Here is a 72,089-nt window from a genome sequence, read left to right on the forward strand (position 1 = left end):
CAGTTTTGAAATATTTTAAACAAAGAATGGACAGATCGGGTTATAAAGCAAAGTATAATTTAAAATAAAAATAAAAATATACATATTCTCTGGCTCAATATTTTGTCACGCCTGAAACCATGCCTGTCTTAATCACACTCAGCTTTACCTGCGAATTCCAGCCACAAGACTACACTACCCAGAACGCACCATTTAGTGACTCTCACGATCATGTGACACCTTCAGGAAGTACTAAAACCTGGAGAGCCAGGTATATAGGACTGCTCAGATCTCAGCTCCAGTGCTGAGTATTGTTTTGGTTCATCCTGCATTACAACAAGTTTCTCTTTGCCTTCGTTTGATATCTTGTGTATTACTGTTTTTTTTTCTTTTCTTGTACCTTAACTCTGGACTGTGAATTGCAACACTGGTATGTTTTCTCCTGTTGGCTCCTTGTGTTATTAAAACTTTGATTTTGAGTTCTGACCAAACATGACACTTTTTGGTAACGCTTTATAATACAGGCCGCGTTTTAGAGAGTAAGTTGCCTTTACTTATGGTGTAACTTCTCTGGATGAACCAGTACATCCAAAATACTTACCGGGTCCTACAGGTACGTATAAATAAAGGAGAACCAGGAACACAAGAGTAACAACTAGGTAGCTTTCTGAAATTAGCTTTGTATTTTGCCAACATTTATATTGTAACTGTTCTCTATAAAACAGTATATGCAAAATACTTATGGGGTTCCACTCGTACTTAAATGTATAAGTGCAAATAAAACACAGAAGAACCTGCAATTTCCCTAAACCTGTGGTGCATTTTTCATATAAAATAATATATAATCATTGTTTTGCCCTTTGTTCTTGGCAGTTATGAAGGCTTTATTCCAGTCACTCCAGAAAATTATAATTCTGATATATTTTATGAGTTTGAAAAAGGAGATGAGGATTTAATTTATGCTTTTAAACTAAAAGGGTGAAGCAGCTAAAAACAGTCAGGGTGGAGCCGTAAGAAAAAGTATAGTTTGTAGTGTCCAGTCTAAAATACAGTAATAATTATATATCTTCAATAACAGAAACGGGAATGCTGAGATTTGAAAGAAAATGTATTCATTAATACACAGAAACTACAAGGTCTTTTATTAATAGTTAATAAACCCACACCTTACCAGATTTTTACTGTTCTTACTCTATAAGTACACAGTACTTGGTTTATTGGCTACAGTTTTTATGGGTTCACTATTAGACTGTAGTACCACGGCTGTAGTGATTTGAATGAAGCTGGAGTGTGTGCTATCAGTAGTGGAGGAGGACCAGGCTGTAGCCTTTAGCTGCTCTCAGCACTGAACAGCAGGAGAAGTTACACCACCTCTGTGCTGTTGTAGCCGAGCCCTGCGAGTGTGTTTGTGCGGTGTGTATCTACTCCCCTGTGCTGTATTGATATGTAAAGTGGAGGCGGAGGTGGATTCTGTCAAGGTGGGGGAAAGGGGGGGGAGTCGGCCCAGACGGCTGAAGATGTAAATATGCAGTGCAGCCTGGCTGCTAGATCAAGCTGTGGCAAGGGCAATTATACCTAGGATGGATGGGACGTTTCTCAGAGGGCATTTCTCTCTCTCTCTCTCTCTCTCTCTCTCTCTCTCTCTCTCTCTCTCTCTCACATTGTCTCTATCTCTCTCTCACACACACTGCCCACTAAAAACAGCTCTCAGTCTTCCTCATCTGTCTTAATCCTTCTCTCCAACTTTGAATCCTTTTCATATTATACTTTTTTTGCACGCTCACATTCATTCTACGCTTTCTATCTCTATCTGAAAATCTTACTGTCTTTTATTCTCTTTCTATCTCCCTGACTATCATTCTGTCTCACTTTCTGTCTTTCATTCTCTTCAGCTTAGTGTGTCTCGTTGTCCACCTCTCTCTTTAATTCTCACAATTCTGATTTCATTATCTCTCTCTCTTCTCTTCTGACACTCATCCTTTTTCTTTCAAACCTTATCATCTCTCTCTATTATCTCTTTGTCATTCATTCATTCTTTCGTTACCTCTCTCTGAACTTCTTGCTCTGTTTTATTTTTTCTTTTTCTCATGCATGCTTGTCTGAAGTTTCTATCTATCTATCTATCTATCTATCTATCTATCTATCTATCTATCTATCTATCTATCTATCTATCTATCTATCTATCTATCTATCTATCTATCTGTCTGTCTGTCTGTCTGTCTTTATCTCCCATAAATGGCTTAAAAGTAACTCTCTTTTTTAACTCCTTCTGAATGTCTCCTTCTCTTTTATTATCTCTTTATCCCAGGCGTACTCTCTCTCTCTCTCTCTCTCTCTTTATTCTATCTATCTATCTATCTATCTATCTATCTATCTATCTATCTATCTATCTATCTATCTATCTATCTATCTATCTATCTATCTATCTATCTATCTATCTATCTATCTATCTATCTATCCCATACATGCCTGAAAAGTAAATCTCTTTCTTTATTTCTCTCTGAACGTCTCCCTCTCTCTTATTATCTCTTTATCTCAGGCACACTTGCACAAAATCAGTCTCTTTCTCTCTCTCTTTTTTGTCTCTGCTTCACTTCCCTTTCTTTATTTCTATCTCTCTCTGTAACTTTCAGATTATTCTGTCACTCATTCTGTCTCTACTTTCATATCTGCTGTGGCTTTTTTCCTCTTTCTTTTTCTGTCTCTTTTTTTTTTTGTCTTTTTTCCTTTAAAATCCTATCTTCTCTCTCTTTCTCTTTCTCTTGGTTCTTTCCTTTGTGTTCTACTTTCTCTTTAGCTTGCAGAAAGTATCTCTTAATGTTTATCTCCATTTTCCTTCACACATACACACAGTATAGTAGAAAGTGATACACACACACACTCACACTCAGTGGAAGTCAGTGCCAGCTAAGCAAAAACTGCTTTCTTTGCTGTACTTCGCCTCAGTTATGTTCAAGTGCAGCAAGTCCTCAAACTTGAGCAGCGGCAGCAGCAGCAGGAGAAGCAGCAGCTGCGCCCCAGAATATAAACAAGAATGCGAGCGCGTCACCCAGCAGTTCAGCATGTACCGACTACAGACAACTAGGGCTTGAAATTAGAATAGTATGCAGTTCTGGTAGGTGACCTTAATACCTCCCGCCGTGCATTTCCATCCTCTTACTTTCGCACACTCCTAATGCTTTAAACGCTCTGCACTTTCAGGGCCCGATTCACGGCGTCCAGGAGAAAAGCTGAGTGGCAGATACATAATTTGTCGACGTAGTGAGAAATGCACGCATAAGCAGGTTTGATTTATGAGCTCATGGTGTTGCGGAACGCAGACCTACAGCCTGGAGTAGACAAACAAGATTAAGTCAATCAGAGTGAACAGCAGCGGTGTGACAGTCAGGCCTGGCTGGGGCAGTGCAGCCGACGGCCTGCGGGTGGCAGAATGGAACAAGGAACTCAGAGAGGGTGCGCGGGGTGTATTAATTCAGCTGAAAGATAAGAGAGAGACGCAGGCTTGGAGTCATCTTCATTTGGTTGACCCCTCCCACAGTCTGCTGGGGTCACACTTACAGGAGCCCTTGAGAGGTGCTGGTAAATAAAGCCTATTAGGCCGGGGTTAAAGGAGCAGCTCTCGGCCCATTAAATTATTTAACAGGCTGGACCAAATGGACGATACGCTCATGAGGAAATCACTGCTTTCTGCCTCCTTGCACATGTATGTGTGTGTGTACGTATGTAGGTGTGTAGGTTCAGGGGGTTGAGAGTTGTATCGAGTCCCACGAGGAAGCCAATCACATGAAATGAATCAAAATGAATCCGAATGAATGACAAAACTCAGCCCTGTGACTAGCTCCACTAATACCGGACCCCCAAACCTCCCTGATCGATCCGCCGAGGCATGAACACATCGTGTGCATTCACACCACTGAGTGCTACTCGGTGCCCCTGCGCTGAAAGCTCTGCCTCAGACACTCCAAACCACCGTCTGCTTTTTTTCCCAGGTAATTTGCTTCCTCTTTTCGTATTCAGATTGCCGGGGTGAGTTGGCACGGGGCTTTCTGCTGAAATATAACCGCCTCTGTTTCACTCTGTGGGGGGCTTCTCTCTGGACTTCTTCTTCTTCCTCCATTGATATATAAATAAATAAAGATTGAATAAAAAAAGTTTCCACTGAAAAAACGGAAAAATATTCTAAACCTGTCAATTTATCATCAGTATATTGTATATAAGTATTTTTGTTGAAATATTGGAGTATTTTTCTTCTTTACTCCCTAAATCCAATCTATAACAACTTCATAAATGCCTTGTAAATCATAATACAAATATCAATGCAATTGTCAGACTAATTACCAGTAAATGTTCCGGTAACACTTCACAACAAGGGTACATCAATTAAGAGCACTTACTACAGAATGTCTCAATTAATTAACTAACTAATAATTGACATTAGTAAAGACATTATTAACCATCATTTTTAAATAATTTAACTAATGTCTTAATTTACTATTGTTTATAACATTATGAAGCAATCAAATTTATTAAGTTTTATTAATGTATAACGTAATAATTAACTAGTATCAATTTATAATAAATGCAGACATTACTTAACCATTTAACAGTGTTCATTACTGTCATGTACTGTTATTTTTGATCTTTTTTTTTTTATCAAGTGTTAAAGCTATTGTCACTTGTTTTTTAAATCCTGTACCTGTACCATACCTAGAAGTATGCCATGTTGAATAATCTTGTCATAATTTTTGAAATGCTAAAATAAATAAAAAAAGTAAATAAATATAATAATAATAATAATAATAATAATAATAATAATGTGTTTTTGTTACTTATAAATGTTATGTATTTTATAATATTATTAATACTTTTATAAGAATCATTTATTTTATACTAAACACTAAAGCTCCTAAATAGAAAAAAAATAATATCATTTATTTAATTGCAATCATTTTTACTTAAAATTACTCAGATATACCGAATGTTCATGTTTTATCATATTGACAAAAATATCATTATTACAAAAATATTGTGATATGACCTTAGAGCTAACGTGTGAACCCCTAATTTACATGAGAGTTTCCAAAATCCATCAGATTTTCCATTAGAAAGTTTTGACAGTCATATTTATGCAGGTATATTAAAGGTGCATTCTTACTGTACCTTGAGCCAAAGTACACATTTTTATATCAACACATAATGCAACATTCAACATTCATTAAACATATATTAAAATAGATATATACAAAAATGTATATGTACAAATGATGTTGACGCCTGATATCTAAAAATCTATACTGATCTGAATATTTTTGTGGTCAACTCCTTGGTTACCCACTGATTTCTGTGGGTTACACTTGTAAACCCCTCCCCCTTTGTTTTTTCTGGTTTAAACCAGCCTGCTTTTCAAATCCAAGCATGAAGTGAGCCTTCCTGCACTGCCAGAGGTTCAGCAGTGCAGAGTAGAAGAGCTGTTTTGAGATTTACAGCATATAGTTAAGTAGGGTTATACCTCATGTGTGTGCAGAGGTGAAAACTAAACAACAAACTTTCAGTAATGTTCCACAAGCTTTTTTCAAAAGTCTGAAACTGACTTTTACTGCAAAAAACCTACCAGCAGTGAATTGAGTTGACAGTCCTTATAGTGCATATTTTCTGCCTTACGATCTTTGTTTTGCTTCATGTACACATCACAGTTGTCAAAGTGTCATGGTTTGCTTGGTCTGTTTCCTGAGAAATGGTCTAAAGCGGTGAACAGACATTCAGACAGTCAGCCTTAAGACCTTTTTATTTGGACTGCAGTAAAATAAAATGAGTATTCCCATAAATTACATTCTTACCATACAAATGTTTTTAAGTTGTAAGTTTAAATGTAAAATATTTCCCAATGTTTTTGGCTGCCTCAACTTAAAGCAACTGTTAACATATTAATGAATGTGATTGTATTTTTTTCCCCCACAAATCATTTTTTTTATTTTGAGCCAAACTTACACTTATAATTCATTCTTTTACAGAGCCTAGTGATGTACTAGTGGTTTTCTGCAGTGATTATAAATTAAGAAATGCTTTTTTGTCATTGCACAAGTACAATGAGAATACAATATGAAATAAAACAAATTAAAAAAATGTATAACTACATAGTCAATACATACAACAGTCTAATGGGGAAATGTTCAAATGCAATATTCAGTAATTAGTCCAGTTTGACGAGTGCAAATATGAAATAAATAACAATCAATCCATTGCAGAGTGCAAATAAGCACTGATAAATTCACAAATAATGTACATCGAATTATAAATAATCAGTCAAATGGGAAGATTGCTAATTTGACAATATCACAGTCAGTAAAGTAAAGAGTAGCATTCACACTGCCAATAACTATCTTGTTCACCACATTGAAGACACTGTTGAGTTTAGATGTTGAAATATCAATTAAATCTAATAATTATTCCTTAGTCGTTTACCCCTTGCTGCTTTCTTTCTTTCTTTCTTTCTTTCTTTCTTTCTTTCTTTCTTTCTTTCTTTCTACACAATCCACACACTAATCTATTAAAAGTAGAATTTAAAAGTATGTGCAGGATGTGCTGTGGTAGCATTTATTTCCTCCATTAAAGAATCTGTGTCTGATCTTCCTCATGACAGATGCTAACAATCTCCCTCAAACTTACTCAGCACATTAATAGATAAAACTTTCCCTCCCATTTACAAGGCCAATTATTACTAGCCCACTCATTAGGACTCCCCCTATCAGTAGGGATGCCCCAACACCAGGGGGGTGAAGACTAACACGTGCCTCCTCCGATACATGTGAAGTAAGCTACCACCTTCTTTTGAACTGCTGCTGATGCAGCATTTCCGAGTAGCATCACAGCACGCTCGAAAGCACAGTGACTCGGTTCTGATACATCAGCTCACAGACGCCATGTGTGACGCCGAGTGATGAGAGGAAAGAGCGCCATCTACCCACCCAGAGAGAGCAAGGCCAATTATGCTCTTTAAGGGCAACGACAGCCGATGGCATGCTGGACCACTCGGCAGCCAATAGATCTAGTTTAAAAATCATCAAAACTCAAGAAAGACTGCAATGTGTACCACAAGAAATACAAGAAAGTTTGGTACCACTTTAAAATAAGACTACCTTTATAAAGGGTTTATAAATGGTTTACAATTAGTTTATTATTGGTTACTAATTAGGTTGTAAATGCCTTAAAAATCATTAATAATCAGTTATAACACATACGTAGAAAGGGCAACAATACAGATAGCTGTGGGTTCACTATTAGGCAAACAACAGTTCACTGTTGCCCTTTCTAACTGATTATTAATGATTTTTAAGACATTTACAACCTAATTAGTAACCATTAATAAACGAATTGTAAACCATTTATAAACCCTTTATAAAGGTAGTCTTATTTTAAAGTGGTACCGAAAGTTCAAGTATTTGAACTTTAATAATGATTAATCACAAAATATTATTGAGATTAATGAGATTACGTGTTTAATCAACAGACACTACTACTTAAAACTGTTGCTTAGATTTTGTTAACCCTAGAACATTAACGCAGGATGATTTTCACCCACACAACTTTTTTATTTGATTTTCATTCTGTTGCTGCTGTCTGAGTTGCGTGGGACTTTGCATAGCTTCAGGGGCTCATTGATGTCATTAATATTACGTTTGATTCCCTCCTCCCTTCTATGTTTGTTTTTTTCAAGAGGCATGATTTTGTTTGGGTGATTTTCATCTGACGTTAGTGATAGAGAGTAACATATTTTATGGGTGTAATTTATTTACCTGATGTAACCTGGTGTTTGTGTGTTTTAATCAGGCGCTCACATTTCACAGGAAAGGGTGGATCAAAGACCAAGTTCTCACCAGTATTATATTATTTTGTTAGGACATTACCTGTTAAGGAAAACCTGATGCTCATCTATGGTAATTTTTCTTTTTATTTTATGTGATGCTGTATGTTGTAAAATTAAAGATGGGTTCCAAAACTCGTCATACAGTGTAAACCCAACGTTAGTGATGGTGTTACAAATTTTAACGTTAGTCTTTTAGGGTTAAGGCTTTTTGCTCTATCTCCATGATAAAAATTGTCACTCAAAGTTTTGTACAGTGGCTAGTGTAAAGATTGAGTGTGCTCCTCTTTACCTCCTCATCTTTTCGCAAGTTCACAATGGTGTGTATAATAGGTGTGATGCCAAATTTGTCAAGAGAATGTTTTTAAAAATGATTAAAACAAGGCCTGCTGGATTTTGGAGTTTTTCTTACTTCATTTCAGCTAATGAGCTTGTTAGCAAGCCAGACCTGAGGTGAATCAGTGGTGTGTTTAAGCAAAGAAGAAAAACTTTTCAACTTTCTGCACTTGCTTTTTTTAAGTAAATTTAATTTCATGTAAATTTAAGTAACTTCAACTCTGTTTCAAGACTTAAATGTTACATAGAGTAAATAAGTGAACTGAACTTCAGTCAATCCTTTCTTTTATTAAACTTTACTTAATTTATTTTTACTGAATCAATACTTTCTTTTAGTAACCTTTTCTTAATTTCTGCATACAATATTACCTAATTACAATTACTTAATTTTTACTCATATAGTTTATGAAACATAATATAGTATAATTCCAGAAATGTAAATATTTTTAGTTAAAACACACATATTACACTGTCTCAACAGCCTGGATGGCATGTAATACATTATTTATACTAGTATACTAAAATAATGTATTACATGCCACCCATGTGTTGAGACAGTGAGACTTGGTCTGTTTGCAAAATAAATTTTTTTTTTTTTTTTTTTTTTTTTTTTTTTTTAGTGTTTTAGCTAAAATTATATATAATAATATTGTATAAATGAAGTAATTGCAATTATATTATATTTAGAAATTAAGTAAAGGTTATTAAAATAAAGAATTGATTCAGCAAAAATAAATAAAGTAAAGTTTAATAAAAGAAAGGATTGACTGAAGTTCAGTTCACTTATTTACTCTATGTAACATTTAAGTCTTGAAACCGAGTTGAAGTTACTTAAATTTACATGAAATTAAATGTACTTAAAACAAGCAAATGCAGAAAGTTGCGAAACGTTTTAAAGTAAATTTTACGCATCATTTTTTTCAGTGTAGTTCAGCTCTTGAAGGGTTTGATAATTAGTGAATATGTAACATTAGGTGGGAATTCAGGGAAAACATGAACATATGCAGAGTGTGGGGTCCCTGCAGTAAGGTCTAGGTACCACTGGGACAGGGTATGCCACCGAGCCTCAATGCCACTCTCTCACACATGGATTAAAGGTCTAGACTGGAGTGCCAGAGAGCAGGGAGGGCTCACAGGCACAGAGAGAAGAGTAATGGGAATACAAGCTGTCTCTCCAATCCCTTCTTCCATCATTCCTCACACTCTTTTACAGCCCTGGTTCAAAAGTAATCAGCAGCAAGAAATATGACGGCATCGAGGAGCTTCAGAGAAACACAGGAGTTGCTGTATTATATAGAGAGTTGTAGAGCATGTTGCCTTCAAATACTATTTCCCAAAAACCTGTCAGAGTGTATAGTCTAGTCCTTATACTTTATATTTCACTACTAAGTCACACTTAGTCACACTGTCCTTTATGTTTACTGTGTCTAATATCTGTTATATTAATAGTATGTATTGTTTTCTACAGGGCCTGTGTTGTGGTTACACATTTATGTTTGCATTTTTGCGCTTTGTGTAATCTGTACTGTACTCTTCCATATTGCATCATTTTCCTAGAGAATGGAAATGCAATTCCGCAGCCTGGTCTCAAGAGAAATGTGTACATATCATCACTGTCCAATGAAAAACAAGTATCTCGATTTTTTTTTTATTTTTAGTTTACTACATAATTTCAACACACTAATTGTCTCTTACACTGTGCCAAAATGTCTTGATGAACAAACAAAGAGAAATTCTTAAAATGACCTGAAATAACCTGATTTTACATTGACTTCCATTGAAAGTTTAGAGGGATTTTTCTCTCTCCTGTAAAATTGCTGTTTTGGAGATACTTGTTTTTCATTGGACAGTGACGATATGCAAATAAATTACTGAAAAATCAAGTCAAAGTCAGTCAAAATCAGATGATTCGTAAAGACATTACAATTTATTACATAAACCTCAATCTAAACCTAATTTAACATAACCCCCTAATCCTGTCCAAACCTTTTAATAATTATTCACATTCATTATTCATTAAGTATAGATACTAGTGTTTAAAACACTTATTTAAAAGTTGAAGTATGAACCTAAGCTTTTTACTCAAGTAAAAGTATAAAAGTATAAAAGTAGTGACTTCAAAACCAATAAAATCATACAAGTAAAAGTAATGTAAGAGGAAAAAATGCCAATAAGGACAAAAGCTTAGACCGCACCACAGGAGCCTATGATGCAGATACTCCTTAAGTATCTTTACTATGTTACTTGACACCTCTGATCCTTATGTAACCAGCAGTCTGTAAGTCTTGTTGATTGGAAAGAAAACTACAAATATATTTAGTCTTGGAATGCTGTGTTCTTTTTCCGCCATGCATAACCGCCCTCAATTTTAGCTTCATCAGTCCACAGAACCTTATTCCAAAATGAAGCTGGCTTGTTCAAATGTGCTTTAGCTTTAGCATACCTCAAGTGACTCTGTTTGTGGCGTGTGCTCAGAAAAGGCTTCTTCTGCATTTCTCTCCCATACATCCTCTCCTTGTGTAAAGTTTGCTGAATAGCTGAACGATGCACAGTGACTCCATCTGCAGCAGGATGATGATGTAGGTGTTTGGAGCTGATCTGTGGGTTCACTATTACTGTTCTCTCCATCCTTCTCCTCTGATTATCTGAGATTTTTCTTGTTCTCCCACTTCAGGTCTTAACTAGAACTGTGCCTGTGGTCTTCCATCTCCTCACTCTGTTCCTCACAGTGGAAACTGACAGCTGAATCTCTGAGATTTGAGCTTTTTATATCCTTCCTCTAAACCATGATGTTGAACAATCTTTGTTTTCAGGTCATTTGAGAGTTGTTGTTTTGAGGCTCCCATATTGCCACTCTTCAAAAAAATGCAAAGAGGAGAAAAAACCTGCAATTGGCTCTTTAACCCTTTCTCATAACTGGATCCACCTGTGTATATACTACAGGTCAAGGGTCAGTGAGCTTACCAAACTAATTTTGTGTTTAAATAATTAGTGCTAAAGGTATTCAAATCAATAAAATGACAAGGGTGCCCAAATTTATACACCTGTCTAATTTTGTTTAGAGAATTCTTGCACACTTTCTGTAAATCCTATAAACTTTATTTCACTTCTCAAATATCACTGTTTTCATCTCTTATATGATATACTGTATTTAAATTAAAAAAGGCTGATCTGAACAGCCAATGATTTATAAAGGAAAATCTTGAAAATGATCAGGGGTGCCCAACGTTTTTCATACCACTGTAAGTATTTGTGAAATCTTTCTGAATTTTGCTTCACTGTGTACTTGTACTCAGAGAGAAAAACAATACAAGTAAATTATGTATAGTCTTCATTAATAAAAGTCTTATTTTATATGAGGTGTAAAATCCACTGTCTAAGAATGATTTTTATTTTTTATTTTATTGTTGATATATGCTTATTTTGATGAGATTGGTATGATTCCAGATGGGTTTAGTCTTAAACTACTACAATGAATTTCTCCCGAAATAAATTCCAGTTTATTAGAAACTGCTCCTGTTATTTTATTTGAAACAAATTTTATTAGTACTGTTCTTCTTAAGTCTTATTCTTCCTATTATTATTATTCCACACCATAGCAACCACTTAGTTACTACTTAGAAACACCATAGCAACCACCACAGACATCATAGTAACACCTTAGCAACCACCTAGCAACACCATAGCAACCAACTAGCAACACCTTAGCAACCACCACAGACATCATAGCAACACCTTAGCAACCACCTAGCAGCATTTTAGCAACCACCTAGCAACCACTTAGCAACACTATAGCAACCACCAAGGATAACAAAGCAACCACCTAGCAATACCATAGCAACCACCACAGATACCATAGCAACACCTTAGCAACCACCTAGCAACACCATAGCAACAACCACAGATACCATAGCAACCACCTAGCAACTGCTTAGCAACCAGCAGTGAATTAGCACTGCAATCACACTCGCAGGTTCTGCAGAAACTGCAATCTAGTTTTCAATGTATTTTTTTTAGGTAGATTTTTGACATTTGGAAATGTACAATACTTTATTGTAGCATGACAGTTTCATCTTTCAAATCATTGCAGTCACTGTGCTTTTAATGCTATTATATGCAAAATACCTCTGCCCTGATTGGCTGACCTGCATTGTGGCAGTTGAAAGAGCAGTCCATTCCCTATAATTTCACCACAAAAACAATGAATTGGAAACAGACTGACATTAAGGTTAAAAAAACATGGACTGTGTGGACTGGGAAGTTAAATAGCATGAAAAGAGAGAAAGAGAGAGATTTTTTTTTCTGTTGAATTAACCATTTAATTGCCATTGGAATACCCTGCCCTTCATATTTTCATTTGTACAGCTTCAGTAGACAAGGTCAGAACAGTCATGGGGTGATTGTATCCAGCTATTGCCAGTGATTGCTGATAGCTACTGAACAGCATTCCTACTCTCATAGACTCATCATTACCATTAGCATGAGCTCACAGCTGTAATTGACACACAACCTGCGGTAACAGCAGGTCCATCGGTCGAGACATCTGAATCATCTAACTACAGGCCGGGTGGAAAGGTCTAACATCTTTCACCTGTTCCCTCTTGTGCAGGTAGAGCGCTGAGGATCTGGCAACAGCAGCAGCAGCAGTAGCAGCAGGCCGGGGGTTTTAGCTGCTGGATTTGTATTCACCGCACTTCTTGCTCAGGTGTTCAGAGCCCTGCTCTAATACCTGCCAGATTCAACGCGGCAGAGAGGAGAGAGGACAAATGTTTTGCCGGGATAAAACTGTCTTAGAGAGCGTGCACGTCAGCAAGAGCCATTTACACCCCGTGTTCATTTCAGAGCTCACAAACACCAAACAAGGTAGCGCCCGCCCGCCCGCCTGCCGCGCAGCCCGCGCTGAGGAAAATATCAACGGACGGAAGGCGGCTCTGTTAAATGGGCTTCGCGGTTTTCCGGGTAGAAATGAGATTAACTGTGCTTGCAGCTCGGGAACAATAGCAGCGTGATTTTCTTTTTTTTTTTTCTTTTTTTTTTTTACGAAGTGCATTGCGAAACAATTTGAGGGCGCTGAATTCGAAAGGATATGAGGTCTACACAGAACACAAAAGATGGAATGAAAATGATGAACAGCAGGAAAGAATCATTGCAAGCGGTAACAACACAAGCAGAAAGGTGGAATGTTGCTTAACACAAAAAAAAAAGGATTGTTTTTTTTTTACACTATTACTTTGCTTTTGTGCCTTAACCTTGGGCCCAGTTTTGACTTAAAACAACACTAGGCTTCTTGATAAGTGCCTACAGCAGTGCATGCAAAATTCATCTTGAGAAAAAGTGAGATACCAGTATTATTTTCATGAATAGTTTGACAATTTGCTTTAAAATTATGTCTCGCTAGTTCTTGAGAAGCTTTTATTTGCATATAAAGTGCTTTTAAAATATTGAGATATTGTGCAAGCTCTACTATAGTGCTAGCTATATAATGTATAATGATATTTATTGAAGTTCTGATAAACTGTATAATACTATGTTACATTGTGCTTTACCTGAACAAACTGTGCACAAGGTGCAGCTTGCATAACAAGAGAATGAATATTTAGTGCAGGTAAACATGATTGTAATGGGGAACAAATCTTATTATTGGATTAGGCACTTTTTAAATTATTTCTTAATATAGTTAATATCAAAATTATCCAAAATATATTAGTAAAAAAATGTCACATAATCCCCCTACCCATGATGTCACAGTCACAAGTTCACAAACTTCCAATCAATGCCAGAATTTGTAAAAAAATGTATCCGTTGTCTGTTGAGTTTACTACTACTTTGGCAAAGTTGGCAAACTTTTGCCAACCTCTCCTCATTGCGAAATAAGTGTTCCTTCTTAATTTCCTTATTTCTGTTCTCTGCTTTGTCTTTTTTTCTACTGAATTCTTGCTTTGCTTGCCTTCCTAATTTTTTCACTTTTGTGTTTTGGAGTTTTTGCCTTGTCTTTGGTTAATCCTCTACTTTTGCTTATGTCTGTTTGGATCACTGCTAGGTTTCTGTTCTGGTTTTTATCCACTACTATCACTGCTTATTTAGCTCTTTTTATTAACGCTTTGAACCTATGGCTGTTTTGGTGTGTTTTTTCTCTGTTTTTGTCAGTTTCTTTTTCAGGGCTTATAATACAGTAATTATATCAGACAGCCACATGCCCTGAGCTCTTTTACTCCAGAAGCCATACGGCTGCTTAAAAATATAATTATTTCAAATGCAAAAGGAAGCAGAATTGTTCCAGAACTGGAACTGGTCATGTTTTAGTAAAAATTTTACTAAGCACCTGTTTTTATTTTTTTTACTTATTTTTGAATGTATAGACTTTAAATACATTTACAGCTAAAATATCTTTTCAAAAATGGTTAGACTAGAGTGTAAATGAGTTGAAAGCATAAGAGTATTGAGTGATAGTTCATTACATGACTTATTACTTTGACAAAATACATGAACAGCATAAAGCAGAGTTATTTTTCTTGATAATCACACCTCTAGGAAACATGTAGATAACTAAAAACCTGACACTGAGAGCAGCCTATGCCTTTCAGTATTTTGATCAGGACACACAAAGAAAACTATATACAAAAAAGTAAACTTTTTAATCTAAATAAATAAAATGTTTAGTGCAGAATAACTACTTAGTAAAAATGTGCAAGTAAAAGAAAAACTATATAAAGTAGTGCCATACCTAGCTTTACCGGGATGTTATCGCTATTTTAGAAAGAGTAAAATCGGAAAATGGACGGAAAATCTGTCTATAGGGTTCTAAGGGGTAAACCTACTATAACATTAAATCTCTGCAAACATCTGGTTTATTACTCAAACATCACAACATACAATAAACAAAGTTATTTCTATTTGTTTTAGTTAAAAAAATCCATTAGCCTCAATCAGCACAATCATAAAAGTTTGAAAAGTATTACAAACGAACAGTTGAACATTATCAGTGAGACTTCCCCCACATACTTCCCCCACATACAATGAGACGGACGGTAAAATACTTCATAACAAACCTCAAAACACCCACAAAAATAGCCTTTCTGAGGAGAAGGGAACAAAATGCAGCACCTGAACTTTGATAAATGTCATTGGAGCTACAAATAGAATGGTTTGTTGTGGTCAGATGATTGTGTTCATTAATGCCATCATCATATTTTGGCCAAAAAAATGTTGACTGCTTAGAAAGAGAAAGAGCTGATGTTCACTATCCTATATGGAGGTGGAAGATGAATGCTGTGGGGGCTGTTTTGCTGCCAGTGGTCCAGAGGCTATTGGCAAAATCAATGACATTATGAATTCCACTAAATATCAAGAGATTTTAGCTCGGAATCTGTCTGCCTCTGCCAAAAGGCTGCGCACACACACACACACACACACACACACACACACACACACAATGTAAATAAGGTCATTCAGCATTTTTTTGGTTAAACTGCAGTGAAACCTACTATCATAGTAATGATGGTGGTAAAAGGAACCAGGGAATGCAATGTCTAGCATGCAAATGTATTTACTATCAATACATTTGCATATATGAAATGTAACTGTATATTTAATGTTGATAATGTCAAAAAAAAAAAAAAAACAAAGAATACTATTTTTCCTTGTAATTACATGTTTGTAACTGTCTGGCATGACTGTACCCTTTTGGATTTACAACTTATAACTCATAACACAGATGCACAGACATAATTCATATGTCACAACACTTTGCTTGACCTACTCTACATTACAGAAATATATGTAAAAAAAAAAAAAAGAAAAGAAAAGAAAAATTTGTTTAATGCAATGTCTATTGACCAATGGTGGAAAATAATGGACTAAATTTTAATTGGTCATTTTACTTAAGTAGTATTTCATTTTGGTTGACTGTTTAATTTAATTGCACTACTTTCGAAGTCAGATATCTTTTTACTTCGCTACATTATGTTAAATTGTTAGCTCATTTTGGTGTGCATAGAAACAGAACAGCAGAAACTTTATTTTAAACTTGTTTTGACCTGTTCACATTTCTACAAATTCTATGCATATGGTTCAACATCGGTTTAAAAGTTTAACATTTTGGAAGTGCCTATGCCTACATAAAGATACATGGAATATATAAATGCAATATATAAAAGGGACTTATTAGTAACTTTAAAGCATGTTTTTATAAACTTGAACCAGAGCCCTTCTTATTTCTGAAAAAGTTATTAATAGCCACTTCTAGCTAATGAAAAGTATTTGCTGTAAGTGTTTTGTGTGTAGGATTATTTTAATGGCAATTAGTGTATAGTACTATTAAAATCGTCTAATAAAATATTGATGAACTATGAGTCACATATCTTTTCACCAAAACTGAGTTTAATAATGATATTAGGATATTACAGCCATAATACATAATATAGCCACGACAATTTTACTTTCAATTCTTACTGTAAGTACATTTGAATCCAGTAAATTTGTACTTTTACTAAAGTACTGGAGGTCTAAAGCAAGATCTTTTACTCTCCTGGACCTGCATTACTGACACACATGGCAAACCAGTCAACAATAACACATATTTACCATACATTTACCATATTTACCACTGTAAGTCACGGTTTAGCTAGAAGAGTGGTCCAGCGGTGCACCATGGGATAGGAAGCCCCACTGCACCTCATACCTGTGCTCTACGCACTTACACACACACACACACAGGCTGCATTTACTAACTGTTTTTAGAAGTCTTCACAATATTTTCCCTTAGGTATCTCTAATTTAACTCAAGTACAGTTCATTGTTTGGGTACTCCATTCACCACCACTGTGAAAAGTGCTGTAATTTTCTCCTGAATGGAGAATCTCTTACTGGATTTATGGATTGGGCCTTTAAGATTTTATTTATTTATTTTTTTTTGCATTTTGCAGTGTATTCATACTACATTATGTGTCTCCTATATACTGTATTTAGGTTTACCTGCTGTAATGGACCCAAGTAATGGACCATGCCTTGAACATACATGCCTTGTACAGGTTTCAGTCTGCCTCTAGAGGTCACTTTTTTGTGTATAATAGACATATAATAGGCATTTACATCCTTATCTCAGTATAACCTCGCCATATCACATGACCTTATATTGATTGCTGGCTTGCTCGTCCAGCACCATGATTAAGAATTAATGGCTTGTGGATTATGGCATTTGTGGGGGGACATTCTTGAACAGTTAACCTAATGTGGAAAACTGCCGCTGCTGCTTTGACACGTTGTCAGCTGCTTCGGCACTATCAGCCTGGGCCGTGTTAGATCGTTTCCTAACCCTGAGATGGGATGCGTGCGATTATGTGCATTAGCTTTGAACTTATGCTCATTGGAACAATGCCAGTGAGCACGTCATAATTATGAGGCTCTACACTGGTGACAATATTGATGAAGACATTGATTGTTCTCTGCCTTGGGTTAGGCGAAAAAAAAAAAAAAAAAACTTTCATAAATGGTCTTGTTTGTTGTCTGGCTTGAGGTGGCTTGTAATGCTTTAGGGCCTCTGGGGAGAAGAAGCAGGAATCGAAGGAACATATCAAATGGCATTGCTGGCAACTAAAAGGTTCATGGTGCCGTGGCACCCAGTGGGCTGCCATTAAAGCTCTTGAGATGAATTGTCCTATTGATTCCAGCCCACGCACACACCAACACACTCACACAAATCCTTACACGGACCCTCGTACGCGAACCAACGTACAAACACGCATCCGTCTTGGGTCAATTCTCGAATCTTTGCCTACGTTTTAATGACTCGCTTGAAAAAAACTCTTTCGATTGAGCTAAAAAAAAATCCCCCCAAACTAACCCGCCTCAATCTCCTGGCTGTTGGGGCTCGCTATGTCCAAGGGTCTGGTCCTGGTGTTATTTATGACTTACGCACCCCCTGGGCCATGATTAATTCTCAACTAATTGCAACCTGCGCGAGTCATATTGATTTCTGGAGACATAACTTAGCCCCCAGCTGGAAATGAATAATTGTGCAAGAACAAATGAGTCTAAAAGCTTATCTGAGAGCGAGGAAATTTACGACCATCATAGCGCAATCATTCTCAAATGGGTAAATATTGCATTTCTGACAGGAAAAATGAAAAAAAAAAAAAATCCAACCTTGCTTTTGCGAGGCAGCCGCCACAAGCCCCAGCCAGGCCTCGTTTTCAGACGAATTTACAAGCCCTGAAGTGTCTGTGTTCTTTCCCCCTGGAGGAACAAACACAGGGATATTAAACAAAAAATACTGCAGAGCCTCTTACACACACACAGTCACACACACAGTCGGGAGAAATGAATTCGAACCCAGAGAGGAGAAGGCTGTATATTGAAGTGCACCGAAAACATACCACACATAGCTATTTGGTTGCTTTATCACATATGTACCTTGCAGAACATTCCTCAATGAATACACATGAAAATTAGAGCCTAGCCTGTGGCTCTTCTTCTTTGGTAATAGAAGTGAAGATTTGTGTTGTTCTTTGTTCAATAAACAAACATAAACCCTGTCCTAATCATTATATTTCTCTTCCTTGCCTGCCTCAAGGCGTCCATTCGTGGTTCCAGTTCCTGTGCTCTTGTAACAGGCCTTTCTCACCACTACTAGAGTTTTAAACTAATTCCTGAGCTTTTCCTCTCATTCCTTTCTGTTCTCTCTCTATCTCTTTCTCGCATATATATATATATATATATATATATATATATATATATATATATATATATATATATATATATATATATATATATATTGAGATGCTTTAGCTCTCCATTATCTCTTTAACATGAACACTGAGCATGTGCTCATCACCTACTCACACTCATAACTTATAAACTGTTTCTACATTAGCTATAGCTCTCCATTATCTCTTTAACATTATCACTGAGCATGTGGTCATCACCTACTCACACTCATGACTCATAACTTGTTTCTACATTAGCTATAGATTTCTATTATCTCTAACATTAAAGGTACATTCTTTAGGAACTGAGAGCGAGTGTGTGAAGTGGCAACAGCAGTCAAATTTCAAAACATCACAGAGAGTAGTCTGCTCCGCCCAGCCTTCCCTAGACGCAAAGCATATTTGCGTTGCCAAATTCAGCAGGCTGACTCTACACAATCTACACAAAGTTTAGACTAGTAGGAGAGGCGGAAAACGTAAAGTACAAGCGAGAGGAGAGGAGACATACAACAATTCTAAACTCTTCTAAAACCCGAGCTGACTGTATGTTACACATGAGAGACCTAAAGGTCCCCGATGTGCCGGAAAGTGCAAGCTCCACTATGTGCCCGACCGTGCAAGCTCACCGATGTGCCGGACCGTGCGAGCTCCACTATGTGCCTGACCGCGCCACCTCGCTGTACGTGCTGGCAACCTCGGTGGGCGGAGTTAGTGTTGGGGAAGGAGCAGCAGGCGGAGACAGAGGACAAAACAAACACAAAAACCGGGACGGAGTGAAAACTTAAAATAGGAACATACTGACTGAAGCCCTGCTGACAAGAGCTGCCAGTGCTTTCACTCAACATGTTTCCTTAATATCTGATGATACATCCTGATCATTTTATCATTTACTACTGAAAATTTGTTACATAGTGGTCCTTTAACACTGAGCATGTGCTCATCACTTACTTACACTCATAACTCAGAACCTATTTCTACATTTTCTATAGCTCTCCATTATCTCTCTGTACTGCTGGTTTTGTTTTGTTATTTGTTTTTTAGGTCTCCAGGTTGACCAAAGGAGGATGGGTTCCTTTGACTGAGTCTCGGTTCCTCTCAAGGTTTCTGTTTCTTAGTATGAAGATTTTTTTTATATAAATGATATATAAATAAAATAAAAGAATGAATTTAATTGAACTGAATTGCATTATTTAGCACTAGATGATAATGAAGATGATGATGATGATGATGATGATAATGATGATAATGATGGTGATGATGCAATAAGGCAAACATGAAAAAAATGCTACCTAAAAATTATACTGCATGCAACAAAAGCAGACGTTTGAGGCTTTTCATTGCTTGCTAATGAGGGCATATTAATTAATTACCAGAAGCAGCTGTGAAGCGAGGAGATACTTAAATCACAAAGTATACCAGCGAGACTCATAAGAGCAGTATTTCTACGTTTCTGCACCTGACATATGGTGCGAGCAACTTAATGAAGGCATCAGACCTCGACTAACACCTAGAAGTCGCCCCATTAATGCGCAGAGTCTGCTGCTTTCACCTGGACCTGGCAACCCATGCCTAGCCTCCAGGGAGGTAACTGGCAGCCCTTTCAGGGCAGTTATGCTGAAAGCCGCCTCAGTCAGGATTGCCTTTTGGCTTTCAACATGTGATATATGACCTTATTCTCACTGAATTGGGGCCATGATGGTGGAAAGTCCAACAGACCTGATGCTTGTTTGATTCTGAAAGTCAGTGGACGCTGTGTTTTGCAGCCAGCCAGCCCACATGACCTCACCGAAGAGGGGATCGAATCTCCATAACATGGCATCCGTACAGGGTGACATCTGGCAGGGCTTATATGAGGATGTTGATGAAGTGGAGACCACGTTCCATATAATCAACAGCACAAAATATGAGTCTCCATTGCGAGCTGAATTAAGCCCAAAATCAATGCCTTTTCACAGTCGTCTACATTCAGACGCACCATCTTTCCTGCTTCTAAAGCCTGCTTTCTAGGATACACTCACCAGGCAGGTCTAAACTCACCTCTTGGCAGTCCAGACCTCATTGAGCATTTTATTTCAAAGCAAGCGGTAAGTGTTCTCTGTTTTTGGAACACATGCAGCAGACCTAGATGCCTTATTTCTCACTGTGTTAGTGACAGATAGTCCAAGCAGATACAAAACAATGATTTAAAGGTGGAATAAATATCTAAACCCTGAAGTATAAGGTGCCTCTGTCCAAACTGTGCAGTAAATTTATCCTAACTTTAAATAGCTGAACCAAAATGATGTGGAAGTCATGATATTAGAATATGTTGAAATCACATTTGTATGTTAAAATATGTAAAAAAAAATTTAGGACTGTAAGGCTATTCTATGGGGTACCCTAACTGTCTCTGAACACGTCTAATCGTTTTATAGACAATTTCAAGTTCAAAATTCAAGTTTATTTGTCATTTGCACATCATGTCAATACATACATGCATTAAAATGTTTGAAGTGAGGCTCAGTTAACCACTTTACAGTAATAAAAAACAGTCCAACATAGCAACAATAAAAAAAAAAAAAACTAAATAAACAAAATAAAATACCATGAAAGCTCTAGTGTATAGGAAAATTAATAATAAAAAAAAAAAAAAAAAAATATATATATATATATATATATATATATATATATATATATATATATATATATATATATATATATATATATATATATATTTAAAGTGACTAAATATTTTTTACCATAGCCGCAATATATAATAAATAAAAGTTTAAATAAACTGTTGGAAATTAAAAGGTGTGGGGGGCAATTAGTGTCACAGTCTCACAGTTTGTTCAAAAGCCTGACAGCCTGTGGGAAGAAACTGTTTATTAGTCTGTTTGTTTTGGCCTGGATACTACGGTACCTCCTGCCTGATGGCAGTATGGAAAACAGGCTGTGTGCTGGGTGATTGCTGTCTGACCTGATCTTGTAGATTTACCTGCACCAGTGGGACTGATAGATGTCCTGTAAGGCTGGTTGATTAAGTCTAAACCCCTACAGTGTCATCTCCTCTTGCTTGGCCAGGTCTACTAAAGTGGATGCTGAATATGTAATGTATCTTGTTTATATAAAATGTTCAAGTTTAGTATCTTTTTATTGGTCTCAATGCAAAACCTACAATTGTCTAGTGGAAGAAATGCTAAAGACAATATAAAACCTAGAATCTACAGATTCTGAGGATATGATTGAAACACACTATAAAACTACTTTAAACAGGTGACAGGTGTTCTATTTTCATTTAAAAACAACTGTTTACATATGTCTGCACCTAAACACACTGTTGTACGTTCCCTGAACACCAATATAAATGGGCTAAACTTGTCATTATTATTGTCACAGTTATTACAAGTCAGCCAATTGATATTGATATTGATTCTGGACATTATTAGTAGTATTATTGTTTTTTTATGCCAATGTCACAATTATAATAATGATAGGCAAATCGTCTAGTTATATCAGTCTATAGAAGAGGCTGGTAAATCAATGGAAACATATATTTCCATACATCAGTCCATCCATCTTACCTTACTGGTAATAAGGTTGCCAGTAACATGGAATTATTGGGCAAATAACAGGAATACATACAGAATAATACACACTTGAGCACACATTAAAAACTACATGCATGTAAAAAGTACAGTACAGTAAAACAGTTTTCCACAGCTTTTGTAAAAGTTCTACCAGGACTACATGTAATGCTACATCACTTAATTTCCTGACCAATCAGCAGCTTCAACCTGCTTTTAAAATATTTTTTCTCTCATCACTGCCTCAAGAATCATCCCTCCATTTTTAAATTTAGTTTCTAATTTTACACTACTTTCTTTCAATTATAATAGCCAATAACCCAATCCCTGTTCATATGAACTCAACCTTTTATTAACACTACCCTCAATCCTACAAGAGTGAAAACTAGCACACGTCTCCTCTAATACATGTGAGGTCAGCCACTCTTTTCAAACTGCTGCTGATGCAGCATCCCTGGACCAAAAATTGAGGCCAATTGTGCTCTCAGACTCCGGCTGCTGATGGCAAACAGCATGATCTAGGATTCTTAGTCTGCTGGAGAACTTGAAGTGCTTTACAAAACACATTTAGTACTGTAATGCCTGTAATGGCTTCAGAATAAACATATAGTAAATTTATATAAAACTTGTGTCTTACTGGTGCAAAAGAGCTTTTAAGAAATATCTCATTGAGTATTTTATGTCCATTTATATTGTTTATGGAACTATTTAAAATATTTTTTTATATTTTGTAAAGGAAGTTGTAGCGTATCTATTTTTAAGGTCTATTGTTTACATACTTCAGCTGTTTTTCTGCTAATAAAGTCTGATTTCTTCATATATTGTTTAATTTTGTGGGACAAAGTAAACCCAATAGTAATTAAGGCGTTAATTTAAAGCCTTAGTGTTTAATGTTATATGTACTTCTAACAGTACAATAACTCACAAACTTATATTAAATCCCAGTCATGCAAATAATAATACAAAAAAAAAATACTGTGAAAAACATATAGTAATTTAAAGACGAATTTCAATGTGTTCCATTCTTCATGGGTCAGCAGTAGTGTTGTAGTTTTGTGTATTGAAAAATCACCTACTGGGCAGATGTGTGTATGTATGTATATATACAGCATATGCCTTTGGCTTCCACTCCTATAGAGCCGCTCATCAGATACAATGCTGAAAAAAAATTCAGCCGCAGTATAGAATATACATGCGGTGCAGCGCCATGCAGGCTAATGCAGATTCCCGCATACGTTCCTGCCTTCAAAGCAGGGACACCATTGCTGTAATCTTCTCTTGACCTCTCGCTGAACTCTGACAGGTAGCCCGGTCTCCACTTTGGAGCTGAGTGCATATTTAAAAGTGTGTATTCTTTCTCTTCTCCGCGCCGCTTTCATCTTCTGCCGAAGTTTCCTGACGGGCCGGAGGGGATGTGAATCAATGTGATATCTGGAAAAACTGCATTAAAGTGATAAGTTTATTCCACTGACATGAAAGGGAATGGCAAAATAAGGCAGCTGGCTCTGAGGGCTTTGCTGCTTGCGAAAGTGGAGAGACTAATAAACCTCAAGTCTTCGCAGGGAGAGCAAACTCCTGCCTCCGCCGGCTGAACATCCTGCGAAACGGCACGACAAATCTGCAGTGCGCAGAGGATCCGTGTTGTCTTCAGGCCTAGTCTGTGAATTATGGAGGGCTATCAATGAATCTTGGGCTTGATCTCAGACTCAGCTCAATTATTAATGAATAAGCTGCAGATTTCAGCCTGAACGCAGTCAGTGTGACAGCCCGTCGGATTCGGATCGGACCTCCTGCTAGTTTTTCAACGTACCACGTATACGGGCGAAGTTTTCTGAGAGACGCAGCCCCAGTCGATCTGATGTATTAGGCATGTCTGTCTGGAAGTCTACCACTTAATCTGAGCTGAAGCTCAGAGGAGCTTATCCAGGGAGCTCGCCAAATACGAAATAGTTTGACTAGCTTGTTTAAGAGCAAAAGCAATTAAAAGATCTGAACATTTTGGTAAGATTTTTTGCCATTAACCCAATGAGTTATTTCTCTTCATTAAAAACAAAAACAAAAAATATGAATCAAGGATAAAGACAATATAGACAGCATATCATCATGAGATGACATCACATACATTTTCACAGTTTTTTTACAGAGTGATGAAATTGGTGTGCTGAGTTTCAGAGATTAAGAAACTAAAAAATAGAAGTTTTACCATAAAAGGGTAAAATAAATATTATAAGGAAACATGCATACATTTAATCCCATTTAATCATATGTTTTATGACAGCTTTCTTAAAAAATCATAAAATACTTGTTTAACAGTGGCCTGGAAAAATACTAATATGTTGGAATTACCTGTTTTCTTTTTGTCTTATTGCCTCATGACTCTCAAAACTCAGTAATTTTGTATTTAATGTTTTTTAGGTATCTACAGTTATGGCGAAGTTCAATTAATTTTTTTAACATTATTTGTATGCCAATTTTGCAATAAAAAATGACAAAAAGCACAGAAAACCATTAATGTGTTTCCAGATGTTACAGAAAGCTTAATATTTCAAACAAACTTGGTATAACACAGTGGACCAACACCAGCAGATGACATGACTCTCTAAACCATCACTGATTGGTGGAAACTTCACACTAGGCCTCAAGCAGTTTGGACTGTGTGTCTCTCCACTCTTCTTCTAGACTCTGAGCCCTTGATTTACAAATTAAATTCAAAATTTATTGATGATCAGTGATGATTTGGAGATACATGTCATCTGCTGGTGTTGATCCACTGTGTTTTATCAAGTTTAAAGTGCAGAGTTTTCCCAGAAAATCTTACAGCACTTCATGCTCCCCTCTGCTGACAACTTTTATGGAGATGCAGATTTCATTTTTCAGCAGGACTTGTAAAACTGCCCACACTGCCACAAGGACCAATTGGTCTTATAATATAATATAAAACATTTCCTGAGACACTGATTTTGGGGTTTTCATTGACTGTAAGCCATCATCATCAACAATAAAAGAAATAAACACTTAAAATAGATCACTCTGTGTTTAATACATCTATATAATAAATGACTCACATTTTGATCGTGAATTCTATACAGATATTATTGTGCAGACGACAATTTAACATAAAAACATATACTCTATAAAAAAAAGATCATTAAAATTGGAATAATTTTCAAATTGTGAAAAAAATAGAAGGACAGCACTTCATTTCCCAGAATATTGCTTTATACAAGTCTTCAAAATTGTTGTGCAAACATTTAGGCCATATTTAGTGTTGCAGTCAAGATATTCATACCAGAACGATGCCACCTTAATGACAAAGCATTTGATGAACTGTTGAGCATTTGGTGCAACAATGTTACTCAGTAAATACATTTCATGAATAATAATTGCATTCACCAAAATCTCATTGTTTTGTTTGATTACTTTGAAATGAAGATTTTGCTAATAATTCAACATTAAGGGAAATTATGCTTCATGTTAGTGTCTGTTCTTCCATTTGAAAGAAAAATGTATGTTAAAAGTCACATTCTCTCTGATATCTGATAAGAATGATTTTCTCTTAATTTAATTCCACTTCCTGTAATTCCAATTTAAATTAAATTCAGCATCCTATGTAGTGGATTGAATTTAAATTCAAAATCATTGATTGTATTAAATTGCATTCTGAAATTCCGAATTGTGCACAGCCCTGGCATCAACAGATGGGCTACAGTTGCTGAGCATACAGTACTTAAGTAAGGTACTGTAGATCTACTGTATAAACAAAGGGTAAATTGTGCAATGAGTGTTTTCAGTTTAGTCAGTAATCTGCTTGGATTACTTTCATTTTAAAATGTCACACAGAGTATTGGAGGCGAATGTGACTGAATATTTACTGTGACTATTATTCATAGACATGTTACACACCACATGATCCCGAATGATTAATGGGCTGATGCGGCTACATTTCACAATCCTGTATGATTAGATAATTAGATAATCAAAGCACAGCGTGACAATTTACTGACAAGGGGAAGTGCATACCCGAAATAAAACCCTGAATGTAATAAATCATGTTTAGAATGGCTGTTTTTTTATGTTTGGACAATGATGCTCTTGCCTGAGCGTGCTATGCTGGTTTCGTGCCGTGGAGACGGGATGCGTATTGATTGTTTTGCGTGAAGGCGGCGTGGGGTGGATGCTCTTTGCTAGCTCCCCCATCACCTAGTTCAGCTGAGCTTTTCTCTGATGGAGATCCAACACAGCCACAGGCAAAGTGCGCTTTGCTGCTCAGTCTGCAAGAGCACGGTGCAGCTGATGTTCAAACCCCTGAGAGCCGTTCCATACCCATCTCCCCTGGCTCGTCTACGCCTGACACTTTCACCCCGTGTGCATTTTATAGCTCACAAGTGGGCATAATGATCAGGCCTCTCAGCACTTCAACAGAAAGCCAAAAGCCTGCTTTTGTGTAGCATTCACACTGTAAGACAAAGCTGTGAAGAAGTATACAGTTATTGCAGTTTTTTACACTTGATGCTTTAACGTGGAATTTTTTTTGCCATTCAATTACATCACTCTTTTCTTATTTGTATAACATTCTTTCCCCATTTTGGAAGGGCAGGTGCCCAATCCCAGTTCATATGAAAAGAGTGAAGACTAGCACATGCCTTCTCTGGTACATGTGAAGTCATCCACCATCTCTTTTAGACCTACCACTGATGTAGCCTTTCTCAGTAGCCAGCACACTAAGATCCCCAGCTCCAATACATCAGCTAACAGATGACTGTGCTCTCTCGGACTCTGGCTGCTGACTGCAAGCAGCATCATTTAAGACTCGGTACCACTTTAAAATAAGACTACCTTTATAAAGGCTTTATAAATGGTTTACAATTAGTTTATTAATGGTTACTAATTAGGTTGTAAATGTCTTTTAAAATCATTAATAATCAGTTATAACACATAGGTAGAAAGGGCAACAGTATAGATGGCTGTGGATTCACTATTTACCAAACGACAAACGGTCATTGTTGCCCCTTCTACGTATGTGTTATAACTGATTATTAATTATTTTTAAGACATTTACAACCTAGTTAGTAACCATTAATAAACTAATTGTAAACCATTTATAAAGCCTTTATAAAGGTAGTCTTATTTTAAAGTGGTACCTAAGATTTACTAGTAGTCCACTGGACCACTCAGAGCACAAAGATACTCTTCTCTATTACATTTATTTGGCTGTGTCAATAAATAAAAATGTTAAAACCTCTCTTTCTATGGTCTAAGTTGATCCCTTGGATAAGGCCACTAACTCTTAAGAAAAGCCAGATTCTGAATTCTGAGCACACTGGGTAGATGTGGCTCAGTGGAAAGAGCACTGGGTTACTGAAGACAAGAATGTGGGTTTGTTTGATACCCAGGTTCACCAAGCGGTTGAATCCTTGAGCAAGGCCCTTAGCCCTAAATCTAAAAAAAGGATGCCTAAAAAGATCTTAAATAGCGATTTTTACTGTCCAATAGACTGTTAAGAAATGTCAGTTAAGGGGAATTGTGGAAGCCAAGATCTGGACAACAACAACAACAACAACAAAAAATACATTTAATGACATGCATATTAGCCACAAAACAAAACATAAACCATCCATTGGACGTTTTATTACAAAAGCAAAAGTTAAAACCTATTCAGGTCTTTATTCTTAAGACTCATCCAACCCAGAAAAAGCATTTTAGCCTGTGGCTGATGAGCTGAAATAGAGAGCACTAAAATATGCAGGGCTACTCCAGGGGTAATTCTACAAGATTTAAACCTGAAGAGAAAAGACCAGGGCTTATATCCATAAAGCTTCCCAAAGAAGCAGTACAAATATAGGATCAGATTTCTCTGTTATATATATAATGACCTTACTGACAGGAACAGATCCCAGATCAGAATGTGCACTTTCAGACACTGTACAAATGCAGGCTCAGGAGACTTCCTATTGGACAAGCCTCAGTTTTTTGGCTTAAGTTGTGCAGCTTACTGTGAAATCTGAATTGATGAAACATCCCCCAGGAAGAGGATTGGAAAACATTATTTTACACTGACATTCATATAATGAACCATCAAACAAATGGAACTGATAATAAACTGCTGAACTCCCAAACTATTAATCCAATAAAATTACACCTGATAGTGAATGTTTTATTGTAGACGAGTCTTTCAGTAGCAACAAAGCAGAATAAGTAAAACCGAAGTGCTGAGACGTTTACCTCAGACTCACCGGCAGCCGCTGATTGGGTTTCTTACCTCGCGAGTGTGTGGACGGTGGCTACGCATTAGGTCGTGTCTGGGCACGGGTAATTTCAGGGGATTTGGGAATCAGCGCTTGATTCGGCTGAAAGGGCAGGCTATAGCATGATTAATGGGCCGGTGTGGTGCTGCGGCTCACCCGTGTGTGATTAGATAATCAGTCATCTCTCCGCCGCTCTCAGACACCGAAATGAGGGAATCGAGGAGGAAGAGTTGTTATAGTCTATCACAAAAAAGGAGGGGAAAAAAACAGATATCGACAGCCCCTGGGCCATTTTTAATATATCATGCCTTCATTCAGTATGCAGAAAAGTTATTTATGCCTATCATTTCATGTGGATATTTGTTTAGATTGAGTCCATCAATCTGCATGACACGTACAGTTTATATATATGGAGCATTTCTAACTTATGTAAAACCTCGTATTTTAATTTTGAACCATACCTATTAATCAATTCATAAAATAAAATGTTTACACAATGCAAAGGGCAGCTGTCAAGTTTGTCATAACAAGTGTAGTGACCTTTACCCAAGTCAAGGGTACTGACAAACGTAATGTGCCTAAAAGAATAACAAAAAAAAATATATATATATATATATATATATATATATATATATATGAAACTCACATATTATATAGATGTATTACACACAGAGTGATCTATTTCAAGCGTTTATTTATTTTATTGTTAATGATTATGACTTACAGCCAATAAAAAACCCAAAAAACAGTGTCTCAGAAAATGTGATTATTATATAAAAATAAATTGTTACTTTTGGCAGTGTGGGCAGTGTGCCAAGTCATGCTGGAAAATGAAATCTGCATCTCCATTAAAGTAGTCAGCAGACAAAAGCATGAAGTGCTGTTATTCTTTCTAGAAAAAAACTCAGCACTGACTTTAGACTTGATAAAACACAGTGGATCAACACCAGCTGCACTGCAAAAAACGATTCTTGAGCCCAGTAAACTTTGCTCATTAATATGAGAAGATTTTACCTAAAATTATACTTTTTGAACTATGCTTAATTAAAACAGTATGTACAAACCAATATTTTGTGTGTTTATTTTGTTTAGAAATTTGGAGAAATATTGCATGAATATTTGAGTAAAATCAACATGACTTGAGCCCAGTGATGTTTGCTCATTATAATGAGAAGATTTTACCTAAAATTATACTTTTCGAACTTTGCTTAATTACAAAAATAAGTACAACCCAATAGTTTTAGTGTGTATTATGTTAAGATTTTGTTACGCCTAACTAAATATTTTAAGGCTGCTTGGGAGACCACGAGGCACTGATACAAGTACTTATCTCCACTGATGAAGAACTTTTGGAAGGCAGCGAGCATGGACTGCATGGGTAAGAGCACAGTGACTGATTATTTTTGAGATATTTACAGTTGTGAGTTATCTGTGTAGTTTAAGTTGGTTTTAGAAACACGGTGCTTCAGTGAACTGTGTTGGCCTGCAGCTATAGGCAAGCATCAAACCGAAAGAAAGGGCAAATGTAGCTAGCTAGCACGTAGGCTAACCACCCGGGTGGCTATTCCGGCACTGGGCGCGTACAAACCGGGCTGGGCCGTCATGCTAACACCGCATTAGCGACCCCGGTGAGTAGACCAGAGTCGGTCTAGCTGGCTTAATCAACTTATTTTTAGCGTGCCGTAATGCTAACACCGCGTTAGCGTGCTGTAATGCTAACACAGCGTTAGCGTGCTATAATGCTAACACCACGTTAGCGTGCTGTAATGCTAACACAGCGTTAGCGTGCTATAATGCTTACACCGCGTTAGCGTGCACCGCATTAGAGACCCCGGTGAGTAACGCCAGACCAGAGTCGGTCTAGCTGGCTAATCAAAGTATTGTTCGCGTGCTATAAGGCTAACGCATGTTAGCTACAATGATTGGCCACTTCAACCCCTTTTTTACATTCTCCTTTTCACTGAGCAGCTTGGTGCACTTAGTTCTATAATTATCAGTGTTGGGAATAACAGCGTTATAAGTAACGGCGTTAGGTAACGACGTCATTTTGTCAGTAACGGGATAAAATAATTAATTACTTTTCCTGTCGTTACAACGCCGTTGACGTTACTGGTGATTAAAAGCAGTGCGTTACTATATAATGATATAATAACAGTAATTCGAGCGGACCCCTGCCCAGGCTAGTGAGTAGTAACAGGTGTTTCACCATGAACTGTGACCTATAGAGATCTGTGACTCCAGGTCTAAACAGGTGACAGTTCTCGGTGTAACACCTGTTGAACTTGACACGCTCTTAACACGCCCTGGCCCGACGGCGGGCCAGATAAATATAATAATTAATATCTGGCTGTGTTTATGAATAATTACAGGCTCAATATATCAATGACAGCCTGCTGACTCTCAGGATTACGGAGCTGCAAACCGTTTTACTGTCGGATGTACGGTTCCTGAATAAGAGTGCGTTAGACGGTTCGGTCTGTGAACACGCTCTTTGATCCGCCTGGGGTTACTACAGGACACCCCTCACACGCAAACAGAGAATATCAGCGCGTACCTCAGAGTCCGGGCTTCAGAACCCCTCCAAACATCACAACATCCATCAGTCCAGTCTCCAGTAATCCTCATATCCGAGCACTGCTTTTAGAAAAAAATATTATCAACTTTAACGGTTTATTTTAGGAGTTTCTCTTTGTTCTACAGCGATAAACTGCGCATGCGCGTTTCCATGGGCTTCAGCCTGAGAAAAAAAAGAGGTCTGGGCTCAGCCAATCAGGTGGCGAGTTATGCGGGACAGAGGTGGTAGCCAATCAGAGCCAGTGTTTTTACACGCGTGCCGAAGCACACCTGTGACACTCTCTGTAACTGTTTACTTTTTGCTTTTGCTTTTTTTTTTTATAAAAAAAAAATGTTTTTTTAAAGGATTTTATTCTGCTCTATTCTGATGTGCAATAAATATAAAAAGTTATGTACAAACACCTTTCTGATCTACTTATTTCAACTGACTGTAAAATGCTTTTTTTTTCAGTAATTGGCCTGCAGGTTAGGGAGACAAAGGGATAAAATATTATTTTTGTTTCTACACTGTTTTACAGAGTTTTTGCAGATGAGCATAAAACACATGTATTTCTATAATTACAGACTGTTTGTTAAAAAAAATAAATGGAGTTCATTTGAAATGGTCTAAGACTTTTTTTTAACTGCTTTTAAATATTTAATGTTCAGCTGCTCAACCTGCTGTCTTGCTCATGTTCATCTTACAATATTAAGTTAAGTTAATATTAAGTTTATTCACTGGACAAAGACATTTTTTATGTGAAGGCGTAAAGTGATTTTTTTTGTACTGTCAGTATTAAGACTTTTTGAAAAAAGGACAAAAAAACTTTTCTTAGTTTTATTTAAGAATATGGTGCAACATTTTTGAAAACGTATTATTAAGTATTGCCAGTTTAAGATTTTTGTTAAAAATGAGTAAAAAAATATTTGTTGGTTCTACGTAAAAATATGGTGCAACATTTTTGCAACCTTATTTTTAAGTAATTTCACTGTAATTTTTTTTTGTAAAAATGACGAAAAATGTTTCTATGGGTTTACGTAAAAACATAGTGCAACATTTTTGCAAGCAAATTATTAAGTAATATCAGTTTAATATTTTAATTAAAAGTTATCAAAAAAGATTTGTGGGTAACACTTAAAAACAAGCTTGCAAAAACGTTGCACTATATTTTTAAGTAAAACCAGCACATCATTTTTTACAGTGTGATAACATGTCTCTCCAAACCATCACTGATCGTCAGTAAATTTTACACTTCATTTGTACATGAAGGAAGCAGAGTCTGGAGTAAGAGTGGAGACACACAGTCCAAGCAGCTTGAGGTCTAGTGTGAAGTTTTCACAATCAGTGACGGTTTTGAGAATGTGGTCATGTAGGAGAAGACAGTTATAATGAACTGTGGACTGAACACAGCTACTGGCTGTTTAGCAACCTGATAGCCTGTGGGAAGAAACTGTTTCTGAAGCAGCCGGTTCAGCTTTTCATGCTTCTGTACCTCCTAAAGTTTGGCAGCTGTGAGAAAAGGCAGTGGCTTGGGTTGGTGGAATATTTTACAATCCTCCAGAACCTTACCAGACTGTGGCAGAAGGTTTGGGAGCTGGACCCTGGTGATGTGCAGCATTTACACTGCAAAATCTCAAAATCTCTGCATAGCTTCTGCTTGAATGTGATCAGATTTCTACACTAAATAAATAAATTGTTCTAAATACACAAGCTTGGTGTAGTATATTTAAAAAGAAAATCCATATACTGTATAGAAACAAAGTGGATTGCTTGTTTTGTATTCATTGTATTTCGGTCGTGATAAAAGTTGGCTTATTTGCTTATTTGCTTGTACCTGATGATTTGTTGTAGCCCCACCCACTCACACTAATATTATAAGGAAGTGTTTCTGCCATTATTGTTTATTTGAATGAAGCACAAAGTGAAAAACCATTGTGAAAAAAAAAAAAAGATCAAATCATATGGTTTATTCAAAGGCCATCTTATTCAATTTTAAAGCAAAGGTATACATAAAGGTGGTTTCATTATTAGGCATTTTCTTGCTGCGGGTCTGTTGTAATGTCACCTCTGTTTAGTGACTGCTGCAATTTGCCTCTGTTTAACTGACAGCTCTCCAGGAGAGCGACGATAAAGATAAATAACTTTTACTCAGGAACATTTTGTGCATCATTAAACATGGCAAACATTTTAGCTTGCATAGAGCGCAGAGGAATCCCTGTGGAGCCAAGGCTCAATACGATGCTCTGCACTGATCATAAAAGGGCTATAGACCCTTTCCAACCCCGTGAACATCAAAAGAAGATGAGAAAAAACTCACTATATAGCCCTGGAATGACTAAACGGAGAGACACACTTTGCATACAGATTGACTATAAGGTAGGTGCAGAACAGAGGGAGTAACCTCTTTTCCAACACTCTGGGTGATTAGCCATGGCTGAGGCCTGCTCAAAGGGAGTCGTTTCTGTCATTGAAAGTGATTAAAGAAAGCAGCCTCATCATTCACTTCTCAAAGACAGTTCAGCACCTACTCATTAAGCCGTATATGGTCATAATGTCTTGGTGGTGTAATTCATTGAAGCTTACAATGATGAATTGGACACTTTAATTTAGGGATAAAATGAGGAAATCACAAGGATTTACTTTAATTATATCCAAAATGCAGTTAACAGTCAAGACAAGTTTATTGTCTGATGATTTTAACTGGCGTTAAATGGCTAATTTCGTCTGCATCAGCTTACAAGCAATAGAAACTCTACCCCATCAGTATATCAGCCTTGATTTGGCTAATTATCAGTAACATAAACCCCAGAGGGAAATGTCCATTAACACTAACATTAACTTTTTTGGCAATCCAAGACATCCATGACGTGCATGTGCATGATTTAAAAGCATTACTTCATATTTATTAAATTATATCTGTCCATCCATCCAGATATCCATCCATCCACTAATAGAAAGCAGCTTTTAAGGACAACCATAAGTGGGTTAGTGAGTTTCTGTAAGTCATGTTTCCAGGCATTTCAATTCCTACCAGAAGACTCCAGAGGCAAGCATACAAAAAACTCATTACAATTTAATAAGAAACAATATCTGAAGAAAAAGTCTTTGATTTTAAGTAAAAGCCTTTGGCCTAACGACTGAACCCTTGAAGATCCTGCCATGTGTAGAAGGCACAGGCAACCGGACAGATCAGCCTGGTAGGAGGTGATTGGTCAAGGTGAAGCTGATGCAGTCTTATAGTCTCCTAGTTTATTTCCTTGTTTATTCACAATTGAATCAACATTGATATTTTAAAAGATAATTCAATGTTGGTCTTGTGATGTAGTTTCAAAGTCTTACTTTTCAACGTTTAATAAATGTAGTTTACATTTCCTTTTAAATTCTACATTGTACCCTCTTAAAAAGTAGAGTTCTGTGAGGGTTTAGTAAAGACAATGATTCTATACAAAACCATCAACACTCAACAGAAATAAGAGTATTCTAATTCAAATATTTTGTTCACCAAATTTACTTTCTAGTTTGTTGTTAACTTTTTTTCTACTCAGTATTCTCATCTCATATATAAAAAATAATGTAACGCTGATAAAATTATAATACTGTTATTTAGCATATTTATAAATAATTTAAGCCTAAAAGTCTAATTTCATGTTTTTTTTTCATTAATTCTGTGGTGGTCTCTAATATAATAAATGCCCTATGAGCTTTTTTTGTGTGAAAATGTTTTACAGTTCTCCTGTTTCAGGCTGTTTTAGTTTGGTGGAGGTGTGGGAGGGGAAGAACGACAGGATTTCGCCTCCTATTAATAAATATTCATGACATGCATACGTCTCACCTCTGATTGGCTAACAGCACAGTGAAGCTCCCTCCATGCCTCTGCAGTGGGTGATCGCGAGCCAAGGCGGGCGAGACCATGAATCCTAATTTACGTGTTGATGTCAGTGCGGGGGCTTTCTGACTTCTGATTCACTGGTTTATACTCACTCATCTGATTTCTTATATTGGCTAATATAGACGATAGGCATCGAAGAACAGTTTCACTTGCAGTTTCAGCCTGCATATTGTAGCTGTCCAATGAAAAACACTTATCTCCAAAACAGCAATTTTACAGGAGAGAGAAAAAACCTTATAAACTTTCAGTGGGAGTCAATGTAAAAAAGAGTTTATTTCAGGTAATTTTGAAGAGTTTCTATTGGTCCGTTCATCAAGAAATTTTGGCACAGTGTAGGGGACAGTTTGTCTGTTCAAATTATGTAGTTAACAAAAATGAAGTTAAGTGTTTTTTATTGGACAGCGATGATATGTAACTCAGAGTGACCTAATGTATTTTAAAAACATCAAGTTTGAAACACTTTCTAGCGAAATGATACCTTTAAACATTATTTCAACATTTTTTCAATGTTAAAGATCTGTGTTAAAGATTGGTCGTGTACTGGTGCTATCAAAGCAATTCCACTCAAGCAGCAGATAATAATTTAATTCAGGTGAACACACTTAGCAGTCTGCTCTTGTTGTGGGCCTTCTTTCATATGGTGTCTTCTTATTGTGAACCAGTATGGCTGCCTATCTTCTCTTCTATGGCTTTTTATCTCTCAGCTAGAAAGGAAGCGGTCAGAACAACAGAATTAATGGGAGTTTGGCCTCTTCAGTTTGGCTGCAGTCGGTCGTTCTTTTTTTTTCCTTAGCAGATGAAAGAACTGGCAGGACCAGCCATGCTGCGGAATACCATTGTTCTGAGTAAATATTGACATTTCGCTGGCTAGTAAATGAGCGGGACCTGGCCCCTGCCCCGCCATGCGGGTTCAATGCCACAGAGCAAATTAAACGCTGGACTCCGGGCCTGATGGGAAATTGATGTTCCTGTGTGTCCTCTGTACTGTTTGTTTTATTTTTTTACCTCCTATTTTATGGAGGCAATAAGACTCTATGGGAGTTTGCCCGCAAGCGTTGTGTTTGGATACAGCGTGCACTGAACAGTGGATGCTTTCTAACATTTACTCTTTGTTTTTTTTGGTTGCCAGAGGTCAAACAACTTCGATTGGACAGTGTTGTTCCAATGGAGAGAATTAAAACACTCACAATTGTGGCTGTCTTAAAATTAAATATTTTTTTAGACATGTCACATGGGCTTGGTATATATATATATACCTTTAAAAATGCATCTATATTCCCCACTCATACTTTATGTTAGAATTTACTACATAATTCCATATGTGTCCCTTAATTGTTTTCACTTCTTTAATATTAATCTACAATGTAGAAAATAAATGTATTTATTTTGACTGGTATTGTATTTCAAACTAAAATAACTAAAAATATTATGGTGTACAGTATATTACAAACATTACAGTACATTACAAAAAACATTTTGTTTTGATCACACAGATTTGTATTATCTTTTATATATGCGTGGGTTCATTTTATCTCCATTATTTTTGATATATGAAATAGGATGTATAATCATAAATATATATATATATATATATATATATATATATATATATATATATATATATATATATATATATATATAGTGGTGTTCTGTAGACAAATTCTAACCATTTGTTCTTTAGCTCTGAATTACTGGGCAAAGCATAAAATATTGATGTGTTTGTCGCACAAATAACACAGGAACAAACTGCCATGCTGTTCCTAAAGCTGTAGGCCCTGTGTGATGAGATGTGTCTCTGCCTGGTTTCAGCTGTTCCTGTGAGCGGTCGCTAGTCATGGTGAGTGAGGCCATAAATTCACAAGTTCATGTAGACACGGGTGCTTTTTCTGATCGACTCCTTTTTCTGAACATTTTATTTTACTAGCTACTGCAGACAATTGAGGTTAAGGAAGAGTTTCATGTGCAGCACCAGATACAACTCAGAGAGACCTATAGTATTTCACAAAGAACAAGAAACAGTGGATTTTAGCAGAAGGAGACCTTTAATGCTGGGGGGTTTATTGAGTATATCTATTGAGTACACCTGTCATAGAAGTATCCTTATAGGTCCATTAAAGAGCCATCTAGATCCACCCAATGTAAAAGTTTGATATGTCTCCTTGAACCACAACAAATAAGTCAGTACCATTTAAAAACCTTGCTCTTCTAACACAATGATGTGAACACAATGATGTTAAAGAGGCTTATATTAAGTGACACCGCAAGTGAGAAAAACTGGCAGGCATGGCAGCGATGCACTTGGGCAGTGTTGTGATCTACAGCTTTTTTGTCCTTGAGTGCTGTGAAGAAGTGTGTGTCTGTCTGTGTGTGTGTGTGTGCGTGCATATGTCCTGCTGTTTCTGGAAGGAAAATTTAAGCAGTGTCTGGCCTGTTCATTACTGTCTCACTCTACTAAATGAACTATCAATATTTTTAGCTTGTGTCCTTCTCCTCTGGACACTCACTGAAGCTGAGCAAGATGAATGCAACACAACATGTGGCCACATATTCACACCACTGAATATCAATAAAGGCTTTTATGTGTTGAACTGTTGGCTGCATGTGAACTTTTCCTCAAAAGGTGGCTCTTGTGTTAGACACAGATACAGAACACTGTCCTTATGAATTATTGGCGAGCTTGGAAATGGGGCCAAACACAGCAAAAAAAAAAAAAAAAAAAAAAAAAAAAATGTAAATATGTGAAGAAAATCTGTGTGAATTGATTGCAATGAGACAAATTGACACCTAGATGTTCTACCAGGAAGACTCCAGAGGCAAGCAAGCAATAATAACAGCTTTAATTTTGATAGTATTAACAATGTATTAGATAACAATTTATGTAAAGTTAGTCTTTGGAGTAGGCCCCGTCGTCAGCCCAGGTATGCAGCATCTGGACCCTCGCAGATCCTGCCTTATGTAGGAGGCAAACTGGAGGTGGTGGGGAGGAAAGAGGAGAAACGAAACAGCGCCTGCAAACAGAGAAGGGTGTGTAAGGGGAGGTCTTATAAAGACAGGTGGAAGCTGGTGATTGGTTGATATACAAGTGACGAGCACAGGAGTTCCCTGCTGGAACTAGCACTGAGCTTATAGATCCACAACAATTCTGGGAAAATGTTTGGAACAAGAACTTAGCACACTGAAACCTTATCCACCATGAAGCATGGTAAAGGAAGCATGCTGAGAATATATAATTTTTATTTTTTTATCTTGAAAGGGGCAACAGGTATATAGTATGATGTCAAGGCAGCAATGATTGGTGACTTTATGCTTTTGACTATATTAAGACTTTGTAAACACTGACACGGTGTATTTTTAAAAAATACTTTTATACACTAAAAACTTTTTTCGTCAATGTATTATAATTAATTTATAATTATAAAAATCTCAATTTGATCTGTTGCTTGTTGTTAATTACGGCTTCAAATCATGTGCTCCCATTGAAGCTAGTGTGAACGCACACAATTTCTTTGTAAAAAAATGTTGTAAAAAAGGCTTTTTCTTGCCCAAAAAAAACAAAAAAAAAAACAAAAAAAAAACGGCCTGACTTTAATTTCATACAGGAAGATTTTAAATTTCTGGACTTAAATTTTCCTCATCTGGTGTCTGTAATTTCTCTATATTTATAATTCCCTTTTTAAAACCGTTTCAGATTGATGTGTTTAAAATGTTCTCTCTATTGCAGGTGGCAGATAATGTTTTTTTTATGCAGCGGCATCTGTGACAGCAGCATAAATATACCAATGGAGACAAAAGAAACAAATCAAAAGTGGGTTGGGCTTAATACAGCCTATATCTATTCGATCCAAAACATTAAAATGTGCCTCCTGGATCCATTCAGATCACACCAAAAAATCACTAGAAAACAGTCACTAAACCGTTTAACTGTTTAAAGCCACATTTCACAATGGCAGCTAATTAACTGAAAGAGCAATTACAGTATATTATAAAAAAAAAACATTACTCATCCTTGGGTTGACTTTTATCTCCATTGTTTTTGAGATGAAATGTATAAAAGACAGAGTGGACCGAGTACCTTGGACTGACTTCCTATGCCATATGAAAAATATCTCTTTTGGTTGTTGAAATTATGGGCATATGTTACATTATCAGCAGTATAAACAGCTTCCAAGCCAGCGAGAAACACCAGGCACCATCTATCAGCCGCTTGTGTTCCCTCAAGCTGCTGGAGCACCTGTGCGGTGGACATGCTTAATGTTTCTCCACTGTGCAATGGAGCATTTTGATGAGTGAGACCTATCAGAATTCCAACTGTCGTCGTCAGAGCCAAATATATAAGGGCTCAGGATCCCATCTGTCTCAGGCCCCTCCACTAAATACAGCCCAGATCTCCCTGAGAAGGAACTACGCTGATATTTTTCTCTTTGCTAAGTGGAGCTGGTGGCGGACGCCAAAGACAGTTCATCTTCTACTGCCTGAGATGCTGTGGCTTGAGGACTTGGGCTCAGAATGAAGCTGAACAGTTTCTGTAAGAGCGGATTTCTGGTCTCGGATGTGTTGAACACTTACTGTAATTACTCCAGAGATTGACAGTCCTCAGAACTACCCAGTTCTCTCTGCTTCCTCGTGAAACAAAGACGTTTTCGCTGTAATGTTAGAACTATTTTCTTTTTGTTTGCCTTATTTCTTAGGTGCTGCTGCTGATAACATAAAAAAACAGCTTAGGATTAAAATTGCCAGCACAACTTACATTAGCACCCACTGACAAACACTCACACCATTGTTGAAGATCAGAGGCAAAAGGTTAACCTTTTACTCCTCAATAGCATTTTGCTTCCATTCAGACGGTAGTTTATGGATTTCCAGTGCCAATTCCACAGCATTGGATCTTTTAACAATTGCAGAAACTCCAGAGCCGAGGATCCTGGCTTCAAAAAGCACCTGGACAAAAGACACCAGAGTGTGTGGGGAGAGCCCAGTGGCAGCCCCCGGTCTCACGGCGGAGATTTCACTATTCACCCCAAATCTGTTCGTTTTTCAAAGCAGATCCGACGTCTTCCCATTCGGCCTCCTGTGATGGCGGCTGGTCTGCTCGGAAAAAGGCAGCAGCCTCTTCCATTACTCAGCCATTGTAAGCGGATTAGCGCTTTAAGAAATGGATGGTGGCCTACCATCCTTGCCCAGGCTCCTCAGGGAGGTTATATATTGGGACGATCATAGGTTAGAGGATTACGCTTTACATGAGATGAAAGTAATTATTCAGCGCCTGCTGGAGTCAGGAATGTGAAGAAGAATAGGTAAATTGATTGCTTGAGATCTGTGTTCTCAATAGAGTCCTGATAGGTTATTAAAGACTTCTAAAGACTGCACAGAGATTTATATGTGACCTCTGGTAAATACCCTCTACACAAATGTAAACGTGCTCGGACTGAAGGACAATATGGAGGAATGTTTTAGGAAACAGATTGACATGACTGACAGGGTAATTCCTTAAAAATTACGCGCCTCAAAAATTACAAGGCTTATGTAAGGAATTTAAGCTACATTATGCAATGGGACTGAGAAGTGGAATTTTCACTGTGAGCCATCAATGTACAGTAGGACATGCACATGCATTTCTAGACAAGCTAAGAGATAAAAAAACAGCACTGGAAGTGAAAGAAATGGACAAATGGGCTGACACTGTAGACAATTGTTATAAGATTTTACACAAATATAACTCATCACACAGACACATCATCATCAATTAAAGTTACACTGTGCCATTTTTAGCATGCTGAGCCTGGAGTAGCAGAGACATATTTTCCCTATTAGACATACACCTATTACAGGTCAGTGGAGAATCAATATAATTTTGGAATTATGCCACGGCACCAGAAGACCCTGCAAAAAATAAAAAATACTCATTACACATTATGATGCATTTGTAAGGCAATATAAACATGGTTATCCAGATTTATAAAAAACGTATAACACATTATAGCCATGTGTATTATGTATTATGAATTGTGACCAGAATGCATCATCAGCTGTGTTTACAGGATGTTAAACATCAATACCAAGAACCTCAACAAAGCTGTCTTAAGAAAGCCATGCTATAATTACTTTTAATTAAAGTAAAAGAATTACACTTCTGGGTAACACTTTCTATGAATGTCATCTCTGTTAGACTCTATAGCCACATTCATAACATGCTATAATGCATTCATAAGGCATTATAAACATGGCTATAAATATTTATAAAAACGCATAACCATTTATAGCCATGTTTATTAAGCATTATAACTTATGATCATAATACATTATAAGCTGTGTGTATAATATATATTGTGGCGTGGAAGAGGAAGGAGGACTCGTGAGACTCATTGCAAGTACTCAACAGCTCTTTATTAACGGGCTTGCCACTCACTTATAGCCTTTAACAAGGCTAGGAGAGCGAAACCCAACTGCCACCACAGCACAAACAGCCCTGAGGCCACCAACCCAGCTATCCAACACAAAGATGGTAGGTCCACTTAACCCACCCAAAGCATACCCCCATAATGCCCCGCTGGCCCCGGATTACCATACCCCGCCCCCACAGGCACACTAAAAGCTGGCACACACACACACACACACACAGACGCCACATAGCCCCCCCCTTAAGGGTCAGCCGTCCCGGCGACCCCACAAACCCAACAAGAACCCCATGAACAACAAAACATTTTTATTTTTTTTATTTTATTTTTTTTTGCAATCAGTCACACACAAAGTCCTCCAGGCGGGCGGGCGGCCTTCTCACCCGCGGCTGCCTTGAGTGTCCGGGCAAAGTGCCACCCGCCAGCGGCTCCGCAGAGCCAGAGTCCGGGCCAGGTTCGGGATCAGGTCCGATAGGCCCCGCCCCGCCGCCCACCATGTTCAACAGTTTAGGACGGTAAGGGGCCAACCGATCGCGGTGCACAATCATTCTGCGTCTGCCCCACCGGATCCTGTACACCACCTCCCCAAGCCTGGACAGCACCAAGCACGGGCCCACCCATGCTGACTGAAGCTTCGGGCACAGTCCCTTCTTACGCTGAGGGTTGTACAGCCAAACCCTCGCCCCCACAGATAAAGGCTCCCCAAAGCAGCGCGTATCGTACGCACGTTTCTGCTTCCATCCGGCAGCAGACTGGTTCGAGCGCGCGAGCCCGTGTGCTAAATCCAGTGAGGACAGAAGATGCGAAACGAAAGTGGGCGTGTCCTTAGTGTGCTCGCCCCCATCAGGAGGCGCCCCGAAAGCCAGAGCCACCGGCGTCCTCAGCTCACGACCAAACATAAGCAGGGCCGGCGTGAATCCTGTCGTCTCCTGCACGGCCGAGCGGCAGGCCAGCAGCACGACCGGTAGATGTTTGTCCCAGTCACGCTGGCCTTTGCTCGACACCATGGCCAACTGCGCTGCCAGCGCGCGGTTAAACCGCTCCACCAGCCCGTCACTCTGCGGATGAAGGGGCGTTGTCCTGGTCTTATGTATGCCCAAGATGCAGCAGACCTCCGCCATGACCTCCGACTCGAAGTTCCTCCCCTGGTCGCTATGCAGCTCCTCCGGAACCCCGAATCTGCAGAATTACTCCCGCACCAGGACGTCTGCAGTAGTGACTCCATCGGGCCGCCGCACTGGTAGGGGTGTAGTGGGGCGCGGGGCGCCCTCGCAGGGCCTTTCTTGGCGGCGCACACGTCACAACAGTGCACGAAGAGCTCCACATCAGCCCTGCACCCAGGCCAATAGAAGCGTTGTCGCAGGCGCTTCAGGGTTTTGGTAACGCCAAAGTGTCCAGCCCCAGGCGACCCATGGACTCCCCGTAGGACCGAATCCCTAAACGCCCGCGGTATCACCACCTGAAACACGTGCCGCCCGTTCGCCGGATCCTCCCAGGTATGACACAGCACGCCATCAGATAAGCTAAAACTAGCCCAGTTGGAGCGCAGCGCTTTAGCGACCGGACCCAACGGCACCACCTCCTCCCACGACGGCGCGACATTCACCTCGAGAAAGCTGTTTTCTCCCTATCCCCTTCAGCTAGGGGCACCTGCCAATACCCGCTCCTCAAATCTAGCGAGCTGAACCAGGCTGAGCCCGATAGCTGATCTAGCATATCGTCGATCCTGGGAAGCGGATAAGAGTCGAGCTTCGTGACGGCGTTAAGTCGGCGATAATCAACGCAAAAACGCCAGTTCCCGTCCTTCTTTTTTGCAAGGACCACCGGGGCTGACCACGGGCTGCTCGAAGGCTCAATAACGCCCGCACTCGCCATATCACGGACTAACTGCTCAGCCGCTACGCGTTTCGCTAATGCCAGACGGTGCGGTCTCAGCCTGATGGGCTGGGCGTCACCTGTGTTTATAGAATGAAACGCAAGGCTAGTCCTAGTACACTCACGCTCAGACACAGCGAAGCTAGCGCGAAAACGCTCAATCAGGTCGCGTAAGCGCAGTTGTTGGGGCTCTGATAAGCCCACACAACTGCGCTCCAGCATCTCTTCTATCGGATCGGTAATTAACCCCGCATCTAACGGACCCTCGAACATAACGTGCACTGAATCACACGCATCCCCCCCCAACGGCTCACTTACCCCGCACTCGTCATGTTCCTCTACGGGGAGTCCAGTCACCAGAACCGAGTCCCGTGCACAATCAATGACGCGTGCGAGCAGGTCCTTGCCCAGAATGCACGGATCGTTGATGTGCCCAACCCAGAACTCCTGCTGAAAGGGGCCCTTGCCAACATCAATTGTCAGCTCCGTTAATCCCAGGAGAGCGATAGGATCTCCGGTGACCGAAGAGAGAGCGATGCGCCGGCTGTAGTCCATCACAAACTCGCCTGCCACATCCCTCGCAAGCTCAGGCTTTATCAGCGAGACTGACGAGCCCGTGTCCACCAGCGCGTCCACCATCACTCCATTCAGCGTGCACTTCAGAAAATAGCCGCCGGGCCCGACAGCTCCGTGATCAGGTTCCGAGGGTAAGCCTAGAATCCCTGGGGCCACCGTAACCCTCACTTGGTGGTCCCGGCTCCGTTTCCCGGCCGGCCGCACTGCGCTCGCTTGTGGCCACGCCCCCCGCAATGCCAGCACTCCAGTTGCGCATCAGGCCGGCTCCGCCTCCATCTCGGTGGATCATGGGCTCCGGCCGACGCCCCCCACGGTTCCGGATGGCTGGACAGGATGAGTTCGGACCGCTCAGCCACCTCCACCGCGGCCTCCAGGGTCTGTGGGTCGGCCAGTCTCACATGTTTGCGCAGCTCATCTGGCTCAAGGGTGCGCAGGAAATTATCCAGCGTGAGGCTTCTCTGAGCCGCTCGCGGAAATGCCGGATAAGCTTGGCGGGTTAGCAGAGCCATCTCAGATGCCAGCACGCCCAAAGTCTCTCCCCGCTGCCGGCGCCGGTCCGCCACTAGCATTTTGGCGGCCGCCTCGGAAGGTTGACAGCTGAAACGGGTCCTCAGCGCCCGCGTTAAGTCAGACAGCTCGCAGCGGCACTCCGCGGGAAACTCGATCAGCACCCTCAGTGCGTCTCCCTGCAGCGCCAGACAGAGGTTGGCCGCCGTCTCAGCATCCGTCCAGCCCGCACGGCCCGCCACGATCTCCAGCTGGGCTTCGAAGGCCGTCCAGTCAGCGCTGCCGTCATAGAATGACAGGCGGGGATGAGCCGTCAAGCTCGCCGTCAGCGCGCCGTCCACTCTGGGAGCCGGCGCCACCGACTCCACCCCCTCCACCCCCGACTTGCCCCTAGTCCGCTGGTCCGCCGTTATCCTCTCCAGCCGTTCGATTTCCCCTGCCAGCAGCTCCATATCATCCAGCAGGGCCACTTCTGACACCAAATGTGACGTGGAAGAGGAAGGAGGACTCGTGAGACTCATTGCAAGTACTCAACAGCTCTTTATTAACAGGCTTGCCACTCACTTATAGCCTTTAACAAGGCTAGGAGAGCGAAACCCAACTGCCACCACAGCGCAAACAGCCCTGAGGCCACCAACCCAGCTATCCAACACAAAGATGGTAGGTCCACTTAACCCACCCAAAACATACCCCCATAATGCCCCGCTGGCCCCGGATTACCATACCCCGCCCCCACAGGCACACTAAAAGCTGGCACACACACACACACACAGACGCCACAATATGTTAACATAGTATATAGCTATCGTTAATAATATAGCCCCACAATGAAAGTCTGTTATAATACATTATAATTGACAATAACTAATATTATATTCACGACAAGAATACTTTATGGTTAAAACTGTATTTAACCTGAGTTTCTTGGTATCAATGTATAACATGTTATAAACACAGTTATTAATGATTTATAATCACAGTTCATGATGCATAATAAACATGGCTATGAAAAATTATACATTTTTATAAATATGTATAGCCATGTTTATAATGCCTTATGAATGGATTATAATGTGTTATGGGTATGTTTATAGAGTCTTATAGAGATGACATTCATAGAAAGTGTTACCTACTTCTGTTACACATTATAATAGCCTATATTGATTAAGATTTTATTAATGTATTGTAATGTGTAATTTAAACTCATTTTAACGCAGATGTGTAACATATTACAACCTTATAATGACAAATTATAATGCATAATAAACATAGCTATAAATTCTTACACAATTTTTATAAATGTTTATAGCCATGTTTATAGTCATCCCTTGTGAATACATTGTAACGTGTTATGAATTTGTTTATAGGGTCTAATAGACATAACATTCATAGAAAGTGTTATCCTATGTTCATATTTGGCTGATTGTGTAAGTTGAAAAGACAGTTGTTTCAAATTAGTTAAAACATGTCTATGAAAACGTATTAAGGCTACATTATGCGAGAATTGGCATCTTTGTTTTTTTGCTCCTGGCTGTCCGTACATTTGGGAAATGGAATAAGAACAATAAAGAACACTGTATTGCACATGCATTCCTGGACAAGCTGAAAGATAATGAACCAACAGCTGTGTAACATATTACAAGCCTTATAATCACAATTCATAATGCATAATAAACATAGCTATCAATTGTTACACATTTTTATAAATATTAATAGCCATGTTTATAGTCATGCCTCGTGAATGCATTATAAAGTGTTATGGATTTGTTTATAAGGTCTAATAGACATGACATTCATAGCAAGTGTTATCCTATGTTCCTATTCGGCTGGTTGTGAAAGTTGAAAAGACAGTTGTTTCAAATTGGTTAAAGCATGTCTATGAAAAAGTATTAAGGCTACATTAGAACATAGGACATAGAGTTAAAATCACCAATCACGTCATTTTAACATTTTTTTTAAATGATAAAGTGCTGGGTGAGATGTTTCTTCTTAAAGTATATAAAAAAGGCTGATACCACTTTAAAATAAGACTACTTTTATAAAGGGTTTATAAATGGTTTACAATTAGTTTATTAATGGTTACTAATTAGGTTGTAAATGCCTTAAAAATCATTAATAATCAGTTATAACACATACGTAGAAAGGGCAACAATATAGGTGGCTGTGGGTTTACTATTTGGCAAGCAACAGGTCATTGTTGCCCTTTCTACGTATGTGTTATAACTGACTAATAATGAATTTTAAGGCATTTACAACCTTATTAGTAACCATTAATAAACTAATTGTAAACCGTTTATAAACGCTTTATAAAGGTAGTCTTATTTTAAAGTGGTACCAAAAAGCTTGATCAAATGCACAAATAAATCCTATGGTGTACACAAGACCACCATTTACTATGCCTAATGTGGTCCATTGCCATTCAGCCCTTTTGTATGTTGTACATGTTAGCATCTTGTTCATTCTTTAAGCATCATCAGGATGGCATTGACAGTTCCGCATGATTAACTGGAGCATTCAGGTGAACAGCAGGTAGGGAGCATTACTGCTGGGGTGAGGCGTAAAGGAACGCGATTAATCCTGCACTTCTCGTAATGAAGCTAAAGGCTAGAATTGCTACCTGCCAGTGCACAGCTTTGTCACTTCATCAGCAGCCCTTTCCCGTGGCTCTTGCTGATTCCTTTCGCTCCCTCACTTTCAATTATTTCCTTCCTTTTTAAAGTCAGTGGGGTTAGACTCGAAATTGCGACCTGCGAGCCACCGACGTTAGCCATCTGCATGTACACCGGAGCACAAAAGAGCGCTGCGCTCCGCTGTAGCCCCCGATAAGCCAGAGGAGCCTCCCTTCCCTGTTTGTCTGCCGTTATGTTCGCTCGTCCTTCCGCTCTAATGAGGCCTCCCACGCTAAAGGACCTCCACAAGGTGTCATTGAAATCACCCAAAACTTTAGTTCCTGATGATTCGCGGTGCTACTCTCGTCTGCACTTTGCCAAGGTCGCACTATATCTGGTAGCAAATGACAAATAGCTGGCCTCCTCCGAGCCTCGTCTCCTCTGGGGAGAAGGGCTCCGTGTGACTGCTCTCCGCTTATAGCACACTGGGACATTGTTTCAAATTAAAGCACTACAGCGAAGAGCTTCTTTGGGGAGATGGAGGAAAAAAAAAAAAGTCACTTTACTGCAGACTTCTACGTGTTCAACATCAGCAGCGAGAGCTTGTTACACATTTAGCTGGTATGGTGTATGAGTGGTCTTGAAGGAGACTCATACTGTACAAGTGTGTTGAGTTGAGTTCTCCCATTTGGGCTTTTCTTACAGTTTGTTTGTGATTGCTACATTTATGGAATTGCAAAAATAAATATGGACACTCTTTCTTTGACTGTCATATCTATTACACTCCATATGCATACTTATAACACATTAAAATGCATTCATAAAGCTTTATTTATAGCAGCTTAAAACACCTTATAGCCATATTTATGATGTGTTATATGTTGTGAGTGATTGTGAGTAATGCATCATTATAAGCTGTGCTAGTAATATCTTACACATCTGGGTTAAAATATCATCAATCTGTCACTATACTATAAATATACTGTATATTCCCATGGTGAACATCTGTCATTAGACTTTAATAGTGCAATAATATTGACACATTATAATACATTATAAAGTTATTTAATCTATTATACTTTTTAACATAATCAATCAATCAATCAATCAATCAATCAACCTTTATTTTAACTCGGATGTACATTGAGGGCAGCCCTCATTTTCAATGTAGCTGAGCATTTACAGAAACAGGGATTGACATAACAGAGAAAATAAAAGGTAAATTTAATTATTGTAAAATATCAGTAAATAAAATATAAAAATAGATAAAAAAATAAATAAATAATAATAATAATAATAATAATAATAGTAAAAAGAAATAAAAATAAAAAATAAAATTAATGATTATAATTAAGTTTGGTTTAATTGACAAAAAATTAAAATCAAAAGAAAGTAAGACTAATACAACAAAAATGGGTCAAAATTAGCTAAAACTAACTTGTAAATAAATGAACTAACAAAAATAAAAGCAATAATAAGAAAAATAGTAATAACAATAAAAGAAAATCAAAATAACATAAAAAGCAAAAATGCAAAACTATTAAAATAACAAAAATAATATTATAATAACTATAAGAATAATAATAATAAATAAATAAATAAATAAATAAATAAATAAATAAAATGAAAATAAAATAAGGAAACAAACAAAAAAAAGTAAAACGTAACAGAAAAAAAATATTATATCAAGCTTTGTTGAGGTTGGTGATATTGACATTAATTGACATTATATAACCACACACGATGATGCATTTTGATCATAATACAAAATGCATAATAAACAAACATATAATGTGTTGTACATTTTTATAAACATGTATAACCATGTTCATAACCAAGCCTTGTAAAAGCATTAGAATGTGTTATGTGTATGTTTAGAGCGTTTAATAAGCATGACATTCGTAGAAAATGTTACCATTGATATTGTGAAGTGAGGAGGTGGGGGAAACCGTGGTTCTGCCCCATGCCAGGACACACAGCCAGGGCCAGCTAGGACCAACTAAGGCTGTGTGTCCTGCCTTAAAAACCCTGCCTCAGACTACACTCGAGGAAAAACTGAACAAAAAAGAGCCCCATTGCCTGTTGATATGTTTGTTTAAGTTGTTTTGGGTGTTCATGAAGGGCTTTATTAAATATGGGAATGTTTGAGTTTATTTTTTGCCTGTGTCTCTCTGTGCTTGTGGACTACTGGGTGGCTATGCCCCCATCCCTAGGGGCACCGTGACAATATATATCTTTGCAAGTAAAAGCATTCTTAATCTAGCTAAAATACCTAATATTTATTCCACTGCGTTGGAATAGATGCCTATTTTTTTGGGCCAATATTCTCTTTCTATTTGAGTAAGCCAACAAATAAGAAAAAGGAAAAACTACCCTTTCAAATACAGTTCATGTGCTGAATCTACAAAAACAAATAAGAAATGAAAAAAAAAAAAAAAAAAAAAGATATCATCCATTTAATATACAATATATTTATTAGATCACAAATGCAATCCTAATGTTTTGGCCCTTAGACCTTCCTCAGTGCAGTGTACAGAGGCCAGTGAGGGTTGAGGGCCTTGCTCTAAGGCCCAACAGTAGAAGCTTGCCAAACCTGGGTATTGAATCCACAACCCTGACATTAGTGGCACGATTAGATTCGTTTTGGATGGGTTTGAGATGATTAAACAAGGATTTGAGATGGTTCACTTGCCAAAGTTGGAAAGTATAGTATGGCATAGTAGACAAAGTCAATGCAATATTTAATAGCAGCTCAAGGCTGCAATTATGCACAACATTTAATGTAGACTCAGGTTCAAATTAATTAGGTTCAGTATATACACAGCAAATTCTTTTTTTTTTTATAAACTCCCTGAGTGTTAATATCAACTAATTTTAAGTGTATATGAGTTAAAGTAACTCTTTTCTGGGAGTTGGCCTTTAAACTCTGTTCAGGGGTTAAATCTGAACTGTTGTGGGAGTTAAAACATATATCTCATCTAGAGTAAAATACAGATCTCATCTGCTGGAGTTAATTTTACCATAAACTCCTTCACAGTGTTAACAATTAATGCAAAAAATTGTGTTATTAAGCTAATATTTTAAAAACCCTGAAATATTTAGGATTAAAAATGACAACAAAAAGCATCATTACTGATTACAATAACAATTTCATACTCAACATGTGTATGCCAGAGTATATTTTTTTATTGCATGGCAACTTTAATCCTGCATTACAGTTCTCAGTGCATTGACAGCACTTTGTCACACTTTACTGTGCAAAAGGTGGTAACTTGCTCTTATAGCCGACAACACGTCGGCTAGGCAAACAACCATCATGTAAAATATCAAGAACTACCCCATGGAAGGAGCCCTGGTGGGCAAAACTTCACACTGATGGTAAGCTGGGATTGGGGGACACGCCCATTAGAGAGTTCAGTCACGCTTCTCAACAGCTTGGTATAAACTCTGAAATAAACTCTACTCCGGCAAAGAGTTCCTCTCAACTCAACTTGTAGTTTAAGTTGGAGAATACACGCACACAATTGTACACTTTCACACATTTTTGTTTAACAGATTTTTGAACTCCAGAAATGTGCTGTGTACTTGCAGCTAAACATCTTCTAACACCTTCTAAACTAATTCATTTTTTTTCTCACTAATTATCTATAACACACTGTTCTTCACAGGCTTCATATTGCTAATTTTGACTGGAAATGATTTTTCCAGTTTGTCTTGAACATGAATATGAATTTAATAAAGTTCATCATCACCAATGCATTCCACAAACACACACACACACACACACATATTCACACATGCACATAATATATATTTATTTGAAGGACAAAAGATGTACTGGCGAGCGTATAAATGCAAACGAAGGTGAAGGGTAATGTAAGGACGCTGTTTGGGTAATCGTCCGCAGAGGTACTCAACAACAGACCTCCTCTCCGCTGACTCTTAATGGCAGCGGCTTAATTGAATGTGGACACGCAGAACGTGACCGCGGGAGGACGAAGGTGGCCCGCACTAATTAGCCCCGAGCCCGCCTGGCTAAGAAAAGCAGTTTAAAATGGATGTTTATAATGTGTTACTGTGACATAAGGGGGGATTTACACAATTAAAGTGTTAAAAAATAATAAGGGTGGTAGCTTCGGCGATGATGGAAAATCGCGGCGGTCCCTCGCATGTGTGCTTGCTAATGAGTGATGTGAAATATAATTAGAACCTTCTGTACTCCAGTCATTATTGCCATTGGCAGGGAATCATAGGCTACACGGGGCTACTTCAGCCCGGCCGGTCTCCAGAGATGCAGATCCGTCTCAGTGCTAGCATGATTAGATTGGGAAAACAAGAAGAGGATGATTTACATTTCACAGTCTGCGCTGCTTATTTTCTGACAATTAACATCCAGGGAATTCACTGGAGAGAAAGAGAGAAAAAGAAAGAGACAGAGAGAGACAGAGTGCTGCATTTTTACCCACACTCGAAAGTATGCTAGCTCTGTTCTGTCAGGAGACTTAGCTTTAGCCGGCTCCAAAAAAGATGGAAAGAGCATTGCATTTTTATCCTTCGCTTGTTTCTTTTTTTTTTTCTCGTCCCAGCAGTTTTTCCGTCCACTCCAGCCTCTATAAAAAACTCAGCCAGGCAGACAATGAAGTTTTCATGCTGTTTAAACTTTAATGCTATGCTAGCATGTGGCTAGGAGGTCTGCGCTAGTCAGGCTTTCTGTCAAGGGCTTCCGGGGAGACGGGCCAGAGTTACTTTGGCTCCATGTTTAAAGAACATGAGGAAACACAGCTGCAATTTAAAGGCAAAGAAAAAGAGGGGAAAGGGGGAGGGAGGGAGGGAGGAAGGGGGGGGAGCGGCTGATGATATCGCCTTCCCTTGCAAAATTCCGTCTGATTCCTCCATCAAGAAAACATGGCCTCCACACAGTAATCCTGTATTAATGGGACTGGGTTCACCCAGAGTGTCAACGGCAGCTAAGTACGAAGGATTTTCACAGCTCTGCTCCACATTTCTCTATTTCTCTCCTCTCCAAAATCAGCAGCAGCAGCAGCAGCACCGGCAATAATGAAGCTTACGGGATGAGTCGTCGAGCCTAAAAAAAAAGAAAGTGTTAAAGTAAAAAAGAAAAGGGCAGTGCGCTATTTTATAATTAGCCCTCTGGGTTTGGATGTAGGAATCCTATTTAATCTGTGAGATGCGGAGTGTCAAGCCTGTGAGATGGCTTTGCTTAAACGAGTATGAAATCTCGCAATTAAGGACATCATGTTCTGCCCGTCCTCTTGCCCTCTATAGACCATTTTTTGTTGTCTGCATAGACATTTTCTCATACCATATAGTACCTTTTCACATTTTCACATTTTTATGACTTCATCTTCATCCAGTGGATTAGTTAGTGGCATTGCCAGGTCTGCTAGAAAGCCTCGGATTTCTTGTTGCCGACAAGGTCATCTTGTTTCCGGTCACTAATTTGGCATGGATGAATTGTGATGGGAAGTGCACATGAAAGAGAGAGACGAAGAAAGGGCAAGAAAAGAAAGAAAAGAAGATACTGAAAGATTTCACAGACCAATCACCCTCCCCCTCCAAGAAAACAGTTTGACACAACAGCTACATCAAGGAATTAATCACTTTGCACGCGCTGGGGTGCCTTTGATAATTTGTGTATGAAAAGTCAGAAATTAGGATTTGCAAAAATAAATTAACACTGTTTGACCTCAATCTTCTTAACTTCAATCTAGATAGCCCGTGCTTTAATCACACCGTAATTAATTGGCTGCCTGCTTGATTCATAGCGAGAATAATGCATGTTCTTTAGGGCTGTCTGCTCCCTTAAATAGGATATCTCCAAGTGGGCAAGGCTGAAGGACAAGGAGGAAAAAAAAAAGCTATGAGGAGTGTGTTCATTTCTCAATGTGTACGAAGGAGCTGTCAGTGGAAATATCAATGAAAGAGGTGATATAAATTTGAACACGGAGCAATTATCTGGTAAACCATGATAGTAATAGTAATGTAGTAAAGTCTGATCAAATAAGAGAATAGTAGATGTACCAAGTATTGAATACTTATACAACCAACAAATGTCAATTTTTTGTATATATATATATATATATATATATATATATATATATATATATATATATATATATATATATATATATATATATTTATATTTTAGATATTTTGCACTACTGACATATTTTCAACAAACTGTCTCTTGGGCATGGAGTGAATCAAATCTTCCATGAGGGCATTACAGTGCTGGTGCATGTTTTTTTCTGGACCTGGACTACCCACCTCTGTGTGTAACTATAGGTTTACATAGGATTCCGCATTTTACAAAGACTCTAGGTCTAGGTCAGTGGCTGTACTGCACTTAGCAGGGTATTATATATGCTGTAAAGTAACATATTGCAATGACTGTTATTAGTGTAAAAATATTTTTATTTTAAAATATTTCGAACTACTGTCTGTCTCGCTGCCTCCTGGTGTCGCAGTACTGTTAGCCAATCAGAGTTGATATGTTTGTATGTAAGAATATTCATGAGCAAGAGCCGAAATCTTATCGTTTCCCTTTCCCCCTATTCCTCTACCGGACTAAAGTAGCATTATACCAGATCACCAGAGCACATTTTTCATGAAAAACAGCTAACGTGGCATTCATTTATACTAGAGACCACAACTAGACATTTAAAATGAATGAAAAAAACAATGGAATGAGACTTTTAAAGAATATGCACTCCTCCACCTTCCATTTGAGAATGCCCTACAGATGATCAGTTGGGTTTAGGTGTGGAGACATGCTTGCCCAGTCCATCGCCAGTTTCTTTAGCAGGGCATTGAGCTTCTTGGAGGAGTGTTTGGGGTTGTTATTATGTTGGAAAACTGCAATGCAGCCCAATATATACCCTGACCAGGAAAAAGCATAGATGGATCCTTTTACACGTTTGATTATTGTAATGCATACACACAAAACGAAATAAGAGATGGGGGACAACAAGAATTGAGAGAATGGCTCACACTTACATACAGAACATAGTCATTAAGAGATGTTCTACAAACGTGTCTCTGAATTGGCCGCTTAAATCAGCAAATCAACCTAGGCATCAAATGTGTAAATGCCAGGGTTGCTGTCCAAAACCCAAGGAAGGGGGCAGAATTTCGCCATAGAACAAGGCAACATCTCTCTCTCTTTCTCTCTCTCTCTCTCTCTCTCTCTCTCTCTCTTTTAAGAGGGTAAGAGAGACACCACCACACCACTGATTGCTTTAAACAGAAAATTACTGACATTCATTTTCTCATAGACTACTCCTAAGCCCTCCAAAGTCAGGGGCAGAATTGTGCAAGGTTGACTCGGCACTCCACCGGAGAAGTTTTAGGGCCTGCTCATTGATCCGAGGCCTGCGTTATTGATGAGCGGATGATCTGGGGTGTCTATGCTATCTTTACCCTGACTGGTGTGATTGATTTACTGGTATTCTCTCATGGGCAGTGATCAATGCGCCGCTCTGATGAGGCTGAGATTACGGGGCTGCCCCAGAAAAGCTTCATGTTCGGAGCTTCAGAGAATCTGTCTGGCTCTGTTTTGTCTCTCTGTATATCTATCTACCTTTTTTTTCTAGCTCTTTTTTAGCGGCCACCTTACTTTTTCCCTTTTTTAACATCTTTTCTCACTTTATTTTTGTCTATATATATTCTCTTACAACACACATTGTTACTGTCATGACTTTACAGAAGAAAAAAAAATACTTCTTAAAACAACACTATCTATTTTTTAAAATAAGTGGTATTGCTGAGTTGGGAGGGGACAAAATATTGTAATAAATGATAACAGTGTACTGGCAAGACCCATAATATATTAATTCTAAGAACAGAGAAATATCTCAGGTTTATTGGACATATTCTTACAGTATGAACCAAATGAACAAAGCAACAGAATTTAAACAGACAGCAATTCATTTATATTGACTGTGCAATTACATGTTCTCACCAGAGAGGTCTCCAAATCCCCAAATCCTTAAATCTTTCAGACTGTTGCTTTAACATTTAATGGACGTAAATATAGATATATTTTGTCATTGTAGCACTTCTATCGGTCGTTTCATCATGACATGTGCTTTAAAGAACAACAAGTACCTGGTACATCTTTTATTCTGTCTTTCTTTAAGATGATAAAGTAGTGGGTGGACTGTATAAAACAGAGGTTGTGCGTCTTTAGGGGAAACGAGGCTCTCAGCACACCTGGGCGAACGAGAAAAGCTAGAACTTTGTCTGGCTGGAACACAATCTGTGCAAGACGCCCCAAACAAAACATCCTTACAGACAATCAAACAATGCTTGCATTCATAGCTTGCCGTGCAGCCATACACACACGCCCCGCAGAGCAGTGTGTAAAAAGGCCTAAGTGAAACGCAAAGATTCTGGCAATAATTGCCGCGCCCTGTGTTTCACGCTGCGACACAATGAAGCAGCTCATCCTCCTTCCTAATATCAAATGTAAAGGAAATCTCCCTCCTGATCCTCCTTTCCTGTCATTTGGCCACTGACCATTCAATGTCAGGCTTAGTGGCAGCCTGAAATGGCACGGTTACATCACTTTTCGCATGCGACATGTAAATGACGCTAAGCTAGCGTGACTTTGGAGCTCCGTGGCTATTGGCAAGATAATCCCGCTTTGTGTGCCCTCTACTGACTCATCCCTGCGCGCAAGATCTCAGCTTGGGAAGGGTTTAGCTCATTTTGTCAGGGAGAAAAGGATTGGAAACACTGAGGATATATATTTTTAGATCGCCAAAGCTCTAATCAAATTGGTGTAGGATTGACCGGTGCTACCTTTATTTATTTATTTATTTATTTTTCTACATGTGAAATGTACTGTATATATTTGGGTTTAAACTGTGACCCATACAATAACTTTTTTCGGTAACACTTTCTATGAATGTCTTCTTTATTAGACTCTGTAACTACATTCATAATATATTATAATGCATTCATAAGGCATTATAAACAAGGGTATAAATATTCATAAAAATGCATAACCCACTATAGCCATGTTTATTAAGCATTATGACTTGTGATCATAATACATTATAAGCTAAATGTTAAAATAGTATTTAGCTATCGTTAAAAATCTAGTCCCAAAATGAAAGTCTGTCACTTTACTTAGAGCGCACAAAGACCTGTTATAATACATTATAATTGACTATAACTAATATTATATTCAAGACTAGAATAATTTATGAGTGGTTAAAAAATATATTTATAGGACTAGTGAGGGTGTGTTTATAAGTTGGAAGCTGTTTTAGTCATGATAAAGTCTGTAAACTGGGACTGAGTTTCTTGGTATTGACGTATAACATGTTATAAACACAGCTATTAATGCCTTATAATCACAGGTCATGATGCATAATAAACACGGCAATGATGAATTATAGCGTTTTATAAATATGTATAGCCATGTTTATAACACCTTATGAATGCATTATAATGTGTTATAAATATGTTTATAGAGTCTTATGAACACACCCTCAATTATAATGTATTATAACAGATCTTTGTGCGCTCTAAGTAAAGTGACAGACTTTGATTGTAGGAGTAGATTATTAATGATAAAGATATACTATTTCAACATATGTATTATAAGCACAGCTTATAATGTATTATGATCACAGGTCATAATGCTTAACAAACATGGCTATAATGGGTAATGCATTTTTATAAACATTTATAGCCATGTTTATAATGCCTTATGAATGCATTATAATATGTAATGAGTGTGGTTATAGTGTCTAATAAAGAAGACATTCATAGAAAGTGTTATCAATTATCCTTATCTTTACTGTTAGAATATCTTATAATCATTTATAATGTATTATATCATGTATTTGTACACTTTAAGTAAAGTGATTAGACAGATTACTAATGATAGATATCTGATATTTGAACCTATTTATAAGACCGTATAATTAACGTCCACCCTGAATAGGTGGATAGAAGATTTCTGGTGGACTGTTCAGTATTTATTGTTAATAATTGTAATAATTTTCTGAAAATGACGTGCTATTGTTATGTTATTGATATTCTAAAAAAGTTAAACATTGAATGCATTTGAAAATAAATGTTTTTGTCTAAAACATTCCTCACTTTACTTTAAACACACAAATACAGCTTACACAGTCTTATAAATGGGTTCAAATATCATATATCTATCATTAGTAATCTGTTCCCATGATGAGGGTCTATCACTTTACTAAAAGCATTATAACATTGTTATATGCATGTTTAGAAATAGTTATAGCCATGCTTATAATGCATTATGACTATGTTCATAGTGTCTTATAGATATGACATTCATAGAAAGTGTTACCGGTCAATGTTTATACACAGTTATAGTTAGTTTTAGTTTAGACTTATTAAATTTGATTTAAGCATCCCGAGCACCCAGACTAAAGCACATTTGTTCAAATATACTTCTAATACTATTTCTGATCACCTCTGATCTGTTTGGATCTGATTAGCAACTAAAAGTATTGCATGTGGTTTCTGACTCTCCAGATTATACAAAAAAATCTGCTTGCAATCTAGATATGCCAAAAATTGGATTTAAGGTGATAATCTAAACATAGACATAGCGGTTATTCTTGTTTGATACCTATATTATCAGTCTTAGACACATCTTAAATTTAGTGTTTTTTTTATTTTAAGATTTACTACATTCTAGATTAATATTTATGTCATTCAAACTATGAAGAAAAAGCATATGAAATTCTTTAGTAAATAAAAGTGCTAAAAAACTGAATATGTTATATAATTTAGATTTTTCAAAAAGTAGCACCTCTTTCTTAGATGATTTTCTCAGTCAGCTTTATGAAGTAGTGTCGTCTCAAATGCAGGCTTTCAGTTAACAGCTGTGCTGAACTTGTCAAGAGTTAATTACTTGAATTTCTTGTCCTCTTAATGTGTTTGAGGGCATCAGTTGTAAAGTTGTGAAGAGGTAGAGTTAAATAGTTACAGTGAGGAGCTCTATTTGATTAATGTTTTAATCCATATTATGGCAAAAACTTCGCAACTAAATAAAGAAAAAAAAATCTTGAAAAAATACGAACCATCAAAAACTTTATGATGAAACTGGCACTCATCAGGACCACCCCAGGAAGGAAGGAACAAGAGTTATCTCTGTTCCACAGGATAAGAGCCACTAAAGCACTAAATGCTTTACAGAGTATGTTGGTTTGTTTAACTTTTTTTGAAGTTACTACATGATTCCTTATGTGTTTTATGATATTCTGGGTGACTCAATTAATTTACAATATTGGGAAAAACAAAACAAAACATAAAACACTGAATCAGTGGTGAGTGCAAAATTGTATTTGTAACTGTACATTTGTAGAAAAAAAACAAACAAACAAATCAACAAAACACTCAAATCCAATTGAATTTAAATAGAGGTATTTCCATACATGTTTCAGATATACAGTACCAGTCAAAAGTTTGGACGCATCTTACTTACCATTCAATGTTTTTCTTTATTTCTTTTTTCTTTATTTTCCTTTCTAAATGGTAGATGAATATCAAAGACATGCGAAAAATTGAGGGACACATATGGAATTACATAGTAAACAGTAAAAAAAAGTGTTTGTCCTCTACAATCCTCTGACCTAAACTTAACTGAGATGGTGATTTGAGTTGGTTTGGGATGAGCTGGAGCTTCACAGCATGAAGGAAAAGCAGGAGTTATTGTTCAGCACCTCCAGGAACTCCTTCAAGACACTAAGGAAACTATTCCAGGGGACTCTCCTCATAAAGACACTGAGATTAAAATCTAAAGTATAAAACATATTCTGGTTTGTTCAATAGTTTTTGTTTACTACATAATGCATAAATAAATAATGTGTTCCTGTATAGCTTTAAATCGACAATGTAAAGAATCATCAAAAGAAAGAAATTAACTTAAGATGAATTGAATGAAAAAATGTATGACTCATAGTGTATTAAATACTATATGTTTACTAAACAAAAGCGTTTCTGCGCAGTGCTTATATAATGGAAAAGGGCTTCACTGATGAATACAGATTGAATGTAATATATTAGGAAGCTGTCATGTTGAACAGTGTAAGATAATGGTTTAGCTGTGCAGTTACACAGAGGCGTACACGCATGAATTACTCTCCCAAAGTGTAAGAAAGAACGTATTGTTAAGTGAAGACGCAAGTTTAATTTTTCTCTCTCTCTGCAGATGTTCTCGCTGAAGCACAGTTCGTAAGGGCTTGGACAGGGGAAGCCCATAAGAGATGGTATGGCAGTCTGAGGAATAGGCTAACTAATGAGCCTTCTCATAATCCTGTGTCTTCAGCCTAATGGGGCATTTAAGGGAAGATAATGCGAACAGTCCAGCTTTCTCCTTACGTCCTCATTTGTATCAAGTGGTGTTACGAGCGCTGCACATTTAGCAGCGCTAACAATAAAGAGACTCCCTCAGCTTTCTGCTGAGCTAGTTAGTGGCTTCACTGGACAGCGAGGATTAAAGACCTTTCCTGAGCAGCAACAGTTGCTCCTCTGCTTGATTTGCTATCAGTGTTGAACATATGCGCTCTTTTTTTTTTTTCACTGTTTTTCCTGATTTCTCACAGTAAATATATATATATATATATTTACAATTAAGCTTCTTCTCAGGCTTTTTGGGAGTTTTTTTTACCCAAAACATAACTTGTACCTTAACCTCAACCTAAACTTAACATACACATTAACTTAAACCCAACCTCAGTCTAAACCTAACTTACTCCTTAAGCCTAAACCTGAACTTAACATACTAGACCTCAATCTAAACATAAACCTAACCTAACATAAACACCTCTGTCTAAACATAGACGTAGCCTACACCTTAACCTAACCTTAACCTCAACCTAAACATAAACCTAACTTACACATCAACCTAAACTTAACCTACTCCTCAACCTAAGCATAAACTTAACCTACACCTCAACCTAAACCTAAACTTAACATACACATAATCCTAAACCGAACTAACACCTCAGTCTAAACTTAAGCTACACCTCATCCTAAACCTCAATTTAAACATAAACTTAACCTACACATCAACCTAAACTGAACCTACACCTCATCCTAAACATAAACTTAATCTAAACCTCAAACCACACATAAACTTAACCTACACATCAATTTAAACCTAAACTTAACCTAAACCTCAATCTAAACTGACACCTCTGTCTAAACTTAATCTACACATTAACTCAAACCTAACCAACAACTCAGTGTAAACATAAATTACACCTCAACCTAACCTGCACATTAACTTACACCTAACCGACACCTCAGTCTAAACATACATTACACCTCAAATTATCCATAAATTGAGCCTTTAACTCAACCTAAACATAAAGTTTACTTACACATTGACTTAAACCTAACTGACACCTCAGTCTACACTTAACTTATTCCTTAAGCCTAATCCTGAACTTTACATACTAGACCTTAATATAAATATAAACCTAACCTACACTTTTACCTAAATGTATCCGACACCTCAGTCTAAACATAACGTACACCTCAACCTAAACATAAACGTAACCTACATCTCAACTCTAAACCTAAACTTAATCTACCCCCAAATTTACATTGTAAACTTCAACCTAAACTTAAATTTAACATATACTCAACCTAGACTTAACCTTCTACCCCTCAACCAAAACCTTAACATGCGCAACACGCTTAACCTAAACTTAATATATTACCCCTCAACCCAAGCCCTAACTTAATCTACCGCTCAAACCTAAACTTAACCTATTACTCCTCAACCTTAACCTTAACTTAACTCACACCTCACCCTAAACTTAAACCACACCTAAACATAAAACTAAATTAACCTATACATCAGCTTAGACCTAACTTCACTTAAATCTTAAACCTGAACCTAAACTAAACCAACTATACCTTACCCTAAACATAAACTTAACCTACACATCAACATAAACCTAAATTACCTAATACACCTCACCCAGAACTTAATCTACACCTCAACCTATATGTATCAAACCTGAACCTCAATTTAAGCAACTGCACCTTATCCTAATCCTAAACTTGATCTACACATCAACCTAAGCTTAACTTTTACCTCTCAATCTCAACCTAAGAATAACTTTTACCTCTCGATCTCAAACTAAACTTAACCTACATCTCAGTCTAATCCTAAACATTCTTGCTTTTATCTTAACCTCAACTGTGGACTAAACTTAACCCTAACCTTAACTATAGTAGAAATTAAACTTCCACAGGTTACCTTCCTCTTTTTTTTATTTTATTTTATTTTATTTTTTTGCAAAAACAGGCTGGGTGTAGTTAAAAAAAATCTTATTTATATTTATATTTATTATTTAGAAATTGTATCTTGTATGAAATATAACTATGTAAACATTATTCATTTAGTTAGTCAATTATTGACTTAATAAACTAGTCTGCATTGTATTAAATCTGACTGGATTTTATTCAGTATATAGCTATATACACTTTTGTGAAAAAAGTGTCTTCAGTACGCACATTTAAAATCACCAGCACAAGTCATTAGTCATGAATACATGTGATATCTCACACTAGCAGGCTCCGTCTCTTAAGATGGTATTATAATGAAATTATCATTTAGGTGTGAAGAGTCGTGTAACTGTGTCCGTTCTCCTGGCTGAGTACCAAACCCATTGTGCTTTGTCAGCATTTGTCATTGTTTCTCTGGCGTGAAATTAGTCCTCAAACCTCGGGGCCGCTCATAATTAACAGAGGTAGGCCAGAGTGACTGTGCATCATCTCCCCGCATTCGTCTCGTCCACCTAGGCGTTTCGCTTCAGCACGTCCCCTGCTCTGGCCGCTGGCCCAGAAAAAGCACATCCCTCTTCATACGCAGTCAGATGAATGGAAATCATCCACCTCCAGGATGATGGGAGCATCGGAATCTTCCACCCAGGAAAATCCTGCGTCCCCCTGCTGAGCCGAGCACTGATGTCCTCCATTTTCCTGTTTGACCTCATCAAGCCGAGGTTGCTGATTTACCCACCCTGACTCTATGTGTGTGTGTGTGTGTGTGTGTGTGTGTGTGGTTAATGAATATTTATGTGTGAGAATAACTAGGATCTCTTTCTGGGCGATTGCTGAAGTCTCTCATCTCTCTTCGCTCGTCTCCTGTCTTTCTTTCTTTCTTTCTTTCCTTCCAATTTTTAGTTAGTCATACACATAAAAAAAAATTGCCCTTTTCGATGATGTTTCCTTCTTTACTCTTCTATGTCCAACTCAATGTTTAGGTTACTTTAATAACTCTTATTTAGCTCTTATTTGTGTTAAATTTTTATCGCTGATTTTTTTTTCTGTTTTTTACTATATGTTTGTTGATAGAAGTTACTAGTTACTGTCTTGACAATTTAGCAACCCTGAATAAAATAAAATAAAAATATTAATTCAACACAAATGTAGATTTAAAGTACTGAATTCAGCTAATACTGTTAGGGATAGTCAGATGAGCCATTAGTGGAACATTTAGCCACTGGACACTGAATTACAGCATGTCTCTGGTAAAGCAAATAGGCAAGAGCCCTTCCATTGGATAATCACTAGATGTGTAATTATTTTTCAGCTGGCAACAAGTTATTTCACCCTAACTGATGCAGTGAGTAGCTTCTCATTTGTTAAGGAGATTGCTGAAACGTTGGTTAAAATTTGGTTAAGAACTGTCCATTGCATCATTAAAAAAATATTAAAGATATGTTTAATAGTGAAAGTAAGAGCATTTCTACACACACAATGCAAAGGGAACTCAGGGGATTGGGAATAAACATCAATACAAGGGGGGAAAATGTATTAAAATCTGGAGAGAAACAAATGCTGTGACATTGTTGTCATTGTGCCAGAGTTAAAAGTTAAAGACAGTCCAACCAAACATGAACTACCAAATCCTCTGAAACTACATTATGCAGAAAAAATCCACCAACAATAATCTGCATACAGTATTGGGAGAAATAAGCAGAGAAGTGAAAACTGGTAGAGATGGCACAATCAGGTTGGATTAAGTTTAACATCTTCTTTAATAATTTATACCTACTTGAATGTGCTTCACCAAACAGTTGAGGGGAATTTTACATTGTTTTTAAAAGCCGGAACAAAAGCACTGCTTATTTAAAACACAATAAATTAAACTAGTATAATTGGGAGTCTGAACATCATATTTTGCCATCACGTCTACAATGAATTTACAACAAATGCTGCGTATTTGCATGTGTTTTCTTGGAGAGTCAATAACCTGTGCATCCTCTGTTTTCAGGGCAGAGCAAGAACAGATTCCGGAACTTTAATTGTTATTATTATTAGAAGAGACAAAACTGGACAATAGCGAGACATTGTGTAACATCTAAATTGAGATTTCTGGAAATGTGGGTGCAGCAGAGAAACGGTTTTGTATACAACTAAAGTTGAACACTTCATTAGATTTGAAGCTGATAACATCAGTGGGTCTGCAGGAACAGTAATGCTATCACTGTTACTTATCCGCATGCTCTGTTTTTGGCTATAATCCTGTTGTGATGAGACCGCAGTGTTCTGTGTGTGTGTAACAGAAGAAATGCTTTCAGTGATTTCCATACTTGACTTCCCTCATTACGAGGTGGCCTGCAGAACCTTAATGTTTTATTTAAGCCCACAAGATGCACTCGGTGAGGCAGGACTAGCGGTTAGCAGATTAATTCTGTGGTATCTGTGGCTGCAGCAGTTCAGCATAAAGCAAAGTACATTATTTCAGTCTAACAGTCTAACCTCCTTTATGAGACTTGGTTTCTCTCATTGTATATCGTTGATTTTTTTTATTTCTGTAACTTTGGCATAATCTGTGCTCTAATAACTGTGACACAAATACCACTGAACAAAATTGGATTAGATAAAAAAATATATATATATTGAAAATAATTATATTCAGCTTCATTGTTCTGAATATGAAGAAATGTTGGTAAAAATTTACATGGATGGTCCTTTATTGATGCATCGTAGATGATATTTATATCAATGTCCATTAAATGCAACTGAATTCTTAGTTGAATGTAAGTAATTTTCGACTGAATGTAACCCTACACCTAACCCTAATCCTAACATTTAAATGTTAGCTTTAGGGTTAGATGTAAGTTTTGTTTTAGGGTTTATTTAAGGTAAGGGTTAATGTTAGCAGGAACATTAGGAATCATTTACATTCAGCTAAGAGTTCATTTGCATTCAATAGATATTTAATTTAATGTTAGTTGAACATTAGTTGGTAATCTATGAGGCATTTTTTAATGGACCATTCAAATAAAGTGATGCCAAAATATTTCTCAGATATTTCTGATATAAAGCTCTGTAAAAAATAAGAGAGCACTTAAACATTATGAGTTTCTTTGATTTTACCAAATTAAAAACCTCTGGAATCAAGAGGAAGATGGATGATCCCAAGCCATCAAACCAAGCTGAACTGCTTGAATTTTTGCACCAAGAGTGGCATAAAGTTATTCAAAAGCAGTGTGTAAGACTGGTGGAGGAGAACATGCCAAGATGCATGAAAACTGTGATTTAAAAAACAGGATTATTCCACCAAATATTGATTTCTGAACTCCTAAAACTTAATGAGTATGAACTTGTTTTCTTTGCATTATTTGAGGTCTGAAAGCTCTGCATCTTTTTTGTTATTTCAGCCATTTCTCATTTTCTGCAAATACATGCTCTAAATGACAATATTTCTATTTGGAATTTGGGAGAAATATTTGTCTGTACTTTATAGAATAAAACAACAATGTTCATTTAAAGAAATCAAGCTCAAGAGTTTTTTTCTGTCCATCCTTTCAGTGTGAGAAGATTGTCAACATTGTTTGTCTAAAGGAATTAGAAGAAAAAAAAGAAACAAATCAAATTGCTAAAGATGCTGATCTTCTGAAAACAATTAACTGATGACCCCAAAATCGAACCCTTAAAATCTCCCGAAAGTCTTAACTAGTGTCCAGAACCAAGATCTTTTTGAAGTCTTTGTTTTATTGTGTACATTTGGTCCAGATAGTTTTGATTTTACACTTTAGTTTGAAGAGGACACTAAAGAACCTTGATATTTCCTGTCACCATCACTTATGTGGTCTGCGTCTGATTATACCGGGTACTGCTTAGTTTGTAGAAGGATGTCGGTTCAGAGTTTGGCTTTTCTTTACATGCACATACATCACATACTGTAGTAGAATTAGTGTGAACAGAATAGTTTTCCTCTCAGATTTCGTTTATCTCTGGGTTAAAATAGGGGTTAATCTACAGTTACAGTAGATACAGGAATCACCAGCATAACATATTGTACCCATACTACCATGTGATGAGCATGCATACAAAGGGTGGCCAGATTACACTGGTTGAACACTGGTTATTTTTATTCTTTTATTGTTTAATAGAAGAGGATAACCTGTTCAAACTTCTTGAAATTAGTCTTAAGGTCTGAACCATGTAAAAAGTGCATTCACACTGCAGATGAATCAGATCGTGATTAAGTTGATCTGAACGGAAAACGTCTATTTCGTTCAGAACCACATTTTTGTTCTGTTGTCTGAGGCGGGGTTGCAAAAGTTTCAGAAGTATTCTAATTTGTTACGTAGGTAGAGGTATAGATACTAGGGTTTAAAATACTTCTGTACAAGTTAAAGTATCAAGTCAAACTTTTTACTCAAATAGAAATATAAAAATACTGGTTTTAAAACTACTTAAGGTATAAAAGTAAAGTACAAAAGCTTAGGCCGTGCCACAGGGTCCTATAGTGCACACACCCTTACCAAATCACAATTTTCTAAAAGCCAAAATGACTAAATAAATTAATATATTTGATAAACTGACAAATTTGGGATGCACTAGTCTATGTGTTTCAGCTGCGTATATGCTCACTGAAAATTAACTTATTTTAATACAAAGTAAATGTAATAAAGAAGCTTAGTTGGAACATTTGACTCAAGTTATCTTGCGTCATTGCTACAGTTCATCTTCACACTAGTGAAGTGACGTGTGCAGATGCCAGATGTGTCTAAACCAATAGGGTCTGGGAATGGAATATGTTTATACTTCTCATCCAGCCACAATTCACAAATTCTCTCTATCCAGATGGAGAGATTTATTTGAATATTTAATTTTTTTAAACAATGACAAAACTGTAATTAAAACAAGCCAAAAAGAAAAGAGTAATGAGGCTATTTTTAAAATGTAAGAAGTAGAAAGTTGAAAAATCTAAAGGTCCAGACTATTCTGAACATCAGACAAAGTATTTTTATGCATCGTTTCAGAACTTTCAGTTTGTCTAATGCACTTTTTTTCCTGTTAGAAATATGTACAATGTGAAATCTTCTAACGCTGGAATAAAGTATCTATATTTAATTAGCCATACAATGACATATACTTATGAGGTCAGACCATTAGGAGCACCATTTGAAAGCTTTCTCGTTCCGTCTCCTCATACAGGTTGATAATGAGACCCCTGGTATTTCATATCCCGTAAAGGTCACTGAGGTTTAATTTGGACATCTCGCACCGCAAAGTCCACAGTGAGCCTGGGAGTCTGAGTGTCACTCAGTTCCAGGTCTTGAAGCGAACGGCACAGCATTATCTCCAGGGCTGAGATCCTCTCTGAAATATATAGTGGAAAACTGGGGGGGCCGCTGGGATGAATCAGTCCAAAGTCCATGACCCCAGTAAAGTTAGAGCCTTTTCAGCCGTGGCCTGCTGTGTGAACGTTCTGCTGCATTTACAGAAACTGCTAAAGGACATGGAGGAAAAGCCCCACCAGTCTCAACCACTGATCCCCTGATAAAATCTCACGGACACACCATAAATCACTTCTGGACAGTAATGAATCAGCCCTCTTATTTTTTCACCCCTATTAAAATTGTGATCATTAGTATGTAATGTAATATTACCAAACATCACAGAATGAATAGATTATTTTTAACACATTAAGAATTTATATGAAAAGATTTGCCTCAACAGTTGCATATTAACGGGTGTGGTACATAGATGTTCACGATTTCCCAATATCAGGTTATCTGAGCAGCAAAATATATTGTAAATATGTTTTTGCTAGTGAGAAACAATGTTAAGTTAAATAGGCCTGCAACTTTTTTTTGTTTGGAATTATTGAATTAAACCTATTAATTAAAATCTTTGAGAAAATGTAACAGAAAAATTAGGTAATTGCACCCTCTTAAAGAGCAATTATTTTTTTTCACCCTATTATGTTGTATTTCACAAAATATATATATATATATATAAGCAGATTTATGAAATGTGTGTGTCTACTATATTATATTATCTCATATTATATTATATTAAACACAAGGAGGAAAAAAATAAATGCTATGTGTTACTCTTTTGCTGCTCTGTCACACACTGTCGCATTCTCATCTGTGTTCTGTATCTCTACTTTCTGTCTCTGGGTTTTTCCTTTCCTTCTGTTTATTTATTTACCTTTCTCCTGCACTTGGTCCTGTGTGGTCTTCCCATGTCTCCGCCCCTGTCTTTTGTGCTCTCACCTGTGTTCATTTGTAGCTCCGCCCACTTGTTACCCATCCCCAGATGTTTCCTGTTGTTACCATGTGTATATATAGTACCTTTGTTTCAGTGTCCCTTATCGGTTCTTGGGCATTAATCATCTGTTCAGTTTGTGTTTTTTTAATTTTTTTTTATCAGTCCTATATGTACTCTGTGTCTCCTTGTTGCTTTGGTTTTGGTTTATTTTGTTTTCTTGTGTTTTCTACAAAAGATTATTACTCACTATTGCGTCCACTCTCTGCGTCTCTCTTCCTGCATCTGTCACACTTAATAATTTGCAAAAATGCCACAAGCAGGCCTTGTTTTACAATTACCTGAATTTCTGGCTGTTGCATGATCTGCAGGTATCAGGGAATCGCTATCCATGTATGTTAGGATTTGAAAAGTCACTTGAAAAATAGGTGTTCAAAAAAAAGAACATGTTCCCATACTGTAAAAAAATGTGCTGCAAAATTTACAGTAAGTAACTGCCAGTAATTGACTAGTAACTTACTGTAAAATAAAATTACAGTAACTAACTGACAGTAGTTAAACGGTAACCAAAAGCAAATCACAGTAACTAACTGGCAGAAACTTAACAGTTACTGTAAAAACAAAAATCACTGTTAAAAACCAACCAAACAAACAAAAAAGGCTAATAGCTGAATAGTAAATTAGTCTGTGTATAGTTGTATTGATCAGACTTTACAAAAAATAATTATATGTATTGTGTTATTATTTACATAATTGTTTTCACAACAGAATGATACCTTACTGCTATATCACTGTTAAATATAAGCATTTCTTTAATGCCATGTACTGCATGACATTATTTATTGTTCAACAAAATCTGCAGAGACACAGCAAACAGTAATCATTAACCATTTTTGTCCTCAGTATCTGGGATTATTACTGTGATTTTCTACAGTATCATGATTATTACTGTGAATGTCTACAGTAGTGGGATTATTACTGTGATTTTCTACAGTAGTGGGATTATTACTGTGATTTTCTACAGTAGTAGGATTATTACTGTGATTTTCTACAGTAGTGGGATTATTACTGTGATTTTCTGCAGTAGTGGGATTATTACTGTGATTTTCTACAGTAGTGGGGTTATTTCTGTGATTTTCTACAGTAGTGGGATTATTACTGTGATTTTCTACAGTATCATGATTATTACTGTGAATGTCTACAGTAGTGGGATTATTACTGTGATTTTCTACAGTAGTGGGATTATTACTGTGAATTTCTAGAGTAGTGGGATTATTACTGTGATTTTCTACAGTAGTGGGATTATTACTGGGATTTTCTACAGTAGTGGGATGATTACTGTGATTTTCTACAGTAGTGGGATTATTACTGTGAATTTCTACAGTAGTGGGATTATTACTGTGATTTTCTACAGTAGTGGGATTATTACAGTGAATTTCTACAGTAGTGGGATTATTGCTGTGATTTTCTACAGTAGTGGGATTATTACAGTGAATTTCTACAATAGTGGGATTATTACTGTGATTTTCTACAGTAATGGGATTATTACTGTGAATTTCTACAGTAGTGGGATTATTACTGTGATTTTCTACAGTAGTGGGATTATTACTGTGATTTTCTACAGTAGTGGGATTATTACTGTGATTTTCTACAGTAGTGGGATTATTATTGCAAATTTCTACAGTAGTGGGATTATTACTGTGATTTTCTACAGTAGTGGGATTATTACTGTGATTTTCTATAGTACTGTGATTTTCTACAGTAGTGGGATTATTACTGTGATTTTCTACAGTAGTGGGATTATTACTGTGAATTTCTACAGTAGTGGGATTATTACTGTGATTTTCTACAGTAGTGGGATTATTACTGTGATTTTCTACAGTAGTGGGATTATTACTGTGAATTTCTACAGTAGTGGGATTATTACTGGGATTTTCTACAGTAATGGGATTATTACTGTGAATTTCTACAGTAGTGGGGTTATTACTGTGATTTTCTGCAGTAGTGGGATTATTACTGTGAATTTCTACAGTAGTGGCATTATTACTGTGATTTTCTACAGTAGTGGGATTATTACTGTGAATTTCTACAGTAGTGGGATTATTACTGTGATTTTCTATAGTAATGGGATTATTACTGTGAATTTCTACAGTAGTGGGATTTTTACTGTGAATTTCTACAGTAGTGGGATTTTTACTGTGGTTTTCTACAGTAGTAGGATTATTACTGTGAATTTCTACAGTAGTGGGATTATTACTGTGATTTTCTACAGTAGTGGGGTTATTACTGTGATTTTCTACAGTAGTGGGATTATTACTGTGATTTTCTACAGTAGTGGGGTTATTACTGTGATTTTCTACAGTAGTGGGGTTATTTCTGTGATTTTCTACAGTAGTGGGATTATTACTGTGATTTTCTACAGTAGTGGGATTATTACTGTGATTTTCTACAGTAGTGGGATTATTACTGTGATTTTCTACAGTATCATGATTATTACTGTGAATGTCTACAGTAGTGGGATTATTACTGTGATTTTCTACAGTAGTGGGATTATTACTGTGAATTTCTAGAGTAGTGGGATTATTACTGTGATTTTCTACAGTAGTGGGATTATTACTGGGATTTTCTACAGTAGTGGGATTATTACTGTGATTTTCTACAGTAGTGGGATGATTACTGTGATTTTCTACAGTAGTGGGATTATTACTGTGAATTTCTACAGTAGTGGGATTATTGCTGTGATTTTCTACAGTAGTGGGATTATTACAGTGAATTTCTACAATAGTGGGATTATTACTGTGATTTTCTACAGTAATGGGATTATCACTGTGAATTTCTACAGTAGTGGTATTATTACTGTGATTTTCTACAGTAGTGGGATTATTACTGTGATTTTCTACAGTAGTGGGATTATTACTGTGATTTTCTACAGTAGTGGGATTATTATTGCAAATTTCTACAGTAGTGGGATTATTACTGTGATTTTCTACAGTAGTGGGATTATTACTGTGATTTTCTATAGTACTGTGATTTTCTACAGTAGTGGGATTATTACTGTGATTTTCTACAGTAGTGGGATTATTACTGTGAATTTCTACAGTAGTGGGATTATTACTGTGATTTTCCATAGTAATGGGATTATTACTGTGAATTTCTACAGTAGTGGGATTATTACTGTGATTTTCTACAGTAGTGGGATTATTACTGTGAATTTCTACAGTAGTGGGATTATTACTGGGATTTTCTACAGTAATGGGATTATTACTGTGAATTTCTACAGTAGTGGGATTATTACTGTGATTTTCTACAGTAGTGGGATTATTACTGTGATTTTCTACAGTAGTGGGATTATTACTGTGAATTTCTACAGTAGTGGGATTATTACTGGGATTTTCTACAGTAATGGGATTATTACTGTGAATTTCTACAGTAGTGGGGTTATTACTGTGATTTTCTGCAGTAGTGGGATTATTACTGTGAATTTCTACAGTAGTGGCATTATTACTGTGATTTTCTACAGTAGTGGGATTATTACTGTGAATTTCTACAGTAGTGGGATTAGTACTGTAAATTTCTACAGTAGTGGGATTATTGCTGTGAATTTCTACAGTGGTAGGATTATTACTGTGATTTTCTACAGTAGTGGGATTATTACTGTGATTTTCTACAGTAGTGGGATTATTACTGTGAATTTCTACAGTAGTGGGATTATTACTGTGATTTTCTATAGTAATGGGATTATTACTGTGAATTTCTACAGTAGTGGGATTGTTACTGTGATTTTCTACAGTAGAGGGATTATTACTGTGATTTTCTACAGTTATGGGATTATTACTGTGAATTTCTACAGTAGTGGGATTATTACTGTGATTTTCTACAGTAGTGGGATTATTACTGTGATTTTCTACAGTAGTGGGATTATTACTGTGAATTTCTACAGTAGTGGGATTATTACTGTGAATTTCTACAGTAGTGGGATTATTACTGTGAATTTCTACAGTAGTGGGATTATTACTGTGAATTTCTACAGTAGTGGGATTATTGCTGTGAATTTCTACAGTAGTGGAAATATTACTGTGAATTTCTACAGTAGTGGGATTATTTCTGTGAATTTCTACAGTAGTGGGATTATTACTGTGATTTTCTACAGTAGTGGGATTATTACTGTGATTTTTTGCAGCAGTGGGATTATTAATGTGATTTTCTCCGGTAGTGGGATTATTACTGTGATTTTCTACAGTAGTGGGATTATTACTGCGATTTGGACCTTTTTAAGTTAATTACTGTGGTTTTGGCCACATTTAGAGTATAATACTGTAAAAGGATTTACAGTAGTTCATTGTGGAGGAACACAGTATACTACTGTGGATTTCACAGCATTTTGTTTACAGTGTACCACCACCATGTTTAAAAGCTGGGACAGTGATCTTGCAATTGAATATCTCTT

This window comes from Astyanax mexicanus, chromosome 1, assembly GCF_023375975.1.
Source record: "Astyanax mexicanus isolate ESR-SI-001 chromosome 1, AstMex3_surface, whole genome shotgun sequence".
Lineage (NCBI taxonomy): Eukaryota > Metazoa > Chordata > Actinopteri > Characiformes > Acestrorhamphidae > Astyanax > Astyanax mexicanus.